This window comes from Vulpes vulpes, unplaced genomic scaffold, assembly GCF_048418805.1.
Source record: "Vulpes vulpes isolate BD-2025 unplaced genomic scaffold, VulVul3 Bu000000738, whole genome shotgun sequence".
NCBI classification, from domain to species: Eukaryota; Metazoa; Chordata; class Mammalia; order Carnivora; family Canidae; genus Vulpes; species Vulpes vulpes.
The window spans coordinates 355,979-416,926 of record NW_027325680.1 but is presented as its reverse complement, the minus strand read 5'-3'; the positions used below and the strand labels follow the sequence as shown (position 1 = coordinate 416,926).

At 40.1% G+C, this 60,948-nt stretch overlaps 2 pseudogenes; both read right to left on the bottom strand.

Annotated features, from left to right (window-relative positions):
* Positions 1-293: 293 nt before the first annotated feature.
* Positions 294-1,329, bottom strand: LOC140596584 (microtubule-associated protein RP/EB family member 1 pseudogene; annotated as a pseudogene).
* Positions 1,330-2,318: 989 nt separating this feature from the next.
* On the bottom strand, positions 2,319-15,644 carry LOC140596578 (dnaJ homolog subfamily A member 1 pseudogene; annotated as a pseudogene).
* Positions 15,645-60,948: the final 45,304 nt, after the last annotated feature.

Genomic DNA, 60,948 nt, shown 5'->3' with positions numbered 1-60,948 from the left:
CTCCTGTCATGGTACATTTTATATTTTGAAATATGGAAGCATATTTTAAATACTCTTAAGGCATTTATTTATTAAAACGTTCTCTGCCAAGATTTCACGTTAGCTTAAAATTCAAATCAGTCTTTACATTTCTCTACTGAGGACTCCACCTGAGTGTATAACATAAAAAGCACCTTCTCCAGCAGTGAGTGTTACCAGCATCCACACAGTGAGCCCCATGGTCAGCCTCTCTGTTCTCCAGGTGACCCAACTAGGTGTTAATACTGCTCTGCTACAGGGTAAAAGCTCCCAACTCAAACTCATTGGAAAAGGGGTGAAACTTCTGCAAAGTGCACTTTAAGAAGAAGTACTGTTTGCTCATGAAAAGAAACCAGTGAGTCCTCTAAGAATAATAAAATGGGATATTTTACAGTTAAGCACATGTTTTGGAGTGAAGAATTCGGATGTTGCTTTGCTGGTCCAGGCTGTTAATACTCTTCTTGTTCCTCCTGTGGGCCCCCTTCATCAGGTATCACAAAGCCTTCATCTGTGGCATAGAGAATGTCCACGATCCTCTGCAATACAGGGTTGTTTTCCCCTTTGTTCTCCTGGCAAATCAATTCAATGTTTCTTAGCTTTCCAAAGTAGAAATCTCTCTCTTTCTCCAAGTCTTCGACGGTAAGTTTCAATACATTGACCTGCTGCATCAATTCAGCTGCTTCATCATCCCCGTTGCCCACACCAGGATTCTTTCGCACCACACCCGGGCCAGCCTTAGGGGTTGCATTAGTTCTGTGTGTTGCAATGGGCCTCTGTGGAGCTGCACTGCTAGAGCTGAGAGGTTTCTTCAGTTTGTTCAGAACTGGAGCAACAAGGGAGGGAGCCACTGCAGTTTCTTGACCTTGTCTGGCAGCTACAGGGTCATAGTCTTTTCCATCATAGTTTGCATCAAAAAACTTCTTGAACCACTGAACAAATTCAAAATTGTCCTGAAACTTTCCTTTTAATAATTTGTCCACAGGAATTATTTTGTCAACACCCATTCTCTTAAAACCTGCTTGTAGTATTTTGAAGTTCTGGATGTATTCATGCTCTAGTGTAGCCTGGAATTTCACTTTCTTCAAGGCAATGGAGCCAGGGAATAGCATGTCCATAAACCGACAATAGGCAGCCCCTGAGCACAACTATTCAATCTTTGTCAGATTAAGCTGCAGAGACTCATTGATGCAGGCCAGCATATCATGTCGACTTAGGTTATCACTGGTGACGGACGTTGAGTATACGTTCACTGCCATCTTCGGCTCTCGGCGGGACCGCGTCCACTGCCTGTGCCCGGCTTCGATTCCGTCTTCGTCTTGTTCAAACCGCCCGACCCCTGAATTTGTTTTTTTAATATATACTTCCCAGAATCTCTCCTTACTCCTAACTATAGTTGGCAGCTAAGTATTATCAAAGTACAAAAACCTTTTGGTTTGCTTATCTTCATCCTTCTGGCCCCCATTCCCATCTTCTGACACTTAAGCAAAAACAAAGCTATCCTGAATGTTGTCTCAGACCATGACTACTGCTGTGAATATAACAGTTTTAATCTCCTATTCACCCATGGATGAGCAAGTAAACAATTACCACTGTACGGGGATATAATGAGATATCAGAAACTTGTCCTACATACAGCCTAGGTGAGGACACATGCCATGTGGGCCATATGGAACAGGGACAACCAGGAGTTGTAAAAGGCTGGCTCTGTAGTGACAAGGATGTGGGTGTCCTCTGGTTCCCATGGAAGATGTCTTAAGTTTTGTCTAATTCTATAAGCTAGCAGGGAATGGAAACCAGACACCTAGGGATAAGCAGAAGCTGTGCCTAGTCCCTTAACAAGAAGGGTTGTCTAGCTGGGGGGCCTCCTCCACAGGAGCAGAGTCTAGTGGGGAACTTGTAAGGCCATTCAAGGCCCTCTGATCTTCCCCAGGGAACAAGACAGTTCTTAACACAGGGTCTCTATTTTAGGCCTAAGCCACTCTGGAAGAACCATGGTCTTTACCCTTATGCTTCAGACCAATTAGTACCACCTCTAAACACTTCAGAAGGCAGACTTCCTTCTACAGATTTCCTCTAATACTTCAATTCCCCAATTCCCCTCCTATCATTAATACTACCTCCAGTTTTAAGCCTCTTGCAATAATCAGGACTGCTGCTGACTTCATTCCAACCCTATCAGCCAAAGCCAGTTCATCAGGAATATATGCTAGTGGTGGGCTAGGTTCGAAGGAATCAAATAGACCATTGCAGAAATGGAAGAATTTTTTTTTCCAACATGCTCTAATCCACTCAGAATCTTGCACACTGAAGTCATCATACATACAGGGCAAAGTCAGAGCTTTTATATTTGAGTTTATTCTTCATTTAACTTTTAAAACACTACTATAGTTGAATATTAAAACAAAAACAATAGCAAGTAGTGAGCTATGATTATAGTCCCTCACTCATCCACTACTGCATATAAAATGCCAGCAGCAGTGTTATTCACCAGCCCCATTAAGAAGTCTGACACTGAACACCACCCCTAGGATGATGTTCATCATCCTCATATGCTTCCCCATTGTAATGGTGCCGTCTTTCCTGATTGGGATCAAAGTCCACAAGTTCTACCTGGTCCATTTCATCAGTCTCTTCTACTTCCTTCCTCTCAGGTAGGAGTTTTTCCAGCAAAGAAAGTTTATCAGGAGAGAGAAAGCCGTTCTCGGGGAAGTTTACCTTAAATTCGATGATTAGGCGACCCTTCTCATATGGTCTATGATAAATTGGCATGCCTTCATTTAACACACACTTGATATCCCCATGCTTGACAATCTGACCTGGATGAGAGGTGATGACGATGGTTCGGTTGTCAAGAGTAGATATTGGCTTTTGAAAGCCACACAGGGCTTCAACCAGCTGTATATCCATACACATGAAAAGATCTTCTCCTCGTCGAGTAAAAACAGCATGGTCCTTCTGATCTAAAACAATGATAATATCTCCTGGTTCAAGTCCTGGTTCTTGGTCTCCCTCACCATGGAAGCAGAGGTCAAGATTGAGGCTAAGTCTGTGATAAACAATACTTGTACTCTCAAAACAGGATGTATCCAAATCGGGTACTACTGCTATGCAGATACCAGGCTTAAATCTGCCTGCCCCCCTGCTCCCTACTAATCCTCTATTGGGGCTGATTGTTAGACTTCCAGATATTTAAAATGCTCTCCCCTCCAGTAGACTGTCCTTCCCTAAGGATATCCAGAAGCCCCCAAATTAAGGCAAGTACGGGCTACTGGAAAACTTCTAAGACCGATACTTCCCTCCTGCATGATACACAAGCGTGGATTCCCATGATAAGAATAATACAAATGGAAGGTGGTCAGTAACTCCTCTCCTCCAAAAAAAAAAAGCTACTTGTGACACCTGCTCTTGTCTAGAGGCCCAAAAATATAAATTCACTAGCTATAGTTGAGCAATTATACTTAGTTCTTAGTTGGGTAAAGAGGAATTGGAGCTAGTACAAATGCTTCTTGCTGGAACTAGAATATGGTCAAGAACAAGTCAATAGGTCAAAAACAAAAACCACCTGGCTTTCTAGAACTGACCCAGCTGGATTTTTGGACCAGTATTCAACATGAATAGCACTTAGTAACCTAGGTCCCTGGCTACTAGGTCTCTAAGAACTAACAAGCTCTGTTTCCAATAACTTTGTATTAGAGTTGGATGATGCTTTAAAGATTCTGGTTAGGATTCAACTGTACATCTGTTAAGTCAGATGATTCTACATCTTTGGCAATTAAGGAGTAGGAGTGACTTCAGTCTAACTACAGGCTACATTCCCAGGAAAGCTCTCTAATTGGAATTGCTACAATAGTTAAGATCTGGATGGTCTTATTTCTTCCGTTGACCAAGAGGCCAACAAGGGGGACAGGGATGGAAAGAAGACTTATAGTGCCGGTCTTCCTAGCAGTTCTATTGAATACCGGCAAACTTGTCACCCCACAACGATGGAATGAGGGCACTAAGATCTCTGTTGCCTACATGCAGATAAACTTCCAATGACCGAGTATCAGTAAGCAGCATGATTTTCCCCCTGAATCTTGTAGTTCTCTCCTGTTTCAATTTTTCCAGAAGATATTGAGAAATAGTCGGACAGGATGGATGGGTATTAAGCCTAAGACGAGGGCAAAAGAGCCATCGAACTTGGATCCAAGCCCAAAAATGCCTTAGGTCAAAGCATGCAGGTATTCTACACTCGCATCTGTTTGGCCACTGACTGTTGAATACTAAAGGGAGGATTGTGGGGGGAAAGTGGCTCAAATGAAGCAAATTCTGCAAGAGCTGGTAGCTGAAATGACTTAGGGTCTTGCTGCTCACCTGTAGCAAATGAGGCTATGTAAAAGGACCTCTATATCCATGGTGATACTTGAGTTCATGGAGCTGACCAGTCTGTACTGGCTAGGGAACAGATTCTTAGGAGTTTTTAGCTTGAGAAAATCCAGGATGACTGGCGATACCTACTCCATCTTTCTCCAAAACCAGCCAACCCAAATACCCAGCTTTATTTTGTGTTGTCTCAGTTTATGGTCTCAAGATTAAATTTGTACAAGAGGACTTAGCTGAACTAGTAAGATACATTAGGACATGCTGAAGTAGTATGATGGGCCGAGACCAGGGAAGGTCCGAGGTGCAGGTCCTCTGTTAGACCCAGACACCCTCAGGAATGGCCAGGCCTTGGAGTAATAGCTCCTGTTAAATTTACAAGGTTAAAGGGATAGAAATATTGGTGAAGGTCAAGACCCTTCTGCCAATAGATTTAGTCAAAATGAAAGCGAGAGGTTGTATGAAATAATAAATGATCCAGAAAGAATGTAAATTCTACTCTTGGTCTTCAATGTCCTGAGCTGTACACAGGACAGAAAAGGGAAGAGAGCAGACTTGAAGGGAGATCTCTGGGGTAGTGAGGACTTTGTGATCAGGATTTGGGTTATTGGCACAGGCACTTCCAACATGGCTTAAATGGCACCCTTGTGATGAGATGCACAGATCTTAAGTGCCTTTTCTTTCAAAGGGAAGAAGCTGTAAACCAATATCGAACTAGAACATGCATATTAACTACTCTATGTACTTAGGGCAAACGCAGCTGACGCCTGTAACAAATACATCAAAAACAAAGCAAATACCAAAATGGTAACTGTAGTGACTAAGTGGTGCAGCACTATAAAACTTCAACTTTTCAATACGCTTAAGTTTTTTCCTAATGTGGGGTAGGGGAGTAGGTAAAAACGTACCTGGAAGCCTGAAAGTCAAAAGCTGATAGCTTAACTCCTCACACATTAGCGTTTATTCACTTACAGAAAAACAAGATCTCACGGGCCATCCCATAGTTCTTTTCCAACTGATTGTATTAAGCCATACTTTGCTATCCTACTGAAAACAGGGAATTCATTTGTGTACAAGAAAACCCTAATCCTCAATCATCATAGGAACTTCTAGATAAAAGAGCCATTTGGTAAGTACTTTAAGACCTTGTGTCTCAACTCTCAGACCTATAGGCAGTTACTCCCAAACAGCACCTTACTCACATGGACATTGTAGGTTAAGTCTCAAATTAAACCTAAATTAAGACTAACCACTCCAACTGAAAATCCATCTGTAGGATTCACTTAGTTGATCTGGACTTAAGTATAACTTTGTCTTGGGAACAGATCATTTTTTCCCCCCAAACTTCTAAAGTGTTTTCTCAGAGCCTCTCAACTGATCATAATACTCTTCAGAAACTCAAAATTCCAAATTTAGTATAACATCATGAAACAGAACTATCATAGGCTCATTATGCCCAGGATGCAGAAAGTTCCTATAATTCTATGTTCTGGCTTTTTTTTTTTTTTCTGTAAACCTCTCAGATGTGATTATGCTGCTAATTTGTAGCAAAAAGGAAAACTTGGTATAGTGCTAAACAAAATAACTGACTCGTATATGTCCCGGTAGAATTTGGTATTGTGAAACGGTGAACTGAAAGTCCAGATTGCCGAAAGAGAAATGCTGGAGAATGCTAAAGAGACCGGAAGTAAAAAATCAGGGGTGAGTGGGCTAGTGGGGGTATGCGGCCAGGCAGGCCCTTGGGTACAGGGCCCAAAATAAGGGCTCCACCAGCATGGCTGAGGTGGTGGTCTACCATGATGCTCCTATCTTTCTAACGTTAACTGGGTCTCCTGTATCTTGGAGGCTTTTTGCCTGAGTTCTGACTAGTGTTGAAAGAAATCAGTTCACATATAAAAATAGACCCTTCATGTGTGGTTCTGGATGAACCTGGGGGTCCTGGTTTCCTCACAGCTTGGAGAAACCTCCAAGAAGTCTCCAATATGAGAAAACCTCAGAGCCAGTAGGAGACCTGAGTGTTCATCTCCATAATTCATGTTCATTCCTAAATAAATGGTGATATTTCTAGGGCTTCTGAAATGCCTGTACATCCTCCATAGTCCTGCTAGGGCTTGAGGCTGAGAAACAGAAGATCTAGGCATTCTCTGGTTCAATGAAATATTCAGGGGCTAAATATTCAACTACCCTCCCCCCCCCAAAGCCTGGCTCTTGCTCTCAGGCTAGGGTCTAAGAGGCTCCTGACACAGCCAGGATTAGACTGAGCCTAAACCTTGCACTGATTAGGCAGTGTTAGCCCCTGGGACAGGGAGGGAGAAGGAACATGTGAATGGCCAGTCTGGCTGCAGGAACACCATTCCTGAGGCTCTATGTCCACATGAAGCACCTCTACCTATGGTTACCAAAACCCAAGTGCCTCATCCTGGCAAGGAAGCCCGCCACATGGTTATGAAGCACCAAACATCATAAAAACTGGGCTCCTCCCAGGAGTTCGAATTCTCCGTGGTGGAGCAGGCCCCAGGATCCTTAATTCCTACTCCTGGGAATCCTCTGGCCTTGATGTGCAGCTGAGCTCAAAGGCAGCATCTCCTGTAGAAGTTGCAGCAGGCTTTCCTGGAGCATAGTACTGAATCTCACCTGTCCCAGATTCCTTGGGTGGGACCATCTTGGCTTCCTTGGTGGTGCCTTCACAGCCGAGAAACTGGGCCACTCTTCTCATAAGAGTTATCAGGTTTCTATGGTATGGTCCAGGAGAAGATAAAGCAGGGGAACCAGAACTGGTCTCTACCAAAAACAGCTAGCCGTCTAAACATGTGGCTCTAGGAGCCAGGATAGTTCACATAGGACCGGATAGTGAAGCTGCTTGATCTAAAGGGGCTTAAATTAAGATGGAATGAAGGAGCTTGTCAACGTGGAGTCCCTTTCTTGGAATATACTCTAAGACCTCCAGGACAGTAGAAACTCACCAGGCAGAACCTTACTCCACAAATTTCCTAGAGGTTCTAAATGAAATACTGGAGTTACCTTGGCAGCACAGAAAGGGGCGATGGGGCCCAGTGAAGTGGGCATGCTGGGGAGAATCTATTACAGGAGTCCAGAAATTGAATGGGAGATCCTGCACTTGTGAAGGCTATTGGGGACCCACTAGTGAGTGGGACATGGAAACCCTAAGTTCACTTCCTACGGGACTAGGTTAAAGGCAGGGGAAGTGTTCATGGAATTTGGCTCCCTAATTAGCAATGGGGATTATTCCACACCCTTATAGTGACCCAAGCAAAGTGGTCAGAGCAGTTGACTATTGTAGTCAAGGAACCATGACTTTCAAAGAACTGTAGAAATGATTGAGAACATGTCCGATATTAAGCAGCACGTTTGGCTGAATATTAGGATCAAAAGATTAAAGGGTAAGGGACATAATACTCAAGCCTAACTCCTGAGCCTGATCACCATATGCATTCAGTTTTCCAAGACTGTCTAAACTTGTTCTGTCCATACTACAGAAGGACTGTCAACATAATTGTTTTTTTTTCCCTTCAGGATGCCCAGCCAGTTCAGTGTCATGTTGACCATGCGGAGTAAGAAGAGGCTAGTATATAGGAGGCCTTGGTAAAACACATGTATCTCAGAGGGTAGGAGACAAACTCCAATTCTTCTGGAAATAAGTTCCCAAAATCTTGTAGAATTCAAGAGCTTAAGGTACACTGGGGCATCCCTTTGTAGGAAAAGAAATTGTGGCATCTTGCATCTACAACTGCAAAGAATCCCAGTGCCTGACAGGTGCCATGAGGGTTCTAGAGGCTATACTCTAGATCTAGGCATGTACTGTTCTAACCCACATACTCAATGACCTGGAAGAAGCTGTCAGCTTTGTTTGCGGTTGAGAGCTGAAAAGGGCTCTACAACACGTCCAGGCTGTGGAGCAAATGGCCTTGACATGAAACTTGAGCTGCATAATCCAGCAAACCTCAGGGCTGGTAGAGAGCTCGATGAGGAAAAAGGTGCACAGTGGCACTCATAGCACACCGTCCAGAGAAAATCAGATTGTGGGTTCCCAAGATCCTACCTAAAGGTATGCCATGTGCATATAGCCCCACAGAGAATGGTCCTAATGAAGCAAAACATTAGCCTGCTGTTTAAGCAGTTGAAGCAATAGTTTAGCAATGATCTGTGAGGATGGGTGCCATCCTTGAGGATTGAGAACCCTGAACAGAACTCTTCTGTGGTGGTCTATCCCAATAAAGAGAACATGGGTCTAGAAACCAAAGTGTAGAAGTAGGTGTGGTGATAATACTACCATTGCCACTGACCCATGGGGGACTTTGTGTTTACTATCTCAAACTTGGCTCTGCAGGGTTAGAGGCCTAGTTCCAAGAGAAGAGCTTGGGGGAAAGGATAGGAGGGAGGGCTCATTCTTGCCAGGGGACACAGCAAGGGTCCCATTGAATCCTAGGATATGACTGCAGCCCAGACAACTTGGATTCCTGGTATCCAGGACCCACAGGCAGGAAAAGTCATGACTGCAGCAGGGGTGGCTGACTCTGGCTGATCAGGTGAAGGTGTGGAGCTGCCAGTATACGAGGAGGGCAATGGGCAAAGTATGGTAGCCCAGTGATCTACTTGGACAACTGTATTCCCTTTCCCAGGTGTGACTATGAATGGACAAGTTTTGCAACCCAACCTGAGAAGAAGAAGTCTACTGGGGACTCCTCCTCAGGAATGAGGATTAATTCTCCCCTAAACCAGTGAGGGTAGCAAAGGTGGTGACTGAGGGTCAGGGGAATCTTTGGAGATGGGAGAAGACAAGGTCCTGGGACCAAATGCAGTGACACTGGCTATGCATCATATTGCTAGCCCTTTCCTCCCTTTCCTGAGCTCAGGAAGAAGGGGCCTACCAGGGCCTAGGAAGAGCTGTTCCCCCAAAACTCAGACCAAAGAGGTGTCACTCTGCCCTCTGCTTGATAGGTTTCAGACAATGGCCAACGTGACTCCAATTCCTGACCGTCCGCAAGTTCTCCAGAAATGCTCCTTTCTTCCTTGGAAGGGCATTGATCCACTCTAAGAAATCTGGAAGCTCAGGGCAGCCCGGGTGGCTCAGCGGTTTAGCGACGCCTTCAGCCCAGGGCCTGATCATGGAGACCTGGAATCGAGTCCCACCTCAGGCTCCCTGCATGGAGCCTGCTTCTCCCTTTCCCTCTGTACCTCTCTCTCATTAATAAATATTAAAAAAAAACAAAACCTGGAGGCTCTAACTCCCCTCACAGCAAGGGGTCTATCCCCCGCCTGATCACAGAAAACATGCCAACCTGCTCACAAATGGAGTCTTAACACAGTATTTAGTAGGATGTAGGCCAATGTTTCTTGGAGAGGCTCAGAGGTGCTTGCGCTGAAAGATGATTCAGTGGCCTTGGAAATGAAGTAGATTGGAATTTTGAAGGATTGTATACTCAAAGCAAAAGTCAAATAGGTCAGCTTACCAGACTTAGAGTTGCTTTTCTCAGACATCCCAGAACTTGAAAAGCTGTTTTCCTGTGGCATCTGTGCATCTGATCACAGGCACAGCCATAATAGGAATCAATTATGGAAGCTACCAGTAAGTAGACTTGTAAGTAGACTTGTTCTTTCTCAGGACCGTAGTCCAAGGAAAACCTCCTAAATCCTTTCTTACCTGAATTTTTACTGGTATTAAACATGAGCCCAAAGAAAATAGCACATGCCTCAATATGGGTAGCCCTTACAATGGGAGAGGAATGTCCCCTCTGATCATTAGACACTTCGTGGGAGCAGGTGTTCAAGAACTCCCCTGCCTCTAGTGGAGGGTGGAATTTCCCGACACTTGCATTGCCAGATCTCCTTGTCCTAAAATAATCCATATATCAAGATCATTGGGAACAAGTGATTCTCAGGGTCCAAGCCCTTCAGAGAGAAAAGGACCAGTGGAAGTTAATACTAGGATGTTGGCAGGAGGCTTCTTGAAGGAAATTAAAATGGAGACTTGACATTGTACATCCTATGTGTCAAATACACAACAGCATGTACTTAGGTCATAGAGGGTCTTCACTACCCTAAAAATGCTATTCCACCAAGAGTAGACCCCTGAAGTAAACTATGAACTCTTAATGAACCTAAAACATCCCCAGATATTACAATATTGTAAATAAGATATTACAACTTTATTGGATGTGGATATTACAGCCCTATTGGAGGATGCTGATAATGGAGGTACCTATGCACCTGTGGGGCAGGAGGTATATGGAAAAATCTCTACCTTCCTCTGTTTTGTTCTAGGTCTTGAAATCCCACATTCCTCTTTGGATCCAGGGCCCTGTCTCACTCCCACTACCTCTGACTGGGGCATCTCTCCTTGCAGTTCAAGTCTCCACATGGCATCTTTCATGACCACCCCCTAAGTTCTCCAGAATCCCATGCCAGGGAGTGTCAAGTCTTCCAAAGCTAGACCCATGTCTGTGAGTGTACTGCCAGCACATCAGTTGCTCACTTTAGGAAGCAGGGTTAACTCCCTTTCGAAAAGAAAGCTGTTTCATGGGCAATTCCCAGTGTGAACACTTCTACTTTAATGGAACAGCTTATTCTAAGGATACAGAGTGTGTTGGTGATAATCTTGTACACACTTCAGAATTTTTTTTGGCCCTCAAGTGCCAAGCTGGCCTGTTAAGTTCCTCCCACCCCCCCACCCCCAAGCTGGCCAGTTGAAGGTTGACCTACTTTCACAGCTAGTTGAAACCCTATGACATGTGGTGTAGTATTTGGGTTCTCCTTTTTTCCTTTTTTTTTTTTTTTTAAGATTTTATTTGGGCAGCCCCTGTGGCTCGGCCATTTAGTGCCACCTTTGGCCCGAGGTGGAATCCTGGAGACCCAGGATCGAGTCCCGCATCAGGTTCCCTACATGGAGCCTACTTCTCCCTCTGCCTGTATCTCTCTCATGAATAAAATATTTTTTAATATTTCTATTCACGAGAGAAAGGCAGAGACACAGGCGGAACAGGTCTCTGTTCAATGGACTAAAAGTATAATCTTTGTAACACTTCTGGTCCCAGTGAACAGACCTGCTAAGCATCACCTAGGTCAGCTTGTAGTTCCTGACCAGATAGCCAGAGGAGTGTATGGCCTCCCATCACTTCATTTCCTCCTCCACTTCCTCCCCCTAGCAGGGCCCAGTCACAGTACAGATCTGGCCACTTCAACCAAATGGGGGACTTCCAGGGCACGGCCACTGGAGGTCCAGTGTGGGGTAGAGCTGCAAAATCACTGGCAAGGGCTGCCTATGAAGAATACACCGTCCAATCAAATGGTGGGATGACTCCTGAAATCACTGACCACTGGAGCCTGTCAGACAAGTATTCCCCTTTAAGGTAAACCTTAAGGATGCAAGGCCTATACTTCATAGCTGCCCTAGCCCTCACCTGTCCTACTGAAGTCCACCTCACATGTGTAGAGGAACAGCTTCCCAGTCCCTAGTGGGCAAACTTAGAAGTGGGAGACTGGAAGAAAGAACTAGTGCCCATCACTGCAGGCAGTCTCCGGGGGCTACTGGCACTCACTTTTACTCCTCCACTATCCATCCTAAATTCTCTTTACCAACCCACACCTTCCCTGGTCTCAGTGACTAACTTGATGATATGACTCAAACTCTCATTCCTGAGGGGTCTGAGTGCCTGATACTCCTCCCTTCTCAGGCTGGTGTTGCTGTACTAGTCATTCTTTCACTCAAGTGGGACAACATGTCCAAGAGGACTACTCCATGCCCTAGATCCCCTCCTGCTGCCTGATATCAAAGAAGCCCTATTGCATTTTGATGATCAGGGCCAATGCTCCTACCAGAATAGTGGCCCTTTTTGTCTGCTGGTTTCGGACACAAGGAACCCAAGATCCCCAGTAACAGTTAAGATTGGAAGGTCAACAGGATCCTATGGCAAGAGTGTGCTATTCTTGAACAGAATCTATTATAGAAGAAGCAAGAGTTGCAGGGACAGGAAGCACGAAGTCCCCAGCGAGTCAGTTATGGCAAAGGGGGGAGGTGCTCTGCTATTTCAACCTCTTGGTTTCTATACCCATGTGTCCCTTCCCCTAGGGACCTAGCCCCTTAGAGACCTCTGTTTGCATGCATCCAGGAGGATACCTGTCCTTGCAGAGGGTTGCCTCTGAGCTAGTGCTATAGCTATGTCTTCAGGAAGCTGTTCCAATGCTCTATCAGACCAGCACCCCCTGAAAGGCCTAGCATAAGCTTCAGCCACTAGATTCCAGGATTGTCTCCTCAGCATCTTCCACCAGAGAGGAAACCTTAGAGCCAACCCCCCAAGGTAGCTCACAATATCTCAATATTGTGCATAAGATAGTGACCCTTTTTCTAAGGAACCATTCTGCCAGGCCGTGGTCCCTTCTAACTTTTGTTAACTGTGTCCAGTGTCCTAGGGCTGAGTTATAAATGGATTCCAGAAAGGCCATGGCACAGCTTCTTGGACTGGAGAACCTGAAGACTGCTAGAAAGTGGTAGAGCTCTATCATTGGTGGTCCTGAATCCCACCGTCTCTCCTGGTATCAGGGTCTCTGACATGTCACCATGTTGTCACCAGAACTCCTTGTTTGGCCTCTGTTAGCCTGAACCCGAGGTCTTGCCACATATACCCTCACCTCTGCCCCCACCACATGCTCCAATCTGTGTTTGGTGGCTCTTAAGCAAGAGGTACTTTTCCCCCATGTCCTGTGACAAAAATCCCAAAGGTTCACAGCTAGCTCCTTGCTCAGCTGCAGACCTACTCTGCAAATATATCCAAGTGAGTATGACCTTGGCCAACTTTGGGTATCCTTCAAGGACAAAATGTCCTTGTCTGTCCTTGACCCTTGATTTGATTTTTTTTATAAAAATAGTGACACATCTTCCCATTGCCAAGTAACATCGAGGGATGGGAAAGCACAAGTTTTTAGAGCTTTGAATGAAAGACCTTTGTACTGCAGGCCAAAGGAAATTATCTTAGATCCCAAAGGGTGTTGTGTTCCCAGGCTGGTTTTTTTTTTTTTTTTTTTTTTTTTTTTTTTTTACATGATGTCCCCAGTGGATTCTGATTTGGACGGATCCAATTGTTATGTTGATGGGCATCTGATTTGGGAACAGTAGGAGAGGGGCCTGATGGTGTCATCAGCTCTGAAAGTCCTTGGTCTTGTAATCACAAGATGGTTCTAGGAGGCTAGAAGTAGCTCCTCTACTTCCAACTAAGCCTGGGCGAGAGATTCCTTCATAGGATATAGCAATACTAACCTGGTTGATAGTAAGGAGGTCATGAGGGAAAGGCTACCAGGCCACACTGGTGACTAAAGCTGCCATGGATAGGGGCAAGTTCATGTGCATGAAGAATTAAAAGCCCAGGAGTACTGGTTCCAGGATGAGAAGGACTATCCTGGGAATGGTTCTGATAGCTTCCCAAACTGACTTCTCTACCAGTGCATCTTGGCCACAGCCTCTAACTGCTGCTTGAACTTATAGACCATATCCCCCTCCAAATCAAATGGTGCAAAGGGCCCTATCTCAAATGAAGTAAACCATCTGGTGGAACAAATGCTTCTAGGTCTTGAAGTAATGGAAAAATGCTGCCAAGGATGAAACCTGATGGGGCTCTTCTGAGAGCTGCTCCCTGCACAGGGGCAGTATCCTTAACTGATGCTCCTCTGCAGTCCTCACCAGCACTAGAGCTCTGGGATTGCTTGAAGTACCTTGAATCTGACCACTGCTGTGAGGGTGAAGTAGAGGGGCAACCTGTCTGGAGGGGAAAGGTTCCCCCCCACACATTTGAAACTGGACACTTAGGCTCCTGAGGTACAGGCTTGACCCAGTTGTGCTGTGCTGCCCCCCTCTCCCTTTTCTGCCTTACATAACCAGTAAGAAGGGGACCCCAGGATGTTTCTGACCCTTTGTGAGCCTGGCCCGCTCTTCTAGAGGCCCTGGATTTGACACTAACCATGTTTGATAGGAGTTGAAGAAAATGATTCAGTCTTTTGTGACTAATGGTTTTTCTTCAAACCATCCCACCTGCTTTCAGTTTCTGATGGGTTCCTTTGTGCTGATGGAGATGTAGGAGAGGAGCTTATCCTTTGTAACAAAAGACTAAGTGATCTCTCATTTACTCAAAATCAATGTTTTCTTAATGTGTCTGAAGTTTCTGATGCAACTGTATATTATAGGCTATAACTCCTATTTCCAGTATACAATGCTACTAATAAAAACAGAACCTGAATATATTAAGATGTTCCCAGTGCTCAGTGCTCCATGAGCTACCAGAATATGGACCAGTCTGGAAGCACGGAGTGCCCAGCCAAAGGATAGATCTTGCTTCCTACTGCATCATTGGCACTTCACTTCACCCCTTGTCATCTCCCCAGTTCCCAACAAAGCTTGAGGGGCAGGAAGGCAAAGCTTGAGGATGTCTCCTCCTACCTCAAAACCCTCTCAGTTCAAATTCCTCCCCTCTCAGGAGGAAGAGAGCAGACCTTAAGAGGTGTGACTTCCCAGGAACATGGAGAAAGGCTTTCAGACTTTATTGGGCCCTAGAGAAGTGGAACTGTACGTTTTGAGATCCTCTGTAGGAAGTTAGGCTGGGCATCTTTACCTAGCATGCCATGACTTCCTTCCCAATCATGTAAGGGGTGGGGGGGGAAATGTCACAGGACTCCAGGGTTGGGCTGTGGAGTGAGGTGGTCCAGCTTCCAGTATAACTGACAGGGAGCCACAGTGAATAGCTAGTTGGGGCCCAGTCTAGTGGTGGTTCAGAAAGCCGGAAGACCTAGATGAGACTCCACACCTGTTCTCAGGGCTCCGCTGGGAGTATTATTGGAAACAATTGGTTTCTTGACTGCTAAGAAACCTAATTCAAGACCAGGTACTGGGGAGGAATCCTTGGCTTGGGACTATAACAATGGTGTAATTCGGTGTGTTGGCTCCAGGCTTAGCACTGTGGGTCAAGCCCACATTGAGTTTCTTTGCTGAGGTTGGTTGGGTGCATGGCTGAATTTTCATGCAGCCCCAGCCAGGTCTCTTAATATCCATCACCTGTAGGACAGAGCCCAGGCAGGCTTGCTTTTTAAAACTAGAAGGCACATTGAATTCTATGTCGAATACAGCATTCCAGAAAAGTCTTTCGGGGGCTATCCCCTCACCAATGCTTCTGGATGTTTTTAGAATATAGACTCTCCTGGTCTTTCACCTTAATGTTCTTGTCAGTTTTCTTGACAACCCCTGGGTTGGAACTTCTGTTCCTCATGGCTCTAGGTGAGTCTTTTGACTCCTCTTAAATCCGGAGGCCAGAGCACCACAGGACTTCAAGGAGAACCTTCTGTGGGTTGTGGAATATCCAAGTTCCTACCAGGTCATCGTGGACTTCTCCACGAAGGGCTGAGGTGCCACTTGTTTTCCTGTACTTCAAGTTTGAGTCTGATCCTCCTGCTTCTTCCTTGCCCGGGTTCTGCTCTCCTTTAGATACACTCCCCTGATCTGTACCCTCACCCTCTGTGCTGCTGCTTCATCTCCTTTGCTGGCTCCTTTTTCTACCATGTTCTCCTTAACAGTTCTGTTCCATGGGACTCTAAACTGTTTATCCTGAGAATTCTCTCCAGGATGACAAACGAAAGCCCCGGTGACCTAATACCTCTAGATCTCTTTTCCACCTTGCAAATGACCAGCCTGAACAGAGCTTCAGACCCAGGTATATTCATCTACCTGTTTCATGATCTCTCCCATCACAAAATGGATCTTGTGTGCATTCTCTCCAAACCTATCTTCCCTTTCTGATAGCATTCTGCACCTAGATGGCCAGGTCGGAACCACTCTGCTGGATTCGTCTCTCTACCTAGCCATGCACCTAAATCTAATCCGAGTCTGGATTCTAATCCTCTAGAGTTTGGATTTAAGCAACAGGTGAAAGATTGGTTTGAATTAGTCTTCATCTCTTTCTCCCTGTTCACTACAGCAGCATTCTAACTTAATCCTCCTTTTTAAGCTTACCTCCTTCCAACACTTAATTCTACATAGTCTTACCTATATTCCACTTAATTGCCTTATATTTGTCATGTTTCTAATGTTGAGCAACAATACAGGGCAGGGCACAAAAGCAAGGGCTGTTTTCTTAGGAAACTGGTCCTCCAAGCTCTCTGGCTGTCTCCCTAACAGCTCTCCTGCCCTTACTGCTGCTACTTGCTCATCCTAAGGGGATGACAGGCAGGGCTGCTGGAATGCGAGCCTCTCAGGGGATCCGGAGACTAAATAAGGGGCCTGCCAGAGCTTTGCCCCTTTGAAGAGCCTTATTTTCTTCTGGAAGCTTCCTATGTCCTTCAGAAAGGGATCTTGAGAATGGAGTATCTCCAATTCAGGAAGCCAGGGAGAGAATTGGGTTACAGATTAAAAAAGATAGGGCAAGGAAGAGCAGCAGCAGAGGGACAGAGGGATTTGACCTCACCATGGAAACCAGTGCCTGGTAGGGAGCTTGGGGAAGCAGTGGAGGGCTGCTAAATACTGGAGGGGTGGAGCCTTGTGCACATGTGGGAGAGCCAAGCAGTGAAACTCTTCATACTCCTTGTTGAACTCCCTAATTTCTACTTTAACCTGGCAATTGTTAGACAGCCGAGCCTTGTGTAGTTCTCCATTGATTATGAGCAGTCCTGTGGATCCCTAAATGGGGAAATACAGTATGGTCTTTAATTAGCAACTCTATTTCCTCCTCAAAGTGAGGGGAAAATAGCTGCCCTTGCAGTGCCCATAGAGAGCCAGGCTCTGTCCTAGAATGTTAAATCAATAGTTCTTGTGGTCTCTGAGGATTAAACGGTGATGGGTAGAGATGCTCTCTTCATTAACTAGTAGAGCTCTATGTAAAGCTTCAGTGTATCACTTGATTCAAATAAACCCATATTGGACAGATTTTTCCAGGGACTGAAAAAGGCAAGATGCTTCCAGTAAAACAAAGTATAAAATTCCTGATGCTGGTTCTTAGCTGTAACTGAATAAACATGAAGCTTGTCTCTAGATCCCTCTAGAGAGATCTCATTAACTATGCGTGGGATGCAAGAGGTGGATGGAGCCTCCAGTATAACCTAAGAGACCGTCAGTAGCTCCTGCTGATCCCAGGAAACCTGAAAGTAAACTTCATAAATATGTTCATAAAGCACTGTCTTAGTACTGAAGTCTAGTACCCAATCTCTACTATAGACAGTATTTGCTTATGCAACTTAAGTAAACATCAGCTCACTAAGACTCAATCTTACAAATGGAATTCTGGTTAGTCCATCTTTTTTTCTTAAGATGTTTCAGTAGGATTCATGGTGATGGTAGTACTGTGGTCCTAGACAACTTGTGTATGAGGAGGTAATGTAGAAGATCTCTCTACTCAAAAGTATACAGAAGCCATCCTCCCACTTCAGGCGGAGTAAATGGGCTTGGTGCTTGACTTGCTCAAAGCAACACAACTAGTTACTGGTGCAGAAGGAATGGGGTATGCAGCCTCCCAATTAGGCTGAAGGCCTTTACTACCTGATGCTGGGGATCAAGAATTGAACTGTGCCTTAGATTTACCACAGACCTGGTACATTTGGGCTAACCTCCCAGATTGTGATGCTAGGTTTCCTGCACCTGTATACAAGGATGACCTCCTGGGGTTTTATCAAGTCTCTTCCATGGATGATAGAGTAGATATGGAGGATACTAAGTGAAAGCTAATAATGTGATGGGCATCCTGCTGGAATGCTAACTGAACTCGTGGGAAATGCCACTAACTAGACTTGCTGTGTTCAGGTTCTCTGGGGAAACGAGATAAATCAGATAAAAAGCTGGATCATGCAATTGTGTGGAGGTGGACAAGTCCCAAAATCTGCAGGGTGACTTGGTAAGCTATATACCCATGAGAGCTAATCATGTGGTTCCCATCCATAAGGCCATGAGGCTCAAGATCCAAGAAGAGCCAATGTTCCAGTCAGTCCAAAACCAGAAAAACTGACATCCGTGTGAAGGCAAGGCAGGAAGAATTATCTCCCGGAGAGGGTCAGTCTTTTATACTCAGGTCTTTAACAGCCCTCTTTAGTGTGAATGGCCCTCATCCACTCTGCTTTACTTATTCCACCAATTTGTGTTAATCTCCAGAAATGCTTACAGTTACCCCCCAGAATACTTGACCAAATATCTAGGCACCCAGTGACCCAAATAAGTGAACATAGGTAGCCATCACCCATGCCAAGTCTAAATACTCTAGATGAGGCCTTGTGTTCCTAGTTAAATTTGAACTACAGCAGTAGAAAATGGCCTGTAAGGAAAAATCTTAGAGATGATCCACTTAGGTAAGAGGATACTATCATATATACTAAAGCCCTCTCTCATGGAGTAGAAAATGCTATGGTCTAACACCTTGCCTGTAGCTTGATTGGAGGACATTCTTAAAACTCCTTTTTTGATGGTCACAGCCTGGGTCCTGTTCTGGTTTCATGGTCTTTGCAACTAGCACTTTAGAATTCAGTGTCCATAAGGGTGATATCAGGAGATGTTTGCCAAACTGGTGGTTCTCAAACAATAGTATACGACCCTCTGCCTGTATGCCACAGTCTCCCTCCTACTCCATAAGATGGGTTAATGTGACTCTTGAATAAGACAACCATATTTAAAGGCTTTAGCATCCTTATTCTGAAATGTTGAAGAGGTGGTACTATTAGTCTTATCAAAAAAGTCTATAACCCAGTGTCCTCCCAAATTAAAAACATTTTGGCTTTGAAACCTGTCTCAGGCCACTTAAGAATATATAGGTCTCTAGGAATTTTCCAGTAACATCCAGGCTTTTCTGTGAGGTCAGTCTAGTATAATATGCCGTTTTATAGGGTTGGTGGTGCTAATGGACTCCTAAGGTTGTTTTCAGGGTGAATGAGTAGACCAATACATTTTGGGGAGAGACCAAGCTTGGCCCTAAGGGTAGTTTCTGCCACTATGATAGATGGCACTGAATACCTTTGCTTATAAAATGCAGCATTGGGAAGAACAAAAACAATACAAGGATCAGTGCTAGGAACAGTAAAAATTGTTTTCTATAGGAGCTTTAGTCTGATTGTCACATGACCTTTAAGAATGAGCACACTAATGTAAGACCACGACAACTGACTTTCTGATCACTTAAGCATCTAATCCAAGAATGAGCCATTGGGCTTCAAACATGAATGATCGTGTCTAGAGTTTACTTCCTATAGGGAATAGCTTATACCAGCCCCTCAAGTAGGTGAGGGGGACTGGGTATGTATGTGCTGAAACAAAGGCAAACACTGGAGGCCTTCAGCTGAAGCTTTCAACACTACCTTCCCTGGCCATCAGCTTAGCTGTGTGGCTGTTACCAAAAGCAACACTGCTTGATGCCCTGTTTTAGATCTTTTCTCTTTCGGGTAAGTGAGGAGCCTTCTGAAAGCAGTGTTTTTGCCACAAGCTGGTGAAAAGATACCCTGTCCCTCTTTACCGTCATGCGGAGTCTAGCATTCCCCTTCCCCTGGGAAGTTCTAATATTTCTGGTTGTCTACACAATGGACTTCTTGGATCAATTAACCAAATGGCTAATGAATCTACCTACCAAGGCACTAAGTGTAAGGGATGCATCTGTGAACAAGATGGACAAGGCTTCTGCTCTAGTGTGAAGGGAAGCCTAAGAGGGCAACATGACTTAATGGGGTTGGGAGGAGTAGGCTTTGGTTAGCTGTAACACCTTTCCCCTCAAAATCTTCCCTTTGCCTCTATACAAGTTGTATAAACTCAATAAATCTTAGCTGGGGTAGACCCCTTCCACTCCAAGTCTGCTGCTTCTACAGTAATGAGTGATGCCATTCTAATTCACTTGCAATCAAACCTGAGCTCTGGCAACACTCTTGAGCAGAAGCAATTTTCCTTTGGCTTTTCCTACCTAGTTCTCCACATGTGACACTTGAAGAAAGGTTTTGCCTTAAAGATGAGACATTAGTTCTATCAATAGCCAGCATCAAATATTTTACTGTATTTCAGCAAAACTTTTTATTCCATGGTCTCTACTGGATTCCCCCCTAATCAGGCTCTAAGATAGAAGACTTTGAGACAAGGGCTTTGAGTGGGAAGAAATGCTGGCAAAGAAATTGGGGAGGTGATCTAGAAAGATGTGACAGCAAGCAGGACGCGGAGGTTCCTCATAAACCAGTTGCTATGCGGATAAATGAGACTAATCCTCCAGAAAAGTTTTAGGAATTAGTATAAAACAGACTTCAGAATTATCCTGGACTGAGAAATATGGGTTATGTATACTCCTGACACTTATTAGTCACTTAGAGTACCTCTGGTGAGCTGTTAATTCTAAGCTTACCATGTTAGACAACATGGGTTCTGTAGCCCAAGGGCTGCCTCCAAAGAAGATGCAGGATTCAGGATGTCAGCCCAGGGTGCATAGAACTTGACATGAGGATTCAAGGAACATGGTGGAGGATTGACCATGTATTTCCACTAAGGATTGAAGTAGTAGGTATTAAAAAGGCCTCTTTAAATATTGCCCACAATGCAGAGTAGGAGCTGATACTAGTGGATTGTAGAGCTAGAGGTGGATTTTTGTCCTTTTGCATTAAAATGGTATCTTTAGAGGGAGGGGAAGACTCAAGTGTTAGCATCTTCCTCAGATGAAGAGGGGTGAGTAGTAGAATTGGCCTTGTTCTGTCTTGAATCAAGCAAGCGCTTCATGGAAATCTCTTGAAAGCCTAATCTCAGTCTCAGATATGTAGGAACCATAAGAAATACCTGGTCAACCTTCAGGCCTGCTTGATTCTTTGCTCAAGCATACTAAGAGAGCAAGGAGCACAAACACTATTTTGAGAAATAGGACCAAAGTACCCCCAAATATGAAGAAAAACATGAATCTATTCAAAAAGTTCAATGAAGCCCAAGGAGGATAAGCCCAAACAAATCCATATCAAGATGTATTATCAAATTTTCAAGACCAAGGACAAAAGAATCCACTCATCATGTACAAGGGTATCCTCCAGTAAGATCAACAACTCTCATTAGATTAAGAAGGCCAGAAGGCTGAAGGATAATACTTAAAGTACTGAAAGGAAAGAAGAAAAAAAAAACCCTGTAAAAGAATTCTATATCTGACAAAACTATCCTCCAAAACAAAGTCAGATTGATATTTCCAGATAAAAACTGAGTTTGTCATTAGTTAGCCCACAAAAAATACAAAAAACCCCCACAAATCCTAAACAGTCCTTCAGACTTAAAGGACATTAGACCATAACTCCATGTAAAGAAATCATTGGTATGGGTTCCCTATTAGGATGACGTAAACATTGTGGAACAGAGCAGTGATGGCTGCACAAAATTGTAGATATCTAAATGCCATGGAATCGTATATTTTAAAATGGTGAATTTTGTTAAATTTCATAACTTTGAAATGTCTTCTGGGAGATCAACTGGAGAGCTATATAGGATCCATCTGAATGAACTATTGTGTACTCAAAGGATCCTCCTATCAGTAAAACCAAGATGTTAAAACCACATAATCATATTTCTAGAACTTCTAAGAGTATTAGAAGATGTGTTTGGCAGAACTATGTGTGCATAATAAATGATTTTTTAGGAACTGGCTTCAACTCAACCTTAATGAGCCGATAGTAAAGTTTTGGCTCATTAGCAGTTTCAGATGGATGCAGTCATGACCCATACTGAGATTGCCTGGGAGATCCCCAGACACTGAGAAAGGTCAGATGCTGTCAATCTTTCCAGATCTGATTTAATAACAGGATTTAAGAATGAAGAGTACACTTCCGGTAAACCCACTGACCCCTCTTTAATTGTAGTGGTCTTAGAGGGGGGCTGGAGATGCTTTGTCAGCAGGAGCCGTCTATTCTTTGGCAGTAATGGTCTCCTTCTGCTCCTTCACACCAGAATCTCTGAAGACAAGGTCCCTTTATTCTCTTATGCCAGGTCCTCCAGGGTGAAGCCTCTATGGCCACTGTTGTAGCTTCTGTTGTGGATCATTCCTGAAGAGGAGATATGTGCACTCTATGCAGCGTATTTGGGATTGTACAGGTTCTCTATCTGGGGGGAAATGATTACAGCCTGAGCTTAGGAGGTTGAAGGAGTCTGGCCATCGTCTTTAACAGTGAAAGCTGTTGTAGACTGAGCTTTTCAGGCAGCAGCTTTTGAGAGGGAGTTGAATATACAGAAAAGCGTACTATGGAGTGCTATCAGGAGCAATGTCTGTAAAAGAAGTGATCCAGCAGGACTGGGCGGAGAAGTTAATCTATCACTTAGGAACATAAAGGCCTGGTCCTCTCAAGCATCTTGGTGATTCAGAGCTCTCAGCTCCACTGGAATGTGTCCCTGAGAATGGTGCTTGGCCTTAGCTAAGTAGATCTTTGAGGCAATCCCATAGAAGAGTACAGGATTTTCCTCACGTAGCACTTCAAGTAGCTGGGCTGGGGTGGGGAGAGAGATCGGTTCTTTGCATCTAAAGAGGAATGTGGGTAACATATAACCATGTCCACTATAGCCTCTGCACCACCCAGAGCCACTTCTTGGAATAAATTCTAGAGGGAGTTTCCCTAAGTTCAAGTAGGTTTCTTCCTGAAGAAACTAAAGACTGGAAAGACAAATCCTGTGAAGGAGTTCTGTTGGGGTTTCAACTGGTACATAGCGGCCCCTTCCTCTGTCCAGATTTCTCTTACCCTTATATACCCTTTTGGTGGATTCCCTGGTGGCATGACAAGGTCCTCCTCTCTCCTGGACCTGAGCTGAAATCCTGTATTTCTCAGGCTTTGGATGCTGTGTACTTTATCATCAAATCAGATCACCAAGAAACCTACAAATAGGTTGTCTCCTATCCCACTGTATAAGAGCAACCCTGCTTCTTCCTGGTGACTAAAGCCAATTACCTCTGCCAAGATGATGTCCTTGTCTGCTGGCCCGTTAACTCAAGGAGACTTGAGGGCTGAGGCAGCAACCATAGCTCATTTTTAAAGTAGGTCTTTGTCCCTTGATACAAGCATGTGCCTTTTGGGAACCAGTAACTCTAAATCTAAGTCCCAGAGATGTAGGATCAGGAAGAAATACAAAACCACAACAGGGTCACTGGGAGTGCTGGCAAATAGGAGGCATGCCTACTTGGAAGCCTTTTGAGTGACCACCCCCTGATGCAGTATACTTTAAGGCTGAACCTATCTATAGGGGTGTACCATTCAAACAAGTGCGTTTTAAGTATAAAAAGGATGGATTGTGATTACTACTGCCATGGGCCTGGGAACCAGTATTGCCTGCAAACCAGTGCTTCAGCTTTGAGGAATTGTACGGATGTACTGAAAGATTAACCCAGTACTGAGTTGTCTACTCCCTGCATGTTCTAAATAAGGGTTTGGCCCCTGCCTGGCTCTTAAGAATCTGACACCTTGGGATGTTCTGCCAGATGAGTGGTTTGTTATTGACTTGGAGCCCATGAGCCACATGAAACAGTCTGTTAACAATGTGACTTATGGGGGACTTGGGCCATGAGGTATTGGCTTGACCTCTGGAGAGGGCTAGGAACCACATGCAGAAGTAGACATCCCAGGCCTACCACCGATTAAAAAAAAAAAAAAAAAACCTGGCTGCCAAGGCTCACATGAGTTGCCCTGGTTCCATGTGAATGCTCACACATTACTGGGAGAGCTAAATATCTGACCCCACTGGGAGAAGACCACTAGAAACTTGTGGCTGATATCTCCTGGACTCTGCCCCTTGTACATGCGGGACATGAGTAACAGCCACTACAATGGCGCTTTATGTGAAATCTTATTCTTGGCTTCCTCTTTCTTATGCTGCTCATCCCCACTCCCTTGTTACTTCCTTATGGAAGCACTTTGCTTCATAAACCACTTGCATGTATCTTATGTTTCTGGGATAATTGCAAGGCAGTTGCTACCAGAAGCCCTCCTTGGAAGGAGGGTTTATGGAATGGGATCTCTTGAAGGCGAATTGCTTACCAGTCAAATGATAAGGATCTCATCCCTGGAGATAAGTGGATTATTGACAGGAATGGTAAAGCTAGAGTGGTGGTTCTCAAAATGTGGTCCCCAGGCCACCAGCATCAGCATCTTCTGGGAATGTTTTTAGAAATGCAGGCTCATGGGCCCTATCCCATACCTGCTGAATCAAACTGAGTGGGGCCTAGTCAGTTGTGACAAGCCCTGTAGGTATTTCAAGTACCTACAAAAAGGCTGACTTCCATCTCTGAACTTAGATGGGAGGGGGATGCGTTGTGTTGTGACCTCTCTAGCATGCGGCAAAGAGTAAGGGAGGCCGATCGAACAGCTGGAGTGAATAAGAACTGGAACTGGTTGAGTATGGCTGGGCAGGTCCTGTATATTAAGGCTCAGTGTAAATGTTGAAAGGGCCCCCATGGTGATAGTTCTCAAAAACCTGCATTTCCTACAGCCCCGATCTCATGCAGTGAGCCTAGTTTACAGGGTTCTGTGGAGTTGAAGGCCTGCTATCTACAGAATTATTTCCAGACTTAACACCCAACAGAACACAGCTTCATCCCCAGCTTTTTGCATGTTGCTATATCCCTTCTAAAGAACGTACTCACTATACTATGTTGACTGTTTGGAATTTGTTTAAAAAATAACAGAAGGCTGGATATGTGGCCTGACAAGGACTCCAAGCCAAATTTAAAAGCTAGAAAGAGACTAGTAGGATGAAAAAGCCCCATTCCAAGTGGAGATTTTTGATTGTAGGGAATTGGTCACCAATTCATATGCTGCACCTCACTGGCTTCTATTAGTTTTCTTTCTATTCACTTCAATTTGGTCCACATTAATAGAATGTCCAATATACTTGATGCTAAATAGAAGTGTCCATTTTAACATAGCCCTTTGGACTCAGAAGGTCATGGGTTTCTGCATGTTTTACTCCACACTATTCTGAAATACAACTTCCACTTGTTGACTTATTTGCTTGTCTTATAATCTACTTTCGAAAGGGTTGCCAGATAATAGTGCTCAGTGAAACTTGAATTTCAGAAAAACAGCTGTTTTAATAGAATGTCCCAAATATTACATGGGACATAATCATGCTATAAAAATCACTTCTCATTTAAACTTGGCATCCTATATTTTTTATAAGGCAATGAAAATAGGATTTCTGCAGCTTCTCACAGTGCTTTCCTCAAACCAACATCTTAATTTTTTAAAAATACCAATAACAAAGCCAGATTTATGCCTCTAGATATGTAAAAGAACCTGGGATCAGAGGCTATGCTGACAGATGGTGATTCCACGGCTGGCTCTGTTCCAGCAAGGGGGGAGGGACTCAGATAAGTCTAACCCCGTAGAAGCTGTCCTTCTCTGCCACATCTCATTGGTAATGATCACAAGGTCTTTTGTGGTTCCATACAAATTTTAGGACTGTTTGTGCTAGTTCTGTGAAAATGCTGTTTGTATAGAGTATCGTGTCATCTGCAAATAGTGAAAGTTTGACTTCTTCTTTGCCCATTTGGATGCCTTTTATTTTTGTTGTTGTTGTTGTCTGATTGCTGAGGCTAGGATTTCCAGGACTGTGTTAAATAACACTAGTGAGAGGGGACATCCCTGTCTTGTTCCTGACCAAAGAGGAAAGCTCTCAGTTGTTGCTCATTGTGGATGATAATAGCTGTAGTTTTTAACATATGGCCTTTATATTGTTGAAGCACGTTTCTTCTCAGCCTACCTTGGTGAGGGTTTTCAATCATGAACGGATATTGTACTTTGTCAGATGCTTTTTCTGCGTCTGTTGAAATGATCACATGGTTCTTATCCTTTCTTTTATTAATGTGGTGTATCACCCTGATTGATTTGTGAATATTGACCCACGCGTGCAACCCAGGAATAAATCCCACTTGATTGTGATGAGTGATTTTTTTAACGTATTGTTTTGGATCCAGTTTGCTAGTATTTTATTGGGAACTTTTGTATCCGTGTTCATCAGGGATATGGGCCTGTAGTTCTCTTTTTTAGTAGAATCTTTATCTGGTTTTGGTATCAGGGTAATACCGGCCTCATAGAATGAATGTGGAAGCTTTTCTCCCTTTTCTTTTCTTTTTTTTTTTTTTTTTTTTTGGAAAAGATTGAGAAGAATAGGTATTAACTCTTGTTTAAATGTTTGGTAGTTTTTGCCTGAGAAAACATCTGGCCTTGGACTTTTGTTTGTTGGGAGTGTTTTGATCATGGATTTAATTTCTTTGCTGGTTAGCAGTCTGTTCAAGTTTTCTAGGCATTTGTCCATTTCTTCCAGGTTGTCCAATATATTGGCATGTAGTTTTTCATAATATTTTCTCATAATTGTTTGTATTTGTGTGGTGTTGGTTATTTTTTTCCTCTCTCAGTTGTGATTTTATTTTTTGTGGTTCTTTCTTTTTTTTTTTCTTTTAGATAAGTCTGGCAAAAAAAATATCAATTTTAATTTTTTTTCCAACTTTCATAATTATTTCAATGAACCAGCTTCTGGATTCACTGATTTGTTCCATTGTTTTTTAAATTCCTATATCACTTATTTCTGCTCTAGTCTTTAATATTTCTTGCCCTCTGTTGGCTTTAGGCTTCATGTGTTGTTCGTCCTAGCTCCTTTAGGTATTATGTTAGGTTGATTATTTGAGAATTTTCTGGCTCCTTGAGGAGGGCCTGTATTGCTATGAACTTCCCTCTTAAGATCTTTTTTTCTGTAACAAAAAGATTTTTGACATTGTGTTTTTATTTCCATTTGTTTTCATGCATTTTTAAATTTCCTCTTTGATTTTCTGGTTGACTCATTCATTTTTAGTAGCATGGGGGTTACCCTCCATGTATTTGTGGCCTTTCCAAGTTGTTTTGTGTGTGTGTGTGTGTGTGTGTGTGTGTGTGTGTGTGGTTGACTTCTACTTTCATGACATTGTGGTCAGAAAATGTGCAGGTATGATTTCAATCTTCATGCTACATAACAGTGCTTACATGTGGATTACTTCAACTTTTGCTACATGATGCTGCTATTCATATCATTTAAAATGTATATGTTGAAAGTGAAGTTTTATGTGTAGATTTGCCTAATTAATGTCTAGGATAAATACACAAATATTAGAATTAAGAACATTTATATTTATTTTCTATGATTATTTCTAAGTAAGTTCCAACACACAAAATAATAAAAATTGAGCTTCAGTAATTTACAATTTAGATGTATGTCACATTTATCTTAACACACTGAAACTATAATTGCAAATAATTGAACTTCCAATACACAAGTAAATGAAATTGCTGAACCAAAAGGAAATAGCATTGATTGCACTTTGAGTAAACTGAACAGATTTGGTAGTTCTGATTTATTGAGGTAGGGACTAGTCCTAAGCCCATTAACAGAAATGTTTAATTAAAGTGCTGTAATTTTCAGGAACAAATGCAAGAAGAGGAAACAGCTATAAAAAACCCTTTTATTTTGGTAATGAAAATCAATATGAAAATTGCAAGAGTAGCACTCTCAAATTAATGCCAGGCAACTAGAAGAAAATTAAATATAAAAATCAGATTTTGATAGACCATAATGAATGTGAGAGAAACTACATGATTTCTATATTGATATTTGTTTAGCTTTTATACCTGGACTTAATATTTTAAGTAACAGTGAATAAATTCTTGGAAGAACTCTGTAAAATGGGGATACCATTTGCTTACTTCCTTAAATAATTAACTCTGCATCTGTATATGATATTTACCCTGTCAACACAACATAAAATTATATTATGCTCATGGGTATCTAACATTTCCAGCAAAAGAGCATCTATTAATCTCAACAAAGATAATTTACACAAATCTCCATATCATTTTGTCTACATGCAACAAAGTTTTGTTACAATTGTGTTTTGCGGTCCTCCATTAATAAGTCATTCCACTAAAAAGATCATTAAACAAACAAAAAGAACATCTGCTTTCATTCTTTAAGTCAATTCTATTTTATGACAAGTGTTTACAAGACAAATATAGTTCAGATTAATTAGTTTTATAGGTGAGAAATGTATTCAGCCTGTTACTATATTTCTCATGATATAAGTTTTAATGAATTAATCACTCATTTAAACTTCACTGCTTCCAACCTGAATAAAACCACTGAGGCTGTCACTGAGAGTAATTCTCACTGAATTTACAAGTGGCCAGTACAGCCTTCTTAGCAGAACCTATTTTGAATTATCCAAATTGATGAAACCAAAGTGAAGCCAACAAAAAGAATTAAAGAAATTACCCATGTAGTATCCAAGCTAATTAAGACCAATCAGCTATGACTTTTGACTAGAAATCCATTTGTGTCCATAATTTACTTGAATTCAGATTATTATTAACATTGCTTCTGTTGCTATTATTCTTACTCATTCCCATCTTCCTTTTCTTTTTCCTCAACATCCTATTCCTCTTCCTGATCCTATTGGTGTTCTTTATATTAGTGCTGTTGCTACTGGCAGTACTATAATTATTGCTACTGCATGCCATAGCAAACAATCATTTTTACATCTCTATTTGCATACAATTTATTGAGATTTGGATTGATTGCTACTCACTGACTGGCATTTATTCCTTATTTATAATATATTAGGCAATGTTCATTTTCTTAATCAGATCTTTGGCAAAATCTTATTATATTTGGAGACATCTGTTTGTCTAGCCTCAAACTGATGCATTAAGATTTAGTTCTTTAGGGTGCTTACATTAGATGTAAATAATTGTTAGCATGTAAACTAAGGAAAAATTCTATTTAGGGATTTTAATTTAAGAATCAATTGTATGTGATGGGGAGGAAATATAATGGCCTATGTGTCCAAAATCTGATGCCTTCTTCTTTTAAGAAACACACTGTCTATAAATAGAGCAATAATTTTAGATCCAGAATAAAAAAGAAATTTTATAAAAGCATTATAAAAGGGAAAAAAAATCTCTACTGAGAATATGCTGTATTAACATTAGCCACACAACTTTCCTAAGAGGGTAAACAGAGTAATTGACATGTAATGTTTTCCATGCTTTCACTGTTTTGGATTGAGTAACAGTTTATGAAGAAAAATCAACTGAAGACAAATCAGAATTTTTGGGTGGCTTTATTTTCACTTAAATTAAATTAAATTAAATTAAATTAAATTAAATTAAATTAAAAAATTAAATTACTGATTTCATGGAAAATAGTTACAGGTTTATTTTTTTAAAAATTTTTATTTATTTATGATAGTAACATACACACACAGAGAGAGAGAGGCAGAGACACAGGCAGAGGGAGAAGCAGGCTCCATGCACCGGGAGCCTGATGTGGGATTCAATCCCGGGTCTCCAGGATCGCGCCCTGGGCCAAAGGCAGGCGCCAAACTGCTGCGCCACCCAGGGATCCCCTAGTTACAGGTTTAAAATTTAAATGATCAGAGTGCTTGGGTCACTCACTTGGTTAAGCATCTGCCTTGGGCTCAGATCATGATCCCAGGGTCCTGGGATGGCAACCCTGCTCAGCTCAGTGAATCTGCTTCTCCCTCTCCCTCTGCATCTCATCTGCTTGTGCTCTCTCTCTCAAATAAAATATTTTTAAAAATTAAATTGTCAACTTTATTGACTATAAGAATGAGAATAACAAAACCAGTGTATTTTTTTAGTTTGTTTTTGTTTATTGTTTTTTACTTTAAAACGGGAATATCTAGACTCCCATCTCTTTTCCCACAGTACCTAGGGTGCTCTCTAAGAAAATAAAGTCACCTCATTTCATTAAAAACTACATCACATTGCAATGGTATGATGGTTCTCGAACTCGTCCCTGTGTACTGAGGGTGAGGAAAATGGGAGAAAGAGGCAGACCATTCCAGATTAGTAGGTGATAGTTTTAATAAGCAAGGGATCTTACATACAAACTTGGGTGGCTGCAAGACAAGTAGATCTCTGGACCCACTTGCCAAAATTTTAAAAGTTTCTACGGAGGCCTTAACTAGGTTTTGTCATGTATAATATCCAGATGGTTTCAACAACACATTGCTTTCTCAAGGCTGTGACCTTAAAAATGGCTTCCATTGAATAATGGAAGAGAATAATGGACAAAACATATATTCCAAAGAAAGGAGACAGGTGAGGAGCCTCTAACTGCCCAAGTGTAACTCAGAGTCAACTGGTGGTTGCCTCCTTTAATGACCTGCTCCAACATGGAAAGAGAATCCAGACTCTTCATGATGACTTCAAAAAATTGTTCAAGTTCTGGTCAAAGTCTGTCAAATTTTATCTCATCCTACCCTTACCCACTCTCCCTACATTTTGTCCTACTTTTCCTTTGTTTCATGAGCACGTATTTTCCTAAGGGATGTTACATATTGTGTGTCCTCCTTCTGGGAGGCCTCATTCTTCTTTCTGGATATTCTTCAGTTACCACTCTCAATTTATGTCACCTTCCAAGAGATTCTCACTGTTTGACAAAGATACAATAGTACACATCCTTCCTATTTTTCTAAAATATTTTTTAGAAGATTTTATTTATATATTCATGAGAGACACAGAAACAGAGAGAGAGAAAGAGAGTTGAGACATAGGCAGAGGGAAAGCAGGCTCCATGCAGGGAGCCCAATGTGGGACTCTATCCCAGGGCTCCAGGATCACGCCCTGGGCCAGAGGTGGCACTAAACCACTGAGCCACCTGGGCTGCCCCATTTTTCTCTCTTATATATACCCTATTATCATTTAGAGCACTTACCATAACTAAGGAGGTTTTTTGTTTGTTGCTTAAGGTTTTCTTTGTTTGTTTGTTTGTTTGTTTTTTATTATCCACACCTCACAAGGATGCTTCATGAATGCAAGGGCTATGTATGTTTAGTTTGTGCTGCATGCTAGATATTAACACAGTGTCTTTATTATCCTATGTATTCAGTAAATACTTGTAGAAAGTATGATCAAATGCATTAATTTATGGATAATTTGAGGCAGCTTTCTAGCAATTAATCCATAATCTAACAGAGAGTGCATTTTTTTTTAAATTCACAACAAGCCCTCAGAATCTTCTTGATCTTTCAGAGATCTTATTTAAAAAGAATATTTGGGGAAAAAAAAGAATATTTGGGATTTTTACTAATCATGACATTTTATGATCTGCTAAATATGGTATGGTAAGCTAAAAAATCTAGGCTAAACAAAAATAGTATAAAATATAACTAATAGCACATCAAAAAATTAAGGTAGGAAAATATATACATTAGAAATTAAAACAGTCGAATTTACAATAGAGATCTGTGGGAGAGCAAAGTGTCACTACGTGCTATTAAGATCCACAAATTTGAGCATTGGCTACTAGGAAAAAGTAAGTAATTTTCTTTTCTTTCTTTTTTTTTTTTTTAAAGATTTTATTTATTTATTCTTGAGAGATAGAAGGAGAGACAGAGCCAGAGACACAGGCAGAGGGAGAAGCAGGCTCCATGCACCGGGAGCCCGACATGGGATTCGATCCCGGGTCTCCAGGATCGCGCCCTGGGCCAAAGGCAGGCGCCAAACCGCTGCGCCACCCAGGGATCCTGGAAAAAGTAAGTAATTTTCTAAATAGTAGAAAGTATAATAGTGATGAACAGGTATAAACTGGTTGCCTAACTTGAGTATGTCAGGGTGAGGTTTTTGCATCTTTTGTTTATTTCTTTTGCTTTGTTTTCTTTTACTCAAGAGCTCTGAGATGTTTTGTGCACACTGAGAGATAAGGAAACATATCAAATAAGTGTCCTTTTTGACAAGAGATTAGAGACGTGTAATAAAGGAGTTATATTAGGAAGATAATCAGTTATATTGTTTATTGTGAAGCTTAAGCAGCATAGTTAAATAACCTAAGTGCAAAATCACTATGTGCCTGGCAAATCACACACATCTCTGAACTGTAAAGCATATGTAGCCCCACAAATTGAGAAGGCAGAAAAATAAACTATCTGGGTATTCACTAAAATAGCCTGAGGAAATAATGTCTGTGAAAAAGTTCAGAAATTGTGGTAAGACACCATCTTGGAATAAATCTTTAAATGTGAATCATAAGTTAGAGATGGGAACATAGATTTTTCCATAATACTGAGTGACAATAATACTATAAATAGCAAAATAAAGGTGCATGAAATCCTTATTTTTGACTTAATGCAGGACACTTACTATGTGACAGAACAAAACCAGATCATATTTTCCATATGTTGTTTGAGGGAAATTTTCTGTAGTTAAGGGGATAAAGAAAAACTTTTTAAGTAGAGACATTTGTATTAGTTTCCTATTGTTGCTGTAACTTATTATCACAAATACTACAACGTAAAACACAAATTAAGTGCCATATACTTCTGGAGATCTGAAGTCTAAGAATGCAGTCTACAGGGCTGCATTCCTTTGGAGGATCTATGAAAAACTGTTTCCTTGCCCTTTCAATTTCCAGATGTCACCCTACATCCCTTGTTTTGCGGTCCTTCTTCCATCTTCAAAACCAGAAATATACAATCTTTTCTACTGTGTCTTCTATTTCCAGTCTCTCTTCTCTTACTCTTCTCTGATTCTTCTTCACTGTAAGTATCTTTGTGATAACATGGGAACCACCTGGATAATTCAGGACAATCTCATTTTAAAAACCTTAACTTAATCATGTGTCCCTTTTACCACGTAAGGTAACATATTCACATATTCCATGAATGATGATGTGAACATCTTTGAGAGATGATTATTCAGCGTACTATGTTACTTAAGGCTAATTCTGAAGGAAAACGAGCCAGTGACATAAAAATGGAAAAAGATCTTGTCCTGATTTGGATTCCCTGGAAAGCACATCCAGGCACTGGAAGGCAGGTACTTCATTTGGGAGGTGATTCTAGAAAGTACAAGTAATAATAGAGAATTGACAAAGTAAGGAGAGACCAGCCAGTAGTGTTCCAATGAAAAAGTGATCAGTGTGAGTAACTGGACTCAATCCTGCTGGGAATTCTTTGAGCAGCTCCTATCAGAATTGTATGGAATAGAGAGGCCAGGAGTTATGTCTGTCAACTCTCGTCTCTCATTGGTTGAGGAACATGAAATCCCTAGTATGATCCTGTACATGAGGGCTAAGTGAATCCCCAAAATTCTCAAGCAAGCCTTTAGATAGTAAAGCCAGAGGAAAGAAGCAAAAGTGCTTGATATGAGAGGTTGTAAGCTTTCCGTAGCTGCACTGTGAACTCAAGGGAGATTGACTAGATCTTTTTTTAAAACAACATCATCTGATACAGATGACAGCAACAAATTACAAGACACATCCAAAACATTCAAAAGTCTTGTGATAAAATTCAGTATTTAAAACTACATTGTTGAGGGGCACTTGGGTGGCTCAGTTGGTTGAGCATCCAACTTCTGATCTCAGCCCAGGTCTCAATCTCAGGGTCATGAGTTCAAGCACCTCATTAGGCTTCATGCTGACTGTGGAGCCTACTTAAATAAAAAACAAATAAATAACTACGTTGTTCAAATAGAGAACAGTAAAGCATTATAATGCGCTATATAGTTTGGAACAAACATACAATATGGCAAAAAATAATTTATAAATGTAAGCAGAAGAGCAATGGGTTTGGTCTAAAAAGTAAGTTGAGTTGCAGACCTACACACTGGCAACAAAGTTTAGATCATTAAGAAAAGAAATATATGTTAAGAAAGAAAACAATATAACCCAATAAAAACATTAGGATTATACATGTTATAGCATATAATTTAATAAATAAAAATAATATTTTTGATAATAGGTTTATGGCATTCAATGGAACTGTAAGAAACTGAACATGTTATCTTTTGATAATTTTACAGTATTATATAAATATCAATATCATGGAATCACCATGAGGGCTCAGGCTTCTACAGTTGGTATTATAGCATTCAATGGAAATATAAGAAGCCTGAGCCCTCATGGTGTTTCCATGATATTGATATTTATATACTTTACAATTATTAAAAGATATCGTATATTCATACATCATATAAAGCTTATACATGACATAATATAAATGACGAATATATTGAATTGTCTCATGACCTAATCAAGGCACATACACATATTTCTTTCCCACCATCCTTTTAAAATGTAATCAGTGTGGAGTGTTTCTTCCTTTTTTTATTTTATTTTATTTATTTATTTATTTATTTATTTATGATACTCACAGAGAGAGAGAGACAGAGAGGGAGAGACAGGCAGAGGGAGAAGCAGGCTCCATGCCCCGGGAGCCTGACGTGGGATTCGATCCCGGGTCTCCAGGATCGCGCCCTGGGCCAAAGGCAGGCGCCAAACCGCTGCGCCACCCAGGGATCCCTGTTTCTTCCTTTTTAATGAGATAAAAATTCCTCAGATACCTAACTTGTTTTAGTAGCCTTTTACATGAAAGTTTGTGAGACTCTTTAGGTTGCAAACACAACTTCATTTTGGTCTTCAGCATCTCCATCATATTTAATCGTAAAACTTCTCCTTATCCACAAAATGACATTTTAACTCAGAATTGTATACATGTAACCTCAAAGGACAGGATCTGGCATCTTGCCCCTCCCATAATTAAGGATTTTAGCAATTCAAAAGCAATCATTATCATTCTTCCCTCTCTTTCTCAAGTCAACTCCTTCCTTCTCTCCCTCATTAGCTGTAGCTTAAGACCCTGCCAGGGTCAGTATGGAAGGAGGCAGAGGGTTTAGAGGGTGTCTGATGAGTATCCCTTGCATATGCATACAGAAAACACGCCAACTCACCCTACCTGAGAAGACAATTTAGGAAGTGCATCTCCATGTCTGCCACAGCCTACCTACTTCATTGTTCTGCTCTCTTTCTTCAAATATGTTTGAGGAGCAGGTCCTAGAGAATTCTAGTTGTCCTTTTTTCCTTTCCTTCCTTCCTTAGAAAAGGAGAAATGACAGCTCTGTTTGCTCCAGTTATTCTTAAGGCTACAATTTATACACATCATCTCACCAAAACTAAGATGATATTAAGTTAAAACAGAATCTCATGTTCACCATCTGGAAGCATGATGGATTCATTAAAATGTGATGGGGACATTGTTTTAATAATATATTATTATCAGATATACAGTTGGTACTAATGGTGTTTATTGACAGATCCATCAAGCACATTTCTACCCTTTCAAACTCAATATATACAAATTTGAAACTAGCATTGCATTGTACATGAAAATAGCAATGAATTTTGCCAAATCAAATGCATAAAGTAATAAATGTGGAGCACTTTTATAAAAATGCATTCTCACTCTGACGTATGTAAAAATTACATATTTCTGATTGTGCACTTTTGTCCTGGCATTACACTGCCTCAAATTATACATAAAATGGCCCAACAACTCTTATAATACCTTAAACAAACTTGTTAGTACTCCCTGCAAAGACAAACACAATTTATTGTAGATGCCTAAGCTTTCTTATTTTTCTGGCTACAGCAAAAAAACTTGAAAAATGAATCTAAATTTGCTCATACTGGAAATGGAGAGTATATAAAACAAGTGTGGCAACTCTTTGTTAAAGTACCTCAAGGTTACCAAGAAATATTGAAAATGATAGGTCACAAGGTTTCACCCAGATAGACAGAAAGGGAAATGGCCCAAAATACATTTTAGTCCCAAATGAGTTCCCTCAGTCTCAACATTTGTTTCCTTCCTGGGACAAAGAACAAATATGTTTTTACCAAAGGAAAGAAAATAGCTTTCCTCAATGAATACTATTTTCTCTCTCTCTCTCTCTCTCTCTCTCTCTCTCTCTCTCTCTCTCCAGAAGCAAGATTTACTAAAAAAAAATGCTGTCCCATTATCTACCTGTACTTAGGCAGGCGGTTCTTATCCCTCACTGCACAATGAAATCTTTTGGAGTTCTAGTAAATTATACCAATTCTCAGTCTTCTCTTCTCCCCCTTTAACTTACTTTTTTGTCAGCAAAAGTAATATTTTTTGTAAGACCACCAGGTGGTTCTAAGATATATTAGGGTTGAAAACTATTGCTATATCTAAGTAATCTGGAGAACACACACACATAACCCTATAATTTTTATCTCTTAATTATAAAGATTTATCAATCCAATGTACCTCAAATGCAAATTTTCACTTTATATAAGGAAAAGCCCAATCTCGTATCCTGATTAGAAGTTTAAATAGTGTTTAAATTGAGTATAACTTAAAAGGGATAGGTTTTATGTGGTATGGTTGCATATAATAAAAAATAATATTCTCTTTTATAAGCCCATGTTCAAGATATTCCAGAAGGAAGAACAAACTTTTTTCCACCCTCTTGATCTATATAAATGAAAATTCTATTATGTTGTTGCCTTAGTTGGTTCAGGCTGCTATAACAGAATACCCAAAAAAAGATGGTTTAAATAAGAGAAATTTATTTCTCACAGTCCTGGAGACTAGGAAATCCAAGATTAAGGCACCAATGCCAGATGCAGTGCCCTGTTTGCAATTAGCTAAGTTCTAGTTGTGTCTTCAACAGGGCAGAGAACAAGAAAGAGGGAGAGCAAGCTCTCTGGTTTCCTCTTATAAAGGCACTTATTTGTGAGGGCTCCACGCTCATGTCCTAATAATTTCCCAAAGACTCCATCTCCTAAATACAATCAGATTGTGGACTGGGATTTCAACATATGGATTTTGCATTAGACACAAACATTCAGTCCTTAATAGTTGGCTAAGAAAATTCTAAATTTTGAGAACAGAAAAGCCACTGCTTTCCTGTATTAAAAAAAAATAGTAGGAGAATCATATATCCATTCTTAAAATGTAATACTAAGCAATTCTTCAATTAAACACACATTTTTAGGGCAGCCCAGTGGCTCACCAGTTTAGCGCTGCCTTCAGCCCAGGGTGTGATCCTGGATACCCCAGACCGAGTCCCATGTCAGGCTCCCTGCATGGAGCCTGCTTCTCCCTCTGCCCATGTCTGTTCCCCCCCCTCTCTCTCTCTTTCTCTCTCTCTCTCTCTGTGTCTCTCATGAATAAATAAATAAAATCTTAAAAAAAAACAAAACACATTTTTAAAGGACACTTGGGTGGCTCAGACTAAGGCATCCACCTTTTGATTTAGGCTGAGGTCATGACTTCAGGGTTGTGAAACTGAGCTCCGAGTCAGACTCTCAGCACAGTCAGACGCTTGGCACAGGACATAGAGTCTGCTTAATATTCTCTCTCTCTCTCTCTCTCTCTCTCTCTCTCTGCCACCCCTCCCCCATGTTCTCTCTCTAAAAACAACCAACCAAACAAAAAACCCACAAAATCTTAATTAAAGAATTACTTGAGGGATGCTTGGGTGGCTCATTAAGTTGAGCATCTGCCTTTGGCTCAGAGTGTGATTATGGGGTCCTGGAATCGAGTTCCGCATCAGGCTCCTTGCAAGAAGCCTGCTTCTCCTTCTGCCTGTGTCTCTACCTCTTTCTCTCTCTCTCTCTCTCTCTCTCTCTCTCTCTCTCTCTCTCCATTTATTCATGTCTCTCATGAATAAATAAATAAATTCATAAAAAATTACTTGAAAGTATAAAAAATATGTGTTTGAATGATGTTTATCTTTTGACTCAGTAATCACATTATATGGTACCAAGAATTATTTTAAGTGAATAAAAATAACTTTATTGTAGTTTACTATTATATGAAATGCTCTAATGACTAATATTGATGGTCGATAAACAAAAAAATAGTAAGACATTTTTACATATACTGATATTTTAAAAATAAATTTCAAAGCTTGTATGTAAGATAAAATTAGCATAACAAGATGCAACCTCAACTTATTTTATCTAGGTTTAGTGATTGTCTAAAAAGTAATTCTCAAATTAGAAAAAAAATGCTTAATATATATCAGAACTATTATATTTGTATTTATAGCAATTTTTTAAATAATTCCAACAAAATAGACATTTTCTATTAGAATTTTAAATAACTGTCATTTGTAGTACATTTTATTTTACTCATGACATAATCTTCTATTTAATGATATACTTCTAAATATTTGGGGGTGAGAATTTGTTTTTTTATCGTCTGTTAGAGGAATATCAACTGTTTCTAAAAAGCAACCATCATTTTCACCATATTTACTATGGCAACAAGCTTAGTTATCATGTGCTTATGTGCATATGGTTTATTTTAAGCAGATGTATAACTATTCCTAAAATAAGTATATATATATTCTTAAAAATTAACTTTTTAAGTCTGAAGTTGTAAAAAGTGGTAGCTTTAAACCACAGAACATAAAATCTTTAAAAGTTCTATTTTTCTTCTTTGACTTTGAATATTTAGCATGCCAGACATGAAGAAACCTATATTTACTTACTAGAATAAAACAGTATAATACTTCATATGCTCTCCCCTCTAACCTTGTCCTCATGTCCCTTGGGACAAGAGAGGGGATTTATTATGACTGCTAGGAACAACAGTCCCTTTAATGCTCAAAGAAGTAAATGCTTCCAAATTCCATTTTTAACTTGACTATAACCACTACACATTGAAACTCCAGATTTATTCACCTTGGTGTTTTTGGTATAATCATCATGCAAACACACTACCTACTTCCAATCTTAGCATTAAAGTTATATGAATTTGCTCCTTTACTTTTGATCTTCCAACTGGATGACAGTTCTCAGTTAATGGAGCCTTTACAAACACCAAGGGCAGACTTATGGGGGTATCACAAATTGTTTTCCCATCCTGAGGAGGCAGAGGTGTATTCTTACTTTAATAGAATAATTCTAATTCTTCTAAGTGAAAAATCAGGGAGATAAACATAATTTTCCTTTGCTAATTTTGACTGCTTTTTATAAAATAATTTTATTGGATGATTATACCAATGATCCTTTTCTACTCAGCCTTACCAAATACCCATCTAAGCTGTTAAAACTTAGCAGTAAGAACAAAACTAACACACATACAGATGGAGAAAAAACAAATGTTCACTCTTAACTGCTGGATGTATTTGTAACAAGACAATAATGAAACTGAAAAGTATGGAGGCAATAGTGCCAGCTTGATTAGGAGGGTGAAAGAAAGAGATCAATTTTCAAAAATGATGGGACTCTGACAACTGAAGAAGCAGCACAAGACATTCCTTGAAAAGAAGTAATGAACATGAACTGGTGAGCTATATGCACAAAGATGCATAGCATAAATATACATTCTTAATGTTGGATTGACCCAGGGCTTTTTTCTTATTTCTATTTTGTTTGCGAACTTAATCCCTCGGTGATCTACCTAGTCTTGGAGCAGTAAGTACATCTCTGTGTCCATGAGTCCCAGACTTTTCAACTCCAGACTTAACTATTCAATGGCTTCCTCTGGACATCTACTTGAAAATCTAGGCAACATCTCAAATGTAACATGTTGAATTGGCTCCCCTTACATTCTTTCCCATCTTAGTTGATGACAATTTCATCCATTTGTTTGCTCAGCCTAAAAATTTTTGTACCATTATTGACTTCTTTTTCTTTTTTCAAGTCCAACAGTAAATCTGTAATAATATCCTTAGATCTGTCTCTTCCTTGTATCTTTCTCTAACACTTCGGTGTGCTGCTAACACTCCTTCAGTCTTCAACATTTTCCTTCTCTTAGATAGTCCTACTGAAGGAAATATCCAATTACCCTTGAAGAAAAATAAGCCAAAAAAAAAACAATGCTGTGCAATCAAAATTGCACTTCATTCCACTGCAAAGACTTTTCTAGAATAAAAAAGATAGAATTAAATTCACAACTGATTTCAGAACTGTATTACAAATGTATTGCTTAGAACTGCATGATCTTTATCACTTAATTCATCTATTGAGTCATCAGATGAGAAAAATGGATAAATAGTGATGACTACATAGATCATATTAGTATAATTAGAGTTCTATAAATTCAAGAACAGCTAAATATAGAAATAAGACTTGATAATAGCTTAGAGAGTCTCTTCATGAAACTTTCTCCCAATATCAAAATGAGTCTAGTGACAACAACAGAAATAGATTTCCAATATCAAAATGAGTCTAGTGACAACAATAGAAATAGATTTCCAAGTTTAAGGAAGTTTGGTCAATTGACTAAGATGCAATATAAGACATTTAATAAGGAAAACATCAAATTATATGGAGAATCACTGATTCAGAGGAATTAAAGTATATGCATGACCACATAGAATGTATCCTAGAAAATAAGTACTCAAAAAGAGTATTACCAATTAAGCAATAGCCCCTGAACTGATATCTGCTCCTTTAAGACTAACAAAATTAATTGCTTCTGCAACTAAACCTTGATCTCATAGATCTAACTGGAGTAACGGTCCCATAAACCAAGGTAGGATAATAAAAACAAAAGCATTTAAAGCCTGAATTGTCATCTCAAAATACTGACTAAGCTACCTTAGTATTTTATTAAGATAGAACTCACAGAAAGCCTCAGGTACACACAAATATCTTTTTATAGAAAATAGTATTCTTTGTACTGTCTTAGCAGTACCTTGTCCTTTGGTTAAAGGCCTAATGGTTGAGAGTATAGTTGAGAATAAATTATTTCAGTTGGCTAAATAATCATGTATTGTTTGCTAACGGTTTGCAATCTCACTATGCCCTATATAATGCCACTTGAAGGAAAAATTTGCACTTTGACAGGATATTCAGATGTGGAGTCAATCATGACAGCCAATATTATGCAAATTCACATATTATAACCAAATACTTTGAACACTAAGGCATCAAAATTTTCATAAAGCTCAATGCTATGGTCTGAATGTTTGAGTCCACCCAAAATTTGTATGTTGAAACCTAAGGACCAATGTAATTGAATTAGGAGGTGGAGTTTTTGGGAGATACTTAGGTCATCAAAGTGGATAATCCCTCTGAATAGGATTAGTACTCTAGAAAGAGATACTCCACAGGGATCTTTGCCCCTTCCACCATGTCAGGACATAGCAAGAAGACACCATCTATGAACCAAAATTGGGCCCTCCTAGGACAACAAGTCTGCCAGTGTTTTGATCTTGACATCCCAACATTCAGAACAGTAAAATATAAATCTATTTTTTCCTTTTAAAAAAAATCAGTTTTTTAAACTAAACATACAAAAGAGCAAAACAGTTCACCCATTTTTCCTACCCTCTGACCCCTGTTTCTGACAACCACAAATCTGTGTCTATGAGACTATTTTTTCATTTAGATTCCACATATAAGAAATATCATACTATATTTGTCTTTTTCTGTCTAACTTATATCACTTAGCATTACACCCTTGATGTCCATTTGCATTGCCAATGGCAATATTTCATTCTTTTTAATGGCTGGATAATATTCCACTGTACAGGCATATCTCATTTTATTATATTTCACTTTATTGCACTTTGCAGATATTGCATTTTTTAATAAAAGTTGAAGGTGTTGGCTACCCTGCATCAAGCAAGTCGATTGGCCCCATTTTCCCAATGGCATTAATTCGCTTCATGTCCTTGTTCCATATTTTGTTAATTCTCATAATATCTCTAATTCTTTCATTATTATTAAATGTATTATGGTGATCTACGATCAGTGATTTTAGCTTGTGGAAAGCTCAGATAATAGCATTTTTAGCCATTAAGTATTTTTTAATTAAGGTGTATACACTGTTGTTTTTAGACATAATGCTATTGCACGCTTAATAGACTACATTATAGTGTAAACATAACTTTTATATTCACTGGGAAACCAAAAATTTCATTTGACTTCCTTTTTCCAATATTCACTTTATTGTAATGGTCTGGAGCTAAATCTGAACTATTTCCAACTTCTATATCTACATCTATATCTTTAGCCATCCATCTACACATAAATACTTAGGCTGTTTCCATATTTTAACAATTGTAAATAATGTTGCAATGAACATAGGGGTGCAATATCTTTTCAAATTAGTGCTTTTGTTTTCTTTGGATAAATAGCCAGAAGTAGAATGCTAGATGATAGGATAATTCTATTTTAAAATTCTGAGGGATCTCCATACTGTTTTCCACAGTGGCTGCACGAATGTACATTCCTTCTAACAGTGCATGAAGGTTCTCTTTTCCTTTTCATCCTTGCCAATATTTGTTATTTATTGTCTTTTTTTAAAAAAGATTTTATTTGAGAGAGAGAGAGAGAATACAGGGGGAGGGGCAGAGGGAGATGGAGAAGCAGACTACCTGCTGAGCAGGGAATGCAACACAGGGGCTTGATCTGGGACCCTGAGGTCACGACCTGAGCCAAAGGCAGATGCTTAACTGACTGAGACACCCAGATGCTGCTTGTCTTTTTGATAATAGCCATTTAACAGATGGAGGTAAAATCTCATTGTAGTTTTGATTTGCATTTCCCTGGTGATTTGGTTAATAATATAGATCCTTTTTAAATGTACCTGTTGGCCATCTGCATGTCTTTTCTGGATACATGTCTACTTAGGTATATTTTTTTTAAGATTTCATTTATTTGAGAGAGACAGAGGGGGAGCAGAGGGAGATGGAGAAGCACACTACGTGCTGAGCAGGGAACCCACCATGGGGCTCCATCCCAGGACCCTGGGATCATAACCAGAGCCAAAGGGAGACACTTAATTGACTGAACCACCCAGGTGCCCCAGATCTGTCCATTTTTTAAGCAGATGCTTCGTTTTTGTGATTGAATTATAGGAGTTCTTTATATATTTTGGATACAAGCCTCTTATCAGATATATAATTTGTAATTATTTCCTGTTCTTTAATAGGCTGTCTCATTTTCTTGGTGGTCGCCTTACTGTGTAGAAGAGTTTTAGCTGGGTGAAGTCTCACTTGTTTACTACTGTTTTTGTTGCTTTTCCTATCATGTTAAAAAATTATCACCAAGAACTATATCAAGGAGCTTACCACTTATATTTTTTTCTAGTTTTATGGTTTCAGGTTTTACGTTCAACTCTTTAATTCATTTTGAGTTAATTTTTGTGTATGGTGTAAGTTCATTCTTTTGCATGTGACTGTCCAATTTTCCCAACACAATTTATTAAGAGACTATCCTTTCCTCATTGCTTATTCTTGGCTCCTTTGTCATAAATTAATTGCATGTTTATATTAGGAGCTATCTATTCTATTCCATTGATTTAGATGTCAGTTTTTATGCCAATACTACTCTGTTTTGTAATAAAATTTGAATTCAGGGAGAGGGATGCTTCCATTTTTGCTCTTCTTTCTCAATATTGTTTTGTCTATTCAGGGTCTCTTATGGATCCATTCAAATTTTAGGATTGTTTGTTCTATTTCTGTGACAAATGCCATTGGGATTTTGATAAGAATTACCTTGAATCCATAGATTCCTTTGGGTAATATGGACATTTTAACAAAATTAATTCTTCTAATCTCTGACCATTTATTTGTATCATCTTCAATATCATTCACCAATGTTTTGTATACTTCAATATACAGGTTTTTCACCTCTTAAGCTAAATATTTATTTATTCTTTTTAATGCAATTGTAAATGGAGTTGTTTTAATTTCTCTTTCTGCTAGTTAATTACTAGTGTATAGAAGTAAAATTGATTTATTGACTTTCTATCCTGCACCTTAACTGAATTCATTTATTAGTTCAAACAGGTTTTTTTAGGGCTTTTACCTATAATACCATGTCATCTACAAATAGTCACAGTTTTATTCTTCCTTTCCAATTTGGATGATTTTGATATATTTTCCTTGCCTAAGGATTTCCAATATTATGCTGAATAAAAGTGGCAAGAATGGGGATCCTTGTCTTGTTTCTGAAAAAAAAAATCCACTTTTCTTCACTGAATATAACTTTAGCTGTGAGTTTGTTATTTGTGACCTTTATTATGTAGAGGTACATTCCCTCTATACCTGCTTTTTGTGTTTTTATGACAAATGTATGCTGAATTTTGTCAAGGCTTTTTAGCATTTTTTGAGATTATATGACTTTTGTTCTTTATTTTGTTAATGTGGTATATCACATGAACTGCTGTGAATGTCAAAACATCCTTGCATTCTTGGAATAAATCCGACTTGATCATCGTGTATGATCATTTAATGTATTGCTGAATTTGGTTTATTAATATTTTAATGAGAATTTTTGTACCTATATATGTCAGGGATCTTGGCCTATAATTTTCTTTTTTTAATGGCATCCTCATCTGGTTTTGGTATCAGGGTAATACTGGCCTCATTAAATAAGTTTGGAAGAGTTTCTCCCTCTACTGCTGCTGCTTCTTCTTCTTCTTCTTCTTCTTCTTCTTCTTCTTCTTCTTCTTCTTCTTCTTCTTCTTCAGAAAGATTGGTATTAATTTTTGAATGCTTGGTAAAATTTACCAGTGAAGTCTTCTCCTAATCTTTTGTGTTGAGAGATTTTTGATTATGGATTCAATCTCCTTTCTAATTATCAGTCAGTTCAGATTTCCTATTTCATCATGATTCAGCAATAGAAATTCCTATGTTTCTAGGAATTTATCTTTTACTTCTAGCTTGTCTAGTTTGTTAGCATATAATTAATGAAAGTAGCCTCTTATGATTCTCTATTTCTGTGGTATCGATTGTAACATCTCCTCTTTCATTTCTGATTCCATTTGAGTCTTCACTCTCTTTTTTTATTGAGTCTAGTGAAAGATCTGCCAATTTTGTTTATATTGTCAAAGAACCAACTCTAAGTTTCATTGATTTTTTTCTGATTTTCTTTTTAGTTTCTGTTGTGTTTACTTATGCACTTATGCTCTAATGTTTACTATTTATTTCTTCTAATTTTGTGTTTTGTTCCTTTTTGGTAGGTCCTTCAGATGTAATTTCGTGTTATTTGAGACTTGTTCCTTCAAGTAGGCATTTATTGCTATAATTTTCCCTATTAGAACTGTTTTAGGACAGCCTGGGTGGCTCAGGGGTTTAGTGCCACCTTCAGCCCAGTGTGTGATCCTGGAGACCTAGGATTGAGTCCCATGTCAGGGTCCTGCATGGAGCCTGTCTCTCCCTCTGCCTGTGTCTCTACCTCTCTGTGTGTGTGTCTTTCATGAACGAATAAATAAAATCTAAAAAAAAAAAAAGAAAAGAAAAAAGAACTGTTTAGCTGCATATCATTAATTTTGGTATTTTACATTTCTATTTTTTTGTCCCAAGTGTTTTTTATTTCTTCTTTAACCTATTAATTAGTTAGTGGCATGTTATTTAACTTCCACATTTGTCAGTTTTCCAGTTTTCTTCATGTAATTAACTTCTAGTTTTATACCACTGTGGTTGGAAAAGACGCTTGAAATAATTTCAATCCTCTTATATTTATTAAGACTTATTAAGGGGCCTAACATACAATCTCTCTTGGAAAATAATCCTGTGTACTTGAAAAGAATGTGAATTCTATTGCTTTTAAAAGATGGGATGTTCTGTAAATTATCTGTTAAATCCATTTAATCTCACTTGTCATTTAAGGCCAATGTTTCTTTATTGGCTTCCTATCTGGGTGACCTATTCATTGATGTAAGTGGACTATTAAAATCCCCCTTGTATTCTAATTTTGCCATTTATTTCTCCTTTTAGGTGTTAATATTTGCTTCATATGTTTAGGCACTCCTATGCTGGGTGCACAAAGATTTATATATGTTATGTCTTCTTGCTGGATTGACCCCTTTACCATTATGTAACACCCTTCTGTCTTCTATTACAGTTTATTTTAAAGCCAACCTGGCTGATAGAAGAATAGACACTCTAGTTTTCTTTTTATTTTTTTTACGTGAAGTATCTGTCCATGCCATCTCTTTCAGTATGTGTGTGTCCTTACATCTAAAGTCAGTTTCTTGTGGGCAGCTTATAGACAGTTTTTTTTTTTCTATTCTCTTTCTTTTTTAATTCACCCAGTCACTTTATGTTGGTCAAATGGAGGATTTAGTCCATTTATATTTAAAGTAAATAATTAATAGATATGTGCTTATTGCCATTTTAATTGTTTTCTGGCTGTTTTTGTTGTTCTCCTTTGCTCGTCTTTCTTCTCTTGCTCTCTTCCTCTGTGGTTTGATGACTTTCTTTCGTGTTATGCTCACATACCTTTCTTTTTATCTTGCGTATTTACTAAATGGTTTTATTTCATGGTTATCATGAGGTTTACATGTAGCAACTTATATCTGTAATAGTCTATTTTAAGTTAATAAGAACTTCAGTTTGATCCCATTATAAATTCAACATATTTATTCCTCCCCACCAAAAACATTTTATGTTCCTGATATCACATTTTAAATATTTCTATCTTGTGTATCCCTTAACTAATTGTGGTAATGATAGTTATTATTTTTTACTATTTTTGTCTTTTAACCTTAATATTAGTTTTATAAATAATTAATCCACTACTTTTATTACCTTTACCTTTCCATTGAGATTTATTCTTTCATATATGTTCTTGTTACCAATTAGCAACCTTTATTTTCAGCCTAAATCCCTTAACATATTTTGTAAGGCTAGTTTAGTAGTGATAAACTCTTTTAGCCTTTGCTTCTCTGAAAAACTCTTTATCTCAGCTTCACTTCTGAACAATAACTTTACTGGGGAGAGTAGTCTTGATTGGAATTTTTTCTTTCAGCTTCTGCTGAAAAATTTGCAGTCTTATGGGAGTTTCTTTGTATTTAACAATTGGCTTCCTCTTGTTATTTTTAATATTTTCTTCTTGTCTTTAACATTTTCATTTAAATTATAATGTGTTTTGCAGTGGGTCTCCTTGTGTTCTTATTTGGAACACTGGAATTCCTGTATTTGGAAATATTCTGGTATGGGATTTTTGTTGTTGTTTGTTTTGTTTTGTTTTTAATTTTTATAAGCTACACAGTCTCTGGTGCTTTGTTATAGCAAGCTGAATAGGCTGAGAAATCGCATCTTATTTAAAAAAAATTAAAACAGAAAATTAAAAATAATTTCCTTGTAGTTTCCACTGATTTAATATGGAGGCATTGACTTTTTAATTCTTCTGATCTATAGAGTTATGAGAATGTCTAGAACTAGTTTTTAATTTTTTTTCTTAATATAACCTTTTTAAAAAACTGATAAAGAATACATGATCTCCAAGTAAAACCTAAAATTTTATAAAACTTCCATGATATTAGCTATATCCTGTCAGTGGAAGAGAGGTTCTTCTTCAAGGAAAAGCTTAAATATTTGAGGATTATCCAAGGTCAACCATCTAAAAAGTATTATTAGGACACATTGGCTATTTATAGGCAATGGATTACAACATATTCTGAAATTGCAAGACAAATATATGAAAAAGAAAAGAGAAAGGACCCAAAGAAAATCACAAATGAAAGAGGAGAAACAACCAACACCACAGAAATACAAACAATTATAAGAGAATATTATGAAAAACTACATGCCAACATATTGGACAACCTAGAAGAAAGGGACAAATGCCTAGAAACAGATAAACCAATCAAACTAAATAGAAAACTTGAACAACTGATAACCAGCAAAGAAATTGAATCCATGGTCAAAAAATACCCAACAAACAAAAGTCCAAGGCCAGATGGTTTCTCAGGCGAAAATTACCAAACATTTAAACAAGAGCTAATACCTATTCTTCTCATTCTTTTCCAAAAAAAAAAAAAAATAGAAAAGGGAGAAAAACTTCCAGATTCATTCTATGAGGCTGGTATTACCCTGATACCAAAACCAGATAAAGATTCTACTAAAAAATCTACTAAAAAAGAGAACTACAGGCCAATATCCCTGATGAACACGGATGCAAAAGTTCCCAATAAAATACTAGCAAACCGGATCCAAAACATACTTTAAAAAAATCACTCATCATAATCAAATGGGATTTATTCCTGGGTTGCACGCTTGGGTCAATATTCACAAGTCAATCAGGGTGATACACCACATTAATAAAAGAAAGGATAAGAACCATATGATCATTTCAACAGACGCAGAAAAAGCATCTGACAAAGTACAATATCCGTTCATGATTGAAAACCCTCACCAAGGTAGGCTGAGAAGAAACGTGCTTCAACAATATAAAGGCCATATGTTAAAAACCACAGCTATTATCATCCACAATGGGCAACAATTGAGTGCTTTCCTCTTTGGTCAGGAACAAGGGAGGGATGTCCATTCTCACCAGTGTTATTTAACATGGTACCTGAAGAGCTAAGTACAGCAATCAGAAAAAAAGAAAAAGATAAGGAAAAAAGAAAAAGAAAGAAAGAAAGAAAGGGCATTCAAATGGGCAAGTAAGAAGTGAAACTTTCACTATTGGCAGACAACATGATATCCGTAAGATTACATCAAATAACAGCTAAAATGACTTAAAAAATTCAGTAAAGTCTCAGGATACAAAATTGATATACAGAAATCTATTCATTAGTATACAACAATAATTAAGCAGCAGAAAGAGAAATTAAGGAAACCCATTTACAACTGCGCCAAAAACAAGATTGTTTTAATAAGATTACAATAAGAATATCCAATGGAAAAAAGTCAGTCTCTTCAACAAGAAAATTGGACAGCTACATGCAAAAAAAAAAAAAAAAATGAAACCAGACCATTTTCTTACACTAAACACAAAAATAACTTCAAAATGGATTAAAAGACCTAAATATGAAACTTAAAACCATAAAAATGCTAGAGGAGAACACAGCAAATAATCTCTTTGATGATGGCCATAACGACTTTCTTCTAGGTATGTTTATGCTTATAAAAGCCTATTTTGCTAGGTGGCGTTGGGAAGGGTTTAAGGAAGCAGGCCCATGCTCTGCTTCAGATGTGATAAAGAAGCAGGTAGTTCCATAGTGGGCATCTGACCTAAGTCTTACCTACGGGAATCTCCCCCATGGAGGGGAAATCAGAGGGAGGCTCAAGCTGTGTTTGGTGAAGAATCTGCAGTCACTCTCTTAGCCAGGAGTGGGGCATGTTTGGTCCTTTCTGTAGTTTGGGTAAAGATCCTTATTCACAATCCATCATGGGCAGAGTGGCCTGGTCAGCTGTCGATGTGCCGCAAAATGTTCATGTTCAGCAACAGAACACCAGGCCACTTGTCGGGGGCCACCTTCTTGTCCTCAGCTCCGAGTTCACATCTGGATCACAGGGGTTGTCAGTTTGATGGATTCAGCAGAGAGACAACGTCAAAGGAAAAGGAGGAAGCAAACGCTTAGATCGGGTAGGTGGAGAGCAGCATCCATCCGAGGCAGCAGGGGGGCTCGGTGGCTCCAAGCAGGCATGTGCGGTAACAGGGTGCTGGGGACATGGCAAGAGCAGGTCATGACAGGCAGGTCTTGCTGAGGCATTTGGACTTGAGATTGCATACGAGAGGGGGAGCATAAGAAGAGTCACGAGCTCTGATTGTCTGAAGTCACTTGCTGCACGGAGATGGATGTGGGCAAACCCGAATGTGCAAGTTCAGAGACAAGTGTCTCCTGGTCCCTCCTGGCCTCAAGGTCAGACACCTTGATCTGCTCCACTGGGCCATTTCATACTGGAGAGTACTTGGAGTCCCTTCTGCCCAGGTAGACTGTTTTCCCACTGACTACTTCTTAAAAAAAAAAAAAAAAAAAAAAAAGATATTTGTCTTCTTTAAAATAAGCAGCCAAAGAGACTCTGAGGAAGGAAGAATTAAAGCTAGACTCCTAACTCTGGGAAACGAACTAGGGGTGGTGGAAGGGGAGGAGGGCGGGGGGTGGGGGTGAATGGGTGACGGGCACTGAGGGGGGCACTTGATGGGATGAGCACTGGGTGTTATTCTGTATGTTGGCAAATTGAACACCAATAAAAAATAAATTTATTATTTAAAAAAAAAGGGATCCCTGGGTGGCGCAGCGGTTTGGCGCCTGCCTTTGGCCCAGGGCGTGATCCTGGAGACCCGGGATCGAGTCCCACGTCAGGCTCCCGGTGCATGGAGCCTGCTTCTCCCTCCGCCTGTGTCTCTGCCTCTCTCTCTCTCTCTGTGACTATCATAAATAAATAAAAAATTAAAAAAAAAATAAAAAAAAATAAAAAAAAAAAGCTAGTAATTCAGGCCCTGGGTGACCTGACCTGCTTCAGTTCATCCGATGGTCTTTGTCAGAACTGCCTTGAGACAGGACCTCTTCTGGGAGAGATGGCAGTCAGCCTATGGGTATAAATATTCTCTCTCTCTCTCTCTCTCTGTCTCTCTCTCTCTCTTTAAGGTTTATTTATTTGAGATAAGGCAGGGGCAGAGGGGAGGGAGAGAGGAACTTTAGCAGATTCTGCATTCAGCACAAGCCCAACCCGGGGCTGGATCTCAAGACCCTGGGATCCTGACCTAAACAAAACCCAAGAGTTGGATGCTTAACCAGCTGTGCCACCCAGGCACCCCATCTTTATTTCTTCATATTTATTGCTTTTTTTCTTTTTATGTTGGGTTTTGCATTCCCACAAGTACATTGGGATTGAATGCTCTCAAGACAGCTTAAAAAGCCATGAAAACATGTTCTTGCCTTAAAGTGAGGCTGGAATTTCTCTCTTTGGCATCCGTTGTTTAGATGACTGTGCTGTGTTTTCATCCAATGTCCCCGTATCCTCCAGCCTAAAACAAACAGAAGGGGTATGGGTGTGGAAACAAGGGAGAGCTGGGTGTTTGGGGGAGGCTGGAACCTGGACAAATGGTCTGCGGGTAAGGAGAAGAGTCCAGGAATCTGCAGGGTAGGGCCAAAGCTGGCATTGCCTTCGTGCTTGCTCTGAGCGGTCACTGTCCCTAACTCAGCACCCCTATCGAGCAGAGACTTGGGGCTCCATCCTAGTGGTTGGTGGATCTCCTACCTTCATTAGGTGGGAGCCAACAGCGAGAAACTACACAGAGGGGGCCATTTGAATTTTAAAAAGTCTTCTCCTATTTATGCAATAGGAAAGAAAGGATAGAGGCAAGAGTCATGCTTAGGTTCAGTGCAATCCCCTATGTGGCTAGTGCATCCCCATTATAACTGACTCTCTCCTTTGCAAAGTATCCCAACTTCCACTCAAACCAACCCAATCAAGTAGAGCTCAGCTATGGGTCACCTGGCTCGCCTGTGGTTGCTCTTCGTTTGCACAGGTTTTCTGGACACAGCAGCATTGGCAAAAAGAGGGGTAATGCTTAACTGAGTCGAAGACCAGAAGACCAGACGTTACTGGGCAGGTTGGTCCCCGCAGGCCCTCCACTCCATGTGGTTGGGTGTCTCCTGTATCCTCAGCTGTCCTCTCTCTGGAGACGGGGGAATGGGAAAACCCTGCAGCTTTAGACATCTTAACGACAAAAATATCTTCCCTAGAACCTAGTAATTTAGCCTAAATGCCATTCCAGTGTAGGCAATGTCTCTCTTCCCTTGAGTTCTTTGTTTAGATCTTCTGTTTGCCTTTGGCATTATTCAATGTCACTGCAACAGGTCCAAGGTGCATCTTTCTGTTTAGTCATCTTTACTGGGGCTTCTGTGCCTCCTGAATCTGATAATTTATGTCCCTAAGAAGTCCTAGGCAGTTATCAATTTTTCCAGTCATTACCCCATTACATATTGACCTTCTCATCGGCTTGTTTCAATTACATGCATGTTATATCTTTTTCCTTGTGAATTCATGTCTTTCGTGTTTTTCTATCCCCATTTCTCTGGATTATGTTTGGGGTGATATGGCAATGTCATCACATCTAATGTCTACATCACATACTGTATTGTCACCTTCTTTCAATGTGTGCTTTTATCAGTTCATTAACTTTATTTAACATTCCGATGACTGTTTTCATTCCTGGATGAAATAGGAGTTCTTGGCATATTATTATTTTCTTATGATATCTGTTCCACCTTTCATTTTTAAAATTCACCTTAAGTATACGTATTCATAAACTCCAAGCATTATTTATCTGAAGTTCCGAAAGATCTAATGCTGGTGATTGTTGTTCCTATTGATTCAAGTGTCCTGTGTACACATTTGTATGTACTATTATATTGTATTATATTGATATGTTGCAAATGGTATATTATTTCTCTAAGCATTTGTTCAGTTTATTGTTTGGACTGAACTGGTCCTGAATTATACCTCTGCCTACATAAGCCTGAGCACACCCCTCCTTCTAGCTCTTGGTTCCACATCTTGTTTCCTTGCAAGTGGTGTCCTGGTAAAGGCTACTGGACTTTGTGCTATTTTTTTTTAATTTAAATTCAATTTGCCAACATATAGTATAACACCCAGTGCTCATCCCATCAAGTGCCCCACTCAGTGCCCATCACCCAGTTACCCCCCCACACACACACCTCACCTTCCACAACCCTTTGTGTGTTTCCCAGAGTTAGGAGTCTCTTATGGTTTGTCTCCTTCTCTGTTTTTTTCTCACTCAGTTCCCCTCCTTTCCCTTATAATCCCTTTCACTATTCCTTATATTTCACATACAAGTGAAACCATATGATGATTGTCCTTATGCTGAGTGAAGTAAGTCAATCAGAGAAGGATTTTGTAAAGGTCTGGGCACAGCTGCCACAGTACAAGAGCCCTGATGTGCACCATCACCTGGTCAGAGAGAGGAATCACACCTGTGTTTGGGCAGGGCTGGACCACCAGAGGCTCTGGCTTCCCCCAGGGCTTCCTGCAGGGTCTAGATAACAGTCCCTGAATCTCCAAGGAGTTAACACACTGTCAAGTTGACCAACGAAGAAAGCAGATGAATTTCCCATCCTTCCTCCTCTCCAACAGACTTTTCTTTTCTTTTTCTTTTTTTTTTTCCAACAGACTTTTCAAAGCAATGTTTCTACACGGCCCTCATCCAATATGCTTTGTTTTGAAGTAGTGGCTAATTGGGACAGCGTCATCTTGAAATCTGTGTGTACAGGTTGAATCTGACACATAATAATATCACAGGCATCTGGGAGTGTAAAGTTGGATTAACAGTGTTCATAATTTACATTCCTGTAGAAGTTTTCTTATTTGAATTTGGGTGTCACATGTGTGAATAATAATAAATTGTGAGAATAAACGTTTGCATTGCAGGACTGTGAATAACTTAGCCTAGTTGCAAAAATAAAATACTGCATTAGACAGTATCCCCTATCCCCAACCCAGATGAAAAATAATCTCCAAGAGCAGATTGGCAGAAACTGGCTCTTGTGATCCTGGTTCTCTTTTCCTTTGGGCAATTTATGATGAGATGACAAGCACTTCATAGAGAGAATTCCGTCAGATTGGTGTCTGGAGGCAGGGTTTGATCTCAGCTTTGTCCTTACTAACTCCACAACCCCGGGCTTGTTAGTTAACCTACTCAGCCTTGTATTTTTTTTTTTTATTAATTTGGAAACTGAGAACAAGGACACCTAAGAGATAGGGTTGTTGTGAGGGCAAGTGTCATGAGTGCAAATAGCTTGGAGTAGACTCCACATGGGCTCTGCCTTGGTGACAGATCTTCCTCACTGCAGCCCCAATATGGGAGCTTCATTATTATGCACATCTCTTTACAAGTGAATCACTTCAATGCAACAAACTTGGTAAATTTTACCAAGCACCATCCACACCTCTCACTGGTATAGGCTTTGGGGATTTTATAAATGAAGGAGCTTGCTTGGCAGTGGCGGGGGGCGGGGGGAAGGCATGAAAATTAGAGCCAAGATCCCTTTGAGTTGACAGCAAAATGCCACTTACTTCTAAGCATTGTGTCCAGGGAGTAGGTTACAGTAACTTTGTGGAGACATTTGTAAAAGTGAAGACAGGACTTGCTATTTGCTGCCTTTGTGCAAAAGGTAAAAGAACATTCCTTCTAGAGAGATTTAGAAAATAGCACCATCTTCAGGTGGACAAGTTAGACAGATGACCCCCTGGGAGTAGACACTGCCTGGGTAGGCTGCTGCTCCGTGAGCAGAGCACGGGAAGGGTTTCAGCAGGCCAGGGAGGGAGGGAGTCTGGCAGGGAGCTTTGTGCTGTGTGCAAACCAGGCATCTGCACAGCCCTACCTGCACAGACATGCAGAAAGAAGCCTCCCTGCACAGAGTCGACCTCATCTAGCCAGTCCTCAATTCAAACTGATTTCACTGTGTGAATAGCTCTTGAATCAAACAGCTCCTCTCCATCCACAGCCCAGCATCTCCCAGGCTGGGGCCAGAGGCTCCCTTTGGAAGCACAAACCTGATCACACCCTTTCCCTGCAGGCATCCCACAGAATTGCACCCCCCTCATCTGCATCTGCAATTCCCACTGCTCTTGACCCCAGGGGGTCTGATCCCTCCTTTGTGAGGCTCCCCAGGATCAGAGGGTGTGGTTTCAAGAGATGTAGTCATGGATGTCCCTCAAATGTGCAGAGGCAAGAAAAGACAGAACCTCAGACCTGCAGAAAGGTGCAAACACTTGGTATTTGTGACCGGTGTTGGGACCTTTGTGTAGCCACCTCTTCTGAGTGTGGGCAGGATAAGTGACTTGTTGCTAGCCAGTGGAACTTAGCAAAGGTGATGATCTGGATGGATGTGATTATGTTGCATAAAATTATAACTTCTGAGTTGCAAGGAGACACTCTCCATTGCTGGCTTTGGAGAAGCCACGAGGTTGAGTGCTGCCATGGAGAGGACCATGTGGCAAGGGACTAAGGGTGACTATGTTCATTTCTTCTTGCTGCTGTGACAAATCACCACAAACTTGCTGACATGAAACAACACAGATTTCTTCTGCAGCTCTAGAGCTCAGAAGTCTGACAAGGAGCTCAAGGGGCAAAAATCCAGATACCTTCTGGGGGCTTTAGCGGGGGGACAACCTGTTCCTTGCTTTCCCCAGTTTCTAGAAGTGGCCCACATTCCTTTGCTCATGACCCTCTTCCTCCATCTTCAAAGCCAGCAATGGTCTGACCACTCCTTTGTCGTCAGGGTTCTCTCTGACTGGCTGTTATTGGGAGATGTTCCCACTTTTAAAGATTCACATGATTATATTGGCCTACCTGGATAATCCAGGATACTCCCCATCCCAAGGTCCTTATGGAATCACATCTGCAGTGTCTTTTTTTTTTTTAATTTAAAATGTTTGAAATTTAAATTCAACTTAATTAACATATAGTGTATTATTAGTTTCAGAGGCAGAACTTAGTGATTCATCAGTTGCATATAATACGCAGTGCTCATCCCATCAAGTGCCCTCCTTCATGCCCATCACCCTGTTACCCCATCCTCCCACCCATCTTCGCTCCAGCAACAGTTTGTTCCCTCTGTCTGAGTCTCTTATGGTTTGTCTCCCTCTGATTTGCCTTCTTTTTCCTTGCCTTCCTCTATGTTTATCTGTTTTGTTTCCTAAATTCCACATATGAATGAAACCATATGGTATTTATCTTTCTCTTACTGACTTATTTTGTTTACCATAATACCCTCTAGTTCCCCATCATTGCAAATGGCAAGGTTTCATTCTTTTTAATGGCTGAGTAATATTCTATTGTATATATATAGCCCACATCTTCTTTATCCATTCACCTGTCAGTAGCATCTGGGCTCTTTCCATAGTTTGGCTATTGTGGACATTGCTGCCATAAACATGTGGGTGCAGGTGTCCCTTTGACTCACTGTGTTTTTATCCTTTGGATAAATACCTAGTAGTGCAATGCTGAATTGTAGGGTAGCTCTATTTTCAACTTTTTGAGGAATCTCCATTCTGTTTTCCAGGGTGGCTGCACCAGTTTGCATTTCTACCAAACGTGTTAAGTGGGTTCCTCTTTCTCTGCAACCTCACCAGCTTCTGTTATTTCCTGAGTTGTTAAATTTAGTCATTCTGACTAGTATAAGGTGGTATCTCATTATGGTTTTGATTTATATTTCCTTGATCCCCAGTGACATTGAACATTTTTTCACATGTCTGTTGGCCATTTGTATATCTTCTTTGGAGAAATGTCTGTTCATGTCTTCTGTCCATTTCTTGACTAGATTATTTGGTTTTTGGGTGCTGAGTTTGATAAATTCTTCATAGATCTTGGATATTAGCCCCTTATCTGGTAAGATATTTGCAAATATCTTCTCCCATTCTGTAGGTTGCCTTTTAGTTTTGTTGACTGCTTCCTTTGCTGTGCAGAAGCTTTTTATCTTGATGCAGTCCCAATGGTTCATTTTTGCTTTTGTTTTTCTTGCCTTTGAAGATGTGTCTAGCAAGAAGTTGCTGTGGCCGAGATCAAAGAGGTTGCTGCCTATGTTCTCCTCTAGGATTTTTATGGATTCCTGTCTCACATTTAGGTCTTTCATTCATTTTGAGTGTATTTTTGTGTATGATATAAGATAGTGGTCCAGTTTCACTCTTCTGCATGAATGAAAACTGGCTGTCCAATTTTCCCAACACCATTTGTTGAAGAGATTTGCCTTTTTTTCCATTGGATATTCTTTCCTGAGTTGTCAAAAATTAGTTGACCATAGAGTTGAAGGTCCATTTCTGGGTTCTCTATTCTGTTCCATTGATCTATGTGTCTGTTTTTTGTTTTTTTTTTTTTTTTTTTTTTTTTGTGACAGTACCATACTCTCTTGATGATCACAGCTTTGTAATGCAACTTGAAGTCCGGAGTTGTGATGCCTCTAGCTTTGGTTTTCTTTTTCAGCATTCCTTTGGCTATTTGGGGTCTTTTCTGATTCCATAAAAATTTTAGGGTTGTTTATCCCAGTTCTGAAAAATGTTGATGGTGTTTTGATAGGGATTGCATTGAATATGTAGATTGCTCTAGGTTACATAGTCGTTTTAACAATGTTCTTCCAATCCATGAGCATGAAATATTTTTCCATTTCTTTGTGTCTTCTTCAATTTCTTTCATAAATGTTCTATAGTTTTCAGAGTATAGATCTTTTACCTGTTTGGTTAGGTTTATTCCTAGCTATTGTATGGTTTTTGGTGCAATTATAAATGGGATTGATTCTTTGGTTTCTCGTTCTTCTGCCTCATTGTTAATGTATAGAAATGTGACTGACTTCTGGGCATTGATTTTATATCCTGTGACTTTGCTGAATTCCTGCATCAGTTCCAGTAATTTTTTGGTGGCGTTTTTTGGATTTTCCATGTAAAGAATCATGTCATCCAGCAGAGTGTCTTTTGCCACAGTGGGGAACATATTCACAAATTCAGGAGATGAGGACATGGACATCTTTGGAGGGCAGTATTCTGCCTACAGCCAACATCCAGGAAGAAACTGAGGCCCTCAAACTCACAACCCACAAGGAACCAAATGCTTCCAACAACCACGAAAGCTCAGAACAGATGCTTCCCTAGTTGAGCCTCAAATGAGACCAGCCTCAGCTTGACTGAAGGTAAGGTGTGCCTACACTCCTGACCCTCAGTAAGTAAGATAAAAAATGTGCATTGGTTTAAGCAGCTAAGATTGTGGTAATATTATTACACAATGATGGTTAACTATGACATTATATAAAAGGCTATTTTGCTTTGCTCTTACCTATTTATCCAAACTCATCTGCCATTGCCTCTCCTCAACTCACACATATGTACATTCACAGAATGTACACACACACACACACACACACACACACACACCTCCAAGTATGCACTTTTAGTTCTCTACCCAAAACACTCGGTTTCATGCCTCTGTGCTGTAAAAATTAATGAAGATCATCCAAAAGAGAACAAGTGAAGGCTATTTATTCAAGGCTGGTTATGGCAAAGGTTCTGGCCACCATCACTTGCATCTGGCAGAGACTCAAAGGCAGGCAGAGGAGAGCAAAAGATTTTGAGTGGAAGAAAGGGCAGGCTTCAGGTGTGCCCTGACTCAAGGATGTTGGCCTGGGGGAGCTGGAGGTCTGCTAACTACAAGGGGCATCCTGTGTGGTTGTTTAGGGGTGAGTCTTCATCTTTTTCCTGTTGGTCTTGAGCTGGAAGTGGGGGAAAAAATTAGAGAAGTTGTCAGTTACTAACAAAGAAATGGCCCTTTGGAGCTGAGTATTATGGAGTCATTGCTTGGCTGTCTGGGTCAGTTTCGAGAGATGGTAAATTGCCTCCTGACAACTGTGGGTTGGTTCTGGGCTGGTTGCTGCAGATCATGGGTCAGAGTTCTGTTTTTACTTATAGCTTGGCCACTGTCCAGTTGTGTATTTCAGTCTCACTGAACTTGTTCATGTGCTGTTCTCTCTATGCAGAGTGCTCATGCCTATACCTTAACCAGGTGCCAAACTCAGATTCAACCTTCAGATCTCAGCTTTAGCGTACCTTCTTCTGTGAGGCCCACTGCGATCATTCTACCCCTTTTTAGTCCCTTGGGTAGTATGTTCCTTTCAGTGTTGAATGTTCCACATCATATTATTTTATTGGCATATTGTTTATGTTGCCAATTCGATTGTGAGCATCTCTGTTTCTCTAGTTACTCACAGCCTGGTACATCAGTAGATGCCTGCTAGATAGTTGTAAAATAGTTGGAACCAGCAACAACCCAAATATTCCCATATTCTTCATCCAACCCAATGGTTTCATTTTGATGTGAAACTGAAGCCATGAAGTCATGCAGTCTTGGAATTGGAGAGCATCGAGCCCTGCCAGGAAAGACAATGAGAATGATAGAGGCCGTTGTCTAAGTTCCCACATAGGAAGAGTCCAGATAAAAGCCCAGAGGCAAAAGCCCCAGTTGGGTTCTTTGTGGTATTCCATGCATCCCAGAGACCTTGGGATAATGGAGTGGCCATGAGCCAGAAGTGCAGTGTCTGGGGCCTCTGTCTCAGTAAGTAAAACAAATGTTGGCACATAGACACTGTTGTTTATGTACAAGAATGAACTTATTTTTTTAATATATATTTTTAATTATTTATTTACGATAGTCACAGAGAGAGAGAGAGAGAGAGAGGCAGAGACACAGGAAGAGGGAGAACCAGGCTCCATGCACCGGGAGCCCGACATGGGATTCGATCCCGGGTCTCCAGGATCGTGCCCTGAGCCAAAGGCAGGCGCCAAACCGCTGCGCCACCCAGGGATCCCAAGAATGAACTTATGAATAATGGAAAATCACTCATTATCTAGCAACTACTATGACTCAAACTTTCCATGGAATTAATAGCATAAACCAGGAAAGCAGTGGAAGAAAGATGAGCATTATAGAATGATGTGAGTCTACCACTTTATCTGTCAATGTTCTCATGAGCTCCATCTTATAACAAATCAGACAACTGCAAATATTCAAAGTGGTATGCATAAATCCACTGTCATGTAAAAAGCTCAATAGAAAATATAAGCCCATAGCTATGCTACTTCCCGTCGTCTTTAGTCATTAACCCAGGTAAGTAGGCATGCTCAGGAATTTTCCTTCTTTTTGAATCAATTCAAGTCCTTGTTTGCTTAATTAAAAGCAATGGCATCATCTTGACTGTGATGAAACAATCCCATTTCAACAAGCTATCATGCAAATTAGCAAGGAGTGAAGGGATTTGTCTATTTTCAAATTGTTTATTTTAAACTAGTGGAATTCAGAGGCAAAGTGCCAAGGAAAATCCAACATGCAAAATTTTCCTTGGAAAATGATGCTTTACAGATTTTGAGCTGGAACTTGGATTTTTTTCAGATTTTTGTCTCTTGCATCATTCTCGTTGCTGCAAAGTAATAATTACCTAATATATATATATTGATATATACACATATCAATAGCTACAGCAAGCTATCAACAATAATATCAGATACCATTTTGGAATTTCTATTCTATTCTACATCATCATTTCCCCATTGAAAACATGTCCTTGGTTATGGATAATGTTTTCTTGGGACAGAGATGTTTTGGAAAAATGGAATACTCTAGTCCTTCCATGGATATTTATAATGTCCACCAGAAAAATATCTTTAGTAGGAGTCACAAAGTTAATTTTTTTTCTTTTTTTAAAATATTTATTTATTTGAGAGAGAAAGAGTGAAAGAGCACATGAGTACTTGTGAATGGGAGAAGGGCAGAGGAAGAGAATCTAAAGCAGACTCCCTGCTGAGTGTGGAGCATGACATGAGGATTACTCTCACAACTCTAAGATCATGACCTGAGCCAAAATCAAGGGTCAGATACTCAACCGACTGAGCTACCCAGGTACCCCTAAAGGAAATTCAGAGCTGTTGAACCATACTTGATAATGGAACAGATAATATGTGCAATATTTATTAGCATCATGGGAATTGGTGTTTCATGGAATAGGTTTTGATATTTTAATCATTAAAAACAAACTAGTAAATAGGTTTCTCAACACAGATAAGAAAAATAAGATCTGGAGGGGCACAGTGACTTGAATAAAACCAACAAGTAAATTCTATCCCTGGAATTTAAACCTGTTATCTGTCTGATTCCAAAGTATGTTTCCTAGATGTATGCATTTCTTTTGGCAACTTGAATCTTGATCTGTGTGTGTACTGGGCCATTCAAATTAAATCTTACATCCTTGCTATTGAAATGATTTCTATTGGATGTTTGCACAATAAAGCACCACAACTAGATAGCAGACCTTGACTCAAGTCTTCATATGAGGCATGGAAGGCCTTTGATCCCTTTGCTAGTGCCAGAGACTCATGCCAGCATGGCACAGCAAGAGGCCACCGGTTGGGGCCAGGAAGAGGGACAGGGAGAAGGCAACCCTTGCTGGCACTAATGAGTGCCAGGTTCCAAGGTGGGCCTGGCCTGGGCTACAAGGGTGCCCAGGATATGGCATGGATCCCAGATACTGTCACTGAGGCATGGCCCAACTCACCATTTCTTAACAATTT